This window comes from Loxodonta africana, chromosome 1, assembly GCF_030014295.1.
Source record: "Loxodonta africana isolate mLoxAfr1 chromosome 1, mLoxAfr1.hap2, whole genome shotgun sequence".
NCBI lineage: Eukaryota > Metazoa > Chordata > Mammalia > Proboscidea > Elephantidae > Loxodonta > Loxodonta africana.
Genome location: NC_087342.1, coordinates 112,822,980 through 112,895,068, shown reverse-complemented (window position 1 = coordinate 112,895,068; position 72,089 = coordinate 112,822,980). Strand labels below are relative to the sequence as shown.

Here is a 72,089-nt window from a genome sequence, read left to right as displayed (position 1 = left end):
AACATAATGAGGGCCATAGCTATGGCAGTAACTGCAGGAAGACCTGGTGGTGGTTGGTAAAAGAGACGTTGAAGAAACTGAATCCATAAGACTTGGTGATTACTCACATGCATATGTCTAATGGATCTTTAGGATGACCCAGCAAAGGGCAGGATGGTTGTTTCTGACTTGGATGTGCTTAAACTAAAGCACTTCCCTGGCAATACTAAGCACCACCAGTTGAGTCTTCTCTCACCTATACAGACAAAGGTAAAACGAAAACTGTCCAATAGCCATCTGAGATGAGAGAGGTCAGAAAAAGACAACTTCTCTGTAACCCCAGGATGTGCAGCTCGGACCCTCTGCTGCCTCGCAGGCACTCAGAATCGCCAGCCCTCTTCCCCACCCTCACAAAGCAGGCAGGGAGAGTGGAAGCAGGCACAGAGGTAAGTACAGTCTCTGCTCCAAGGGCACTATTATTGTAAACAGTAGGAGAAGACAAAGATACAGTCGAGGCAATCCAATCAACTATGCTTTTAAAAATCCTAATAAATATTTTAGAAAGAATCCAGCGTTATTTTAAGTGTTGTTTTTTATTTTACAGGCTGTTTCAAGTTAGAATCCCATGTGCTATATACATACGGTTTCAGAAATAGAAAACCACCACTCATGCTAACTTTCCAGGGGATCCAAAGATATTAAAGGAATTTTATTTCAGAGGTAAAAGTGACGTAAGTAGCATTTCTGTGAATGATAAAAGCTAATAATAGACAATCAGAAAAAAGGGTAATATTGATGGAATATTTCAAGAAATGTATTTTTTATAAATAATTCTAGTGATGATGCCTGGAGGCTTGGGAATAGCCTTTTCTTCCAATTCTGTGTTGAATTTTAAATGTTATTTCTTTTTCTCTTCTAGGAAGATGATTTATTTAAGGATACTTTTGTTTTTGTTTTTAATGAGTATAATTAAGGTAACTGGCTAAATATTCAAAGTTATAAATAATTAATATATATCAAAATTAAAATTCTTGTAACCAAACATATTTCTCTCAACTAAACAAAATACCTTTGAGAAAAAAAAGAAAGATTTTTTAAAAAGGCAACAACCATAACAAAACCTTTTTACAGACAGGCTGATATATTTTAAAGAAGTAATTATAATTTTCTATCACTTTTTGTGATCACAAATATATTTTTATGCATCATGCACAGCCTTAAAAATGAAATTAGAAGATGTTTTAAAGTAACCAGGCTTCATAAATGTTTTCTGAGTTTTGGCAGTGTATTTTCTGTCTAAACACTTCATTAATGTTTTAATATAGCATTCTTTTAATGAAGTACATAATGTAGAAATTATATTTAAAAAATCAACTTTTAAAAGTGGTACTCCATTCTATTTAAAAATTCCAATATTATAATGCCCCAAAACATAGTTATTCTATTTAGTTCAGTGTAATTTTTTACTATGCCAACTATGCCTACTTTATTTTTTCCAGTAAAGACAATTACAAAAACAAGGAAGGAAAGCAAGAAAGAAGAAAGGCAGGGAAGGAGGGAAGGAGACAGGGAAGAAAGAAAAGAAGGAAGAAATTTGGAGAAGTGGGGAAAAATGGGCAGAAAATAGCCAGAACTAGGCACTTGTTTTATTGGAATGGAAATGCATTTTATAAATGAGTTACCATAATAATGTGATACAGATGAATGACAAATGATAAAACCTCCCAAAAAGATTCCTAAAAATTTCAGATTTAGAATGCCACTGGGATATTTTTTTTTAATTGCAAAAACAATCCTGATTGAAAATTCAAATTGCACAATTTCATACTTTCCTTTTCTTTCTTTCATTCTTTCTTTCTCTCTCTCCCTCCCTCCCTCCTTTCCTTCCTTCCTTCCTCCCTCCCTCCCTCCCTTCCTCCCTTAATTTCTTTCTTCCTTTATTCTTTCTTTTGTTTGTTTTCCAATCCACTGATTCACTGCCAATGATTTTTCCTGATGTGAGATGGTGGTTTATTGAGACTTTTTATTTGCTCCAGAAAATTTCTAAACTGAAGGAGCTGAGTGAGACCAGAAGCCCACCTTTCTGGCATTACCATGGGTTGCAAAGGAGACACTAATGGAAGCCCTTAAAGGAGGTAGGAACAGAGCAGTCATTGATAAAAGTTACGTCCAGAAGGTGACCTGAGGCGCTTTATTTTCCAGCCTGAGATAGGAGCAATGTTAAGAGGGAAATGCACAAAATTAGTTATTGTCAAAATGCTCTTATATAAGTATTTTGACCTATGTTTGTGATCAGCAGAAATATATCATAACTTTCAATAGTGTTGAAGTAATATTGAACAAATCACTATATTAAAAAATAATAATAATTTTAATTTTGTATTAGGAACAATGTCTAAACATTTCATATTAGTGAATATTCAGCAATTATGTAAGTGGTTTTATTATCCAAGTAATTTTACTTTATTATATTTAAGCAACTACCACAAACTAAGCCTGGAAAATTACATGGGGACCAACAATTTAATTCAGTGTCCACTGGCTTTGAGCTAGAGAACACCAGGTGAAAGAAAAGATGATCTTCTCAAAGCAGGGTATCAATCAGAGAAATAGTCAGGGTCCTGGCTCTCTTCATGGATGTACTGGGGAGCTATTTAGAAATCTAGGAACAATAGGTTCATTTTAAAATAACTAATCTGGGAACTAGAAAGATTAAATGGATTACCCAGATTACAGAGTTGGTTTTAGTTTTGTTTTGTTTCATTCAGGCTTGGAGTCTAGGTCTATTTGACCCCAAATTAGAGCTCTAGCCAATATACCAAGTTGTTCATTTTCCAGTCAGCTCTGAGCCACGAGCTCACCACATATCAATTCACTTATTCTGACCTTGCCTTAGGCAAATCTTTACATGCCCTGGCTGAGTAATAAGCAGGATCTGTTTATCTGACGCAAATGTCTAAAAAAGACAGTAGTAACTCTGCAAGGTTCTCTAACATGGAAATCAGTAGCTTCTTTTACACATCTTTGATGCTGAGCTGAGAACAACAGTTATTCTTCTTTCCTACCCAAAGCATTGAAACTAGATGAAAATTTCAAAACTCTATGTATTATTGCAAAGATGTTATGTATATTGCAATATATTTAATACAATAATATTAATAGTAACATATTTTATTATTATAGTAAACCCTTATAATATATTATTATTATAATAAAAGTAACAATAAATTACAATAAAAATAAGACACTGTAGTTCTTCAGTTTACCCACATATATAATAAATCTAATAATACATCCCATGGAACATTGTAAATAATTGGCAAACTGACAGAGGCAAAGAAAAATATGAAGCAATATAAATCTCAAATGCATACATAATTATTTCCACCTCAAAATATATACATATTTTTGGCAATTCAGAAAAATAGGAGACATAGCAAAGCTTTCGTCGTTAATTCTTATCATTAATTTTGCTAAATTTTAGAGAAACTCCTTTCAACTCTATTATATTTAGGATAATCCTTTTTGTTTTCCTAGTCTCTCATTAATTCTGTGGCTCTATGGTCATTACCAGGAGCCTTGGTGGCACAGTGGTTGAAGAGATTGGCTGCTAACCCAAAGGTCAGCAGTTCAAACCCACTAGCTGCTTCATAGGAGAAAGATGTGGCAGTCAGCTATGGTAAAGATTTACAGCCTGCGAAACCCTATGGGGCAGTTCTACCCTGTCCTATAGGGTAACTGTGAGTTGGAATTGACTGCACTGCAGTGGGTTTGGTTTGGGTTTATGATCATTAATTACCACATAGATATTTACAGAGTCCCTACTATCCACAACAATGCTGGAGAATTCTGTGGATTATTTAGCAACAAAAAAATTTGCACCATTTGGTAAAAAGTCTTGCAATCAACCTAAGGAAATATGAAGGTTTGGGTATGTAAGCAGCCATTAATTACATGGATCCTTTTCTAAGGGATAGCTATCTGATAAGGGATATTTTTATGCATTTAAAATTACAAAAACATGATATTTGGACATAAATTATTTTGCTATGTAAATTCCCTGCAGGTGGGTTATTACCATATGAAAATAATGTTTTGATGTGTAAAATGAAGTTGCACTTTTTCTTTTCAAAGAACTTGTGCAAAATTTTGTCTTCTGAAAACTGAGATACTAGAAAAGATTCCTCCAAATACCCAAACTTTCAAGTTTATTTAAGAATGAACATGTTTAGAATCTATATTTACCTATTCTCCTAATCCAGAGAGTTAATCGTGGTTGCTATCTGTCGTCATTCAGCCCCTGATTTATGGCAACCCCATGTGCTATGGAGTAGAACTGCTCCATAGGGTTTTTCTTAGCTGTAATCTTTACAGAAGCACATCACCAGGCCTTTCTTCATGGAGCCTCCGAGTGGTTTCGAATTGCCATCCTTTGGGTTAGCAGCCAATCTCAATCCACTTGCACCACCCAGCCTCCTAATCTAAAGCGTGAGAGGGTTAAAGTTGTTCAGAGAAGACAGGTGTTTATGAATTTCCTACTGCTGCCTCCAAAAATTGTGCATATCGTGTTTTGCAATGCATCTAAGAGCAAAGGTTTAAGTTTTAATCCAGGAAAAATTCTAGTTGCATTCAGAAAAATGACACTGGGGGAACATGTGGAGAGTGCTTACGGATACTCTTGAGACTTTACAATTCCTGATGATAGAAGACGATAACCTATCAAAGAGATAGGCTCCAGTTTTTGACATCTTATCACAACTTCATTTCAGAATTATAATAGTTCATTCTCTTCATTGGGATGGCTAAAACTTAAAATCCAGTCTTGCTGACCTTAAAATATCATACCGTCAGACAGTAGTAGCATTGAGACTCGAAGAGAAATCTCCCAGCTCTAGTCCAGGACTTTTCCCTTCATGCCCATCTACCTCTTTACTCTTAGAGAGAATGTTTGTCTTCATTAGCATACAGATTTAAGGAGAGAAAAATCTAACCTGATGGCTTTGTATACACGTTATTAATGTTTCAAAAATGTGTCAAAGGCTTTAGAGGAAGATTCCACTTTATATAAAATCTTTCTCTTTGGTGGTGATCATGTGAAGACTGTTTAAAGAAAGTCTTTGGTGCTGCAAGAGAAGATGATGTCTTGTGTCTCAGATCTGCATGATTTTTTAACATTATCTCTCTATAGATATGTCCTTAGATGTATTTTAAAAAAAGAAAACCTGCAAGTAGGAAGGGTGGACAACTGTAGTCTTTAAAGTGAATTTTTTTCCAATCTAGTTTACTGCTTTTTTTCTTTCTTTTTTTTTTTTTCCCAGTTGTTTGTCTCAATTTGGCTTAGCAAATATTCATTGAGTGCATGCTTTACAAGGACTGCAAAGATGTACAAGATAAAATTGTAGATCACAAGTTTATCAGCACCTAGGAAGGTGTGAGGAACGTATATATATATATATATATTCACCAATCTCTTTTATCTGTTCTTAGGAATATACGGATTTTAAATAGTTTTAAAAGATGGAAAGGTAATAGCTTGTCAGAAAGGAAGATGAAATTTATTTTGAAAATCTGCCTAAGTGAGCTGTGGTTATTTTTTCTTTGTCACTAACACAGCACGTGGCTAGTGCTCAGAAAAACATTCAGGAAACACATGTTGACTTGGAAAACAACCAAAAAAATGAAACCTATGTATTTTTATGTAAGAAAGGGAGGGCTAAAGAATGCCTAACCATCCAAAATGTAACCCAGGTGTATTCTGGATTTGTCACATGCAAATAGAATTAGCCCCAAGGTTGAAGGAGAAGTATGAGGGAGATGAGCACATTGAGATCGGAATGTACTAGTCCAGGAGTTATCGATCTAGTATATATATAAGGATTATTGTTAGTTGCTGTTAAGTCAGCTCCAACTCACAGCAACACGCACAAGAGAAAGAAATGTTGCCCAGTCCTGTGCCCTTTCACAATCAGCATGCTGGAGTCCATTGTTGTAGCCCTGTACTGGACAATAGTCTGTTTTGCTCCATAGTTTTCATGGGCAAGTTTTTGAAAATGAATTGCCAGGCCTTTCTTCCTAACCCGCTTTAGTGTGGAAGCTTCATATATATAAGGATTACCTGAGGAGCTTGTTTACAATTCAAATTTTTGAGCCTCACCTTCAGAGATTCTGATTACATGGGGCCCAGGAATCTGCATCTTAACAAGTGTCCTGGATGGCTTTAAAGTGGACTCCCTACAGATCATGCTTTGGGGAGCATCAAACTATACTAGGTAAAATGGAGAGAAATAGTTTAATAAAATTATTAGAATTGAAAGCTAAAAATACAATTAGGAGTTGCGAAGGATGGTTACTTTTTCTGTTCATATCAAAGTGAGGTAAAAAAGGTAAGAAAGAAAATGAAAAGACAACCTGAACTTGTCAGCAGAGAAGAATAAAAGAATAACGAGGTGAGTTGATTGTGAGGGCGTCTCTGTGATTAAGTTGAAGTGGTGATGGATGTCCTGCATGGAGAAGGGTTACTGTCGCCGTTTGTTCTGGGAGGTGACAATTCAAGATGACTCTTGAAGAAAAGCAAAGGAATCAGAATTTAATGAAACAGTTCTTTCCTCTATTAAGGATGGGTCTGCTCCATTTGCTGGTGCATCATGGTTAGGAGAGAAGACTCCAGAGATAAATTGTCTGAGTTCAACTCCTGGTTCCAAATTAAGGTGACTTGGGACAAATCACTTAGCTTCTCTGGTCTTTAGTTTCCTTATTTTGAAAAGGGGATAAAATAGTGCTCACTTTACCAAGTGGTTGGCAGGATTAAATAAAAGAATAAAGGAAAAGCACTTATCACAGTTAATAGAGTTATAAATTCTCAATAAATGGTCATATTATTCTCACAACTTAATGTCACACACCACAGATTTCCATTTCACCTAGGAAAAATGTTTCCTAGGTGTGGGCAGGCAGTGCCCAAAGGCATCTACCTGATCCGGAGTGTTCCTAAGAAGAGGAGTTGCTTCTATGACCAATGCCATCAAAAAACTCTTCATGAGTAGTATTTAAGAGTCTCTGGAGCTGAGGCCTGGGGCAATCCCGAATCACAGCAGGTACTATGGGTAATGTCTGAATAGCCCAAAGAATAGAGAACAATCGTGCAGGTTGCCTAAAGATTATGGAGTAAGGACATCTCATCTATCCCAGGTTCACAGGCAGGTTAACCTGTAAGGTTCATTAACCCTTGATTTGAAGAAAAAAAAAACATTGCGTGAAGTTGACTCTGACTCATAGCAACCCTATAGGAAGGAGTAGAATCGCCCCTTAGAGTTTCTGAGGAGCAACTGGTGGATCCTGTCAACCTTTTGGTTAGCAGCTGAGCTTTTAACCACTGCACCACTAGGGCTTCAACCTCTCGATAAAACTGAAAAAAAACAAACCCACTGCTGTGGAGTCAATTCAGACTCATGGCAACCCAATAGGACAGTGGTAAACTGCCCCATAAGTTTTTCAAAGAGTGGCTGGTGAATTCAAACTGCTGACCTTTTGGTTAGCAGCCAAATGCTTAACTGCTCTGACACCGGGGCCCCAATTCCTTGATGACGTATGTAAAATATTGCAGATATAAGTATGTAACATTTTCTTATGAAAAGCTGTATAGATTTCATCAGATTCGCAAAAGGACCTATGACCCCCAAAGAGTTAGTAATCTCTTTCCTAGACTATTTACGGTAATTACCTTACCCACGTCTGAATCAGTGTGAGTTCAGTTGTTTTGATAGCAACAAGAAATGCAAAAATGTTTTAATATCCCTTAATTGCTATACTCTTTAATTGCTATACCTATTATCTGGCCCATGGTGAGTAGTTCAAAATAAATGCAAGCCACATTTTCTGCTTCCCAAAGTGTTTCAACTGAGCTTGAGTACTAGACATACACGTAAAATCCCAAGTGGGTGATAAATGTTAAAATTGAAGGACACAAAAAGAAAGGGTTATAGAAGTTCACTGAAGGAAATAAGGAATGGAATAATTAGGAAAGCCTTTAGAGGAGACAAAAATTGAGGTGGGCAATGCTGAGTGGATGGGATTTATATTTACAACAAGGAGAAAATATTGAAGTTATCAAGAATTTCATTTTACTTGGATCCACAATCAACACCCATGGAAGGAGCAGTCAAGATATCAAATGATGTATTGCATTGGGCAAACCTGCTGCAAAAGACCTCTTTAAAGTGTTAAAAAGCAAAGATGGTATTTGGAGGACTAAGGTGCCCCTGACCCGAGCCATGGTGCTTCAATCGCCTCATATGCATGCGAAAGCTGGATGATGAATAAGGAAGACTGAAGAATTGACGCCTTTGAATTACGGTGTTGGCAAAGAATATTGCATTTACCATGGACTGCCAGAAGAATGAGCAAATCTCTCTTGGAAGAAGTACAGCCAGAATACTCTTTAGAAGGGAAGATGGCGAGTCTTCATGTCACATACTTCGGACATGTCATCATGAGGGACCAGTCCCTGGAGAAGAACATCATGGTTGGTAGAGAGTCAGCAAAAAAGTGGAAGACCCTCAACAAGATGAACTGATGCAGTGGTTGCAACATGGGCTCAAACATAGCAATGATTGAGAAGATGATCGGGACCGGGCAGGGTTTCATTCTGCTGAGAGTAGGAACAGACTGTATGGCACCTGACAACAACAAAATAACAAGGTCAGTGATGGCCCTTTTAAATATTGGGAGTAAAGATTTAAATTCAAAGCAAAGCCACTGGGAAAAAGAAGTAACTATATAGCCTAGCTAGATTGTGGAGAGCATACTTAAGAGGGCAATCATGTATAATGATTTGATTAGGTAAAAGATCCAAATTTGGAGAGCTCATTATTATAGTTAGGAATTTGGACTTAAAAGTATAAGCAATGGAAGGTTTTGAACACAGGAAGGTTATGACAAAACCAGTATTTGAGGGACTAGAACAAGGGATGTTAGAATGTGAAAAATAAATAAGGAGGGAGATGGCAAGTCTGGAGTAAGTAAGGCAACTTGGATCTGTCAGGAGCTTACCTTGCTTGTTTGCTATGCAATGTGTAATGCAAAACATTTCTGTGTTTCACTAAGGTATGGATTTCTAAAGCAGCAGCATCAGCTTAGACCATAACAGACACATGTAAGATGGCAAACAGTTTACCAAATGAAAGGCAAACTGGTGGTAAGTCATAAGGACTCTCCAAAGGACCACATGCTGTAGATCATTGGCAATACCTTAAAAATGTCCCTCCTGGAAGTCGATCAGTAGTTCTCTATTACATATGGAGGTGTGGAGCTCTACACACTAATTACTGTTTCTGTACAAATTTCACGTGATGTTTTCCAAAAGCCACTTTGCCTTTCCTCTCATCTCCTTCCTTGAAAGAAACCAGCTTTCAGCAGATTACATCATCAGCTACTCAAAAAGGAAATAATAATGACTATTTTTTTTATTGGCTTTGAACTGCTTTATTTCTTTCTCGTTTTCAGCTTCAAAATATTTAATATCTTCACCCATCAGTCCTTCCATCCTATTCCACCTTCTCAGTGGAATAGTTAGTTCTTCTTATACCTTCCCAACAATTATTCTTTACTCTTTCTCTTGACAACATTTTTATTTTAAGCCATCAATAAGCACTCCAGCCTTTCCGACCTCCAATATCTTGCTTTCCGCAAAATTCTTCTACTCCTCCTATAAATATGTTAGAAGTTCCTGATATTCCTTCACTCTCCTTACCTTCACTACCTCATAAAGTAGTGAGCACTGAATGTCTCTACCCTTTTATTACACATTCACTTCTGCTTCCTACTTTCTCACCCGTAACACTATTATAATGTTTCCAAAATTGGGGATAAAAAAAATGCATGGTATTTTTCTACTTGTAGGCTGATGGCTTGTAAATTCCACAGGAAGAAAAAAAAAATAGAAAAGAAGAAAAGATTTCTCGTACAATCAAGGTCAAGTGTTGTGTTCGTCCTTAACTGTTCCATAAGTTGGACATTTTTCCTATAAAAAGAAAATATCTTTCCTAGAAAATGCATACATACACTTCAGAATTTCTTGATTTTTAGATAAAAAGTTTTCAATTTTGAAACATAAAAATTCTTTCCAACTACTCTATCTTCATTTTATTTTTTACTTCAAATTGCCTTTGAAATTGATATATTCAAATTAACACAACTATCCCATTAAAATGCTTTATTGGTAACAATGTGATCTGAACAATGCATACTGTATGAAGGAACCTAATTTAGTTTTTGGGAATTATTTTTACAACTAGAAACAGTTAACAGTTACCTTCCCATTAATCTGAACAATGAGCTTCATCATTTTTCTCTTCATTTTACAGAGTAAAATATGGGCATGTACCACTAAAGATAGCAGTTTATGGCAAAGTCAAAGAACCATTCAGTAATGAAGATGCAAGTCTACACCTTCATCAATAGTATTGTTACTTAGGGAATAAATCTTTCAATTGGGCGTCTTCTTTCTGTTTAGGTATACCATGTGGTGAAAACATTTTTTTAATCACCTAATGCTGTCTCCTGGAATTTTGTCATCCTTGACTGGACAAATCAGAAACATAACCAGTTTTCAGGACACTTTTTTACCATGTCTCTCCACTACCAAACATTTTGCTTGGTAGAATAAATCATGGCATATTGTTGGACTTCTTCCTAACGCTAAAATCTTCTTAATAAAGATGAAGGTAAGGAACTCTGTAGGTAGGTTCATGAAATAATTTTATCTAAAGTACTAATGAGTAGCAATTCTTAGATGATGTTTGCATTTTAAGATACTTGTATTTTAAGATAAGTTTTCAAATTCCTAAATAATAGAACAAAACCTGTAAATGTACAAATATCCAACTTCAAAGCTTGGCAATAGAAAAATTTGGAGGGAAGGAGAGAAAAGATTTTGCTGACTTTTTACGACTGCCCCTGAGTTGTGCACACTTCTAAAATATGTAAAAGATATGATGTGTTCTTCATAGAGGGATAGGGACACATTAATGCATAATGCAAAGCAGTGAATATGGTCTTTTTCTAACCCCATAGGAAGGCCTCTGGATGAAGACTAAGAGATAAAGTAGCAAACATCGAAAAGTTGTAACATCTGTTTCTAGCAATTTCCTCCATTTAATATTTTAGTGGCTTGTTATCTTAAATTGTCTGGCAGAAATAAGGTAGTAAAATACAAATGTGGTCTTTTGCCTCACAATTTAAAAATAAAAGAAAAGATTTAAGTAAGTCTTAATTGAGAGAAAAGCAAAAAGGAAAGAAGAGCTTGAAGGAAGAGAGTAGTGGGAAGGCAAATTAACCATTAGCCTTCCTTGAAACAGGGAGGCCACCAAGAAGACTACCAAGAAAGCAAAATGAAGTATTTATGTTGCTTTAGTGGGGCCCCTAAGTGGCACAAAAGGTTAAGTGCTTGATTGCTAGCCTGAAGGTTTGTGGTTCAAAACCATCTAAAGGCTCTGCAGAAGACAGTCCTGGTGATCTGCTTCCCAAAGGTCACATCACTGAAAACCTTATGGAGAAGTTCTGCTCTACACACACAGGGTCACCATGAACTGATTCAACAGTAACTAACAGCAACAACAGTGGAGCCAGGGTAGATGAGGGACTCAACATGATATAGCCAAAGCGTATAACCTAATGCATTTACCTCCAGGTGATCTGACAGAACAGTCATGAGATTGGAAGTGGTGTTGCTCCCTGTCCAAGTGGCGAATTCTCTTATGTCTGTCATTACTGCCCATTATACGTATGATTTATTTCATATCAATCCTTCGTAAGTCTTTCCTATTAAAGCAATGCTTGATCCTTCCTCATTGGCATTTTTTGTTATGAGAGGTGATAAAATGTAGTCATTTCATGATGGAAAGCAAATTTTTAAAACAGGAGACAAGAGGAAAAAAGTAAGATTTTGAATCAAAAACATGGGCTCTAGGAAGAAGCAAATTTAAAGTTTGAGAATTGTGAAATTCTAAGTTCTGAGGCCTAATGATATATATATATATTTAATTTCTATTGTGCTGTAAGTGAAAGTTTACAAATCAAGTCTGTCCCTCATAAAAAAATTTATGTACACCTTGCTGTATACTCCTAATTGCTCTCCCCCTAATGAGACAGACCGCTCCTTCCCTCCGCACTCTTTTTTCGTGCCCATTCCCCCAGCTTCTGACCCCCTCTGCCCTCTCATCTCCCATCCAGACAGGAGATGCCAACATAGTTTCAAGTGTCTACTTGATCTAAGAAGCTCATTCTACACTAGCATCTTTTTCTATCCCATTGCCATTGTCCAGTCCAATCCCTGTCTGAAGAGTTTGCTTTGGGAGTGGTTCCTCTCTTGGCTAACAGAAGGTCTAGGGCCATGACCACCAGGTTCCTTCTAGTCTCAATCAGACCATTAAGTCTGGTCTTTTTATGAGAATTTAGGGTCTGCATCCCACTGTTCTGCTCCCTCAGGAGTTCTCTGTTGTGTTCCCTGTCAGGGCAGTCATCAGTTGTAGCTGGATACTATCTAGTTCTTCTGGTCTCAGGCTGATGTAGTTTCTGGTATATGTGGCCCTTTCTGTCTCTTGGGCTCGTAATTACCTTCTGTCCTTGGTGTTCTTCATTCGCCTTTGATCCAGGTGGGTTGAGACCAATTGATGCATTTTAAATGGCCACTTACTAACGTTTAAGACCCCAGACGCCACTCTCCAAAGTGGGATGCAGAATGTTTTCTTAATAGATTTTATGCCAATTGACCTAGATGTCCCCTGAAAACGTGGTCCCCAAACCCCCATCCCTGCTATGCTGGGCTTCGAAGGGATCAGTTTATTCAGGGAACTTCTTTGCTTTTGGTTTAGTCCAGTTGTGCTGACCTCTCCTGTATTGTCTGTTGTCCTTCCCTTCACCTAAAGTAGTTCTTATCTACTGTCTAATTAGTGACTACCCTTCTCTCCGTCTCTCCCTCCCCCCACTCATAACCATTAAAGAATATTTTCTTCTCTGTTTAGACCATCTCTCGAGTTCTTATAATAGTGGTCATATACAATATTTGTCCTTTTGCAACCAACTAATTTTACTCAACATAATGCCTTTCAGATTCTTCCATGTTATGAAATGTTTCACAGATTCATCACTGCTCTTTATCAATGTGTAGGATTCCATTGTGTGAATATACCATAACTTATTTATCCATTCATCCATTGATGGGCACCTTGATTGCTTTCATCTTTTTGTTATCGTAAACGGTGCTGCAGTAAACGTGCGTGTACATATATCAGTTAGTGTAAAGGCTCTTATTTCTCTAGGATATATTCCAAGGAGTAGGATTGCTGGATCATAAACCAAAAACCAAACCCACTTCCGTGGAGTTGATTCTGACTCATAGTGACCCTACAGAACAGAGTAGAACTTCCCCATAGAGTTTCCAAGGAGCGACTGGCAGATTCGAACCACCAACCTCTTGGTTAGCAGCCATAGCACTTAACCACTACACCACCAGGGTTTCCTGCTGGGTCATATGGTAGTTCTATTTCTAGCTTTTTAAGGAACCACCAAACCGATTTCCAAAGTGGTTGTACCATTTTACATTCCCACCAGCAGTGTATAAATGTTCCAGTCTCTCAACAACCTCTCCAGCATTTATTATTTTGTATTTTTTGGATTAATGTCAGCCTTGTTGGAGTGGGAAGCCCTGGTGGCGTAGTGATTAAATGCTACGGCTGCTAACCAAAGGGTCAGCAGTTTGAATCCGCCAGGCACTCCTTGGAAACTCTACGGGGCAGTTCTACTCTGTCTTATAGGGTCGCTATGAGTCAGAATCAACTCGATGGCACTGGGTTTGGTTTTTTTTGGTTTCATTGGAGTGAGAAGGAATCTCATTGTAGTTTTGATTTGCATTTCTCTAATGGCTAATTATCGTGAGAATGTCCTCAAAATAAAAAAATAATTTTTTTTTTTTTTAATCTGTTAGCTACCTGAAAGTCTTTAGTGAGGTGTCCGTTTGTATCTTTTCCCCATTTTTTAATTGGGTTATTTGTCTTTTTGTAGTTGAATTTTTGCAGTATCATGTAGATTTTAGAGATCAGGTGCTGATTGGAAATGTAATAGCTAAAAACCCTTTCCCAATCTGTAGGTAATCTTTTTACTCTTTTGGTGAACTCTTTGGATGACCATAGGTGTTTAATTTTTAGAAGCTTCCAGTTATCTAGTTTTTTCTTCCACATTGTTAGTAATGTTTTCTATACTGTTTATGCCATGTATTAGGGCTCCTAACATTGTCCCTATTTTTTCTTCCATGATCTTTGTTGTTTTAGATTTTATATTTAGGTCTTTGATCCATTTTGAGTCAGTTTTTGTGCATGGTGTGAGGTATGGGTCCTGTTTCATTTTTTTGCAGATGGATATCCAGTTATGCCAGCACCATTTGTTAAAAAGACTGTCTTTTCCCCCATTTAACTGCTTTGGGGACTTTGCCAAATATCAGCTGTTCATATGTGGATGGCTTTATGTCTGGATTCTCAATTCTGTTCCATTGATCTATGTATCTGTTGTTTGTACCAGTACCAGGCTGTTTTGACTACTGTGGCAGTATAATAGTTTCTAAAATCAGAAAGAATGAGGCCTCCCACTTTGTTCATCTTTTTCAGTAATGCTTTACTTATCTGGGGCCTCTTGCCCTTCCATACGAAGTTGGTGATTTGTTTCTCCATCTCATTAAAAAATGTCATTGGAATTTGGATAGGTATTGTATCTATGGATGGCTTTTGGTAGAATAGACATTTTTATTTTTTTTTTTAAGTCTTCCTATCCATAAACAAGGTATCTTTTTCCACTTACGTAGGTCTCTTTTGGTTTCTTGCATAAGCATTTTGCAGTTTTCTATTTTTTTTTTTTTTTGTATAAGTCTTTTACATCTCTGGTAAGATTTACTCCTAAGCATTTTATCTTCTTCGGGGCTACTGTGAATGGTATTGATTTGGTGATTTCCTCTTCGATGTTCTTTTGTTGGCGTAGAGGTATCCAACTGATTTTTGTATGTTTATCTTGTATCCTGATGCTCTGCTGAACTCTCCTATTAGTTTCAGTAGTTTTCTTGAGGATTCCTTAGGGTTTTCTGCATATAAGATCATGTCCTCTGCAAATACAGACACTTTTACTTTTTCTTTGCCAATCTGGATGCCCTTTATTTCTTTATCTAGCCTAATTGCCCTGGCTAAGACCTCCAGCACAATGTTAAATAAGAGTGGTGTTTACCTTGTCTGGTTCCCGAACTCAAGGGGAATGCTTTCAGACTCTCTCCATTTAGGATGATGTTGGCTATTGACTTTGTATAAATGCCCTTTATTATGTTGAGGAATTTTGCTTCTATTCCTATTTTGCTGAGAGTTTTTAACATGAATGGGTGTTGAACTTTGTCAAATGCCTTTTCTGCATCAATTGATAAAATCATGCGATTCTTGTCTTTTGTTTTATTTATATGGTGGATTACATTAATTATTTTTCTAATGTTGAACCACCCCTGCATACCTGGTATGAATCCTACTTGGTCATGGTGAATTATTTTTTTGATATGTTGTTGAATTCTATTGGCTCGAATTTTGTTGAGGATTTTTGCATCTAAGTTCATGACGGATATAGGTCTATAATTTTCCTTTTTTTTGGTGTCTTCATGTGGTTTTGATATCAGGGGTATGCTGGCTTCATAGAATGAGTTTGGCAGTATTCCGTCCTTTTCTATGCTCTGAAATACCTTTAGTAATAGTGGTGTTAACTCTTCTCTGAAAGTTTGGTAGAACTCTGCAGTGAAGCCGTCCGGACCAGGGCTTTTTTTTGTTGGGAGTTTTTTGATTACCTTTTCAATCTTTTCTTTTGTTAGGGGTCTATTTAGTTGTTCTACCTCTGTGTTAGTTTAAGTAGGTAGTGTGTTTCTGGGAATTCATCCTTTTCTTCTAGGTTTTCAAATTTGAGTACAATTTTTTTATAGTAATGTGATATGATTTTTTTAATTTCCATCGGGTCTGTTGTAATAATGCCCATCTCGTTTCTTATTCAGGTTTTTGCTTCCTTTCCTGTTTTTCTTTTGTCAGTTTGGCCAATGGTTTATCAATTTTACTAATTTTTTCAAAGAACCAGCTTTTGGTCTTGTTAACTCTTTCAGTTGTTTTTCTGTTTTCTGTTTCATTTAATTCTGCTCTAATTTTTATTATTTGCTTTCTTCTGCTACCTGAGGGTTTCTTTTGTTGCTCTCTTCCTATTTGTTCAAGTTGTAGGGATAATTCTTTGATTTTGGCCCTTTCTTCTTTTTGTATGTTTGCATTTTTTGGTATAAATTGACCTCTGAGCACTGCTTTCACTGTGTCCCAAAGGTTCTGATAGGAAGACTTTTCTTTCTCATTGGATTCTGTGAATTTCTTTATTCCATCCTTAATGTCTTCTGTAATCCAGTCTTTTCTGAGCAGGGTATTGTTCAGTTTCCAATTACTTGATTTCTTTTTTCTGGTTTTTCTGTTATTGTTTTCTACTTTTATGGCCTTATGATCAGAGAAGATGCTTTGTAATATTTCAATGTTTTGGATTCTGCTAAGGCTTGCTTTGTGACCTAATATGTGGTCTATTCTAGAGAATGTTCCATGTGCATTAGAAAATAAAGCATTCTTGGCTGCTCTTGGGTAGAGTGTTCTGTAGATGCCTATGAGGTCAAGTTGTTTGATTGTGGCATTTAGATCTTCCCTGTCTTTACTGAGCTTCTTCCTAGATGTCCTGTGCTTCACTGAAAATGGTGTGTTGAAGTCTCCTACTATTATTGTGGAGCTGTTTATCTCACTTTTCAATGCTGATAGAGTTTGCCTTATGTATCTTGCAGCCCTGTCATTGCATTCATAAATCTTTAATATGGTTATATCCTCCTGGTATATTGTCCCTTTAATCATTATATAGTGTCCTTCCTTATCCTTTGTGGTGGATTTTACTTTAAAGTTTATTTTGTCAGAATTAATATTGCCACACCTGCCCTTTTTTGATTGTTGTTTGCTTCATATATTTTTTTCCATCCTTTGAGTTTTAGTTTGTTTGTGTCTCTAAATCTAAGGTGTGTCTTTTGTAGGCAGCATATAGACAGATTGTGTTTTTTAATCCAATCTGCCACTCTCTGTCTCTTTATTGGTGCATTTAGTCCATTTACATTCAGCGTAATTATGGATAGGTATGAATTTAGTGCTATCGTTTTGATGTCTTTTTATGTGTGTTGTTGACAGTTTCTCTTTCCCACTTAATTTTTTGTACTGACTAGTTTATCTTTATGTATTATCTTTTCCTCTTCTTTGTTGTTGATTTTGTTTCTGCTGAGTCTCTATTTTTTTCTTGTACTTTATTTTGATGTGTAGGATAGCTTGTCTGCTTTGTGTTTACCTTAATATTTACCCCTATTTTTCTAAATTTAAAACTAACTTTTATTTCTTTATATTGCCTTGTCTTCCTCTCCATATGAAAGATCTGTGACTACATTTCTTAGTCCCTCTTTATTGTTTTAATGTTGTCTTCTTTTACGTAATAACATTGCTTTTTCCCTGTTTTGAGCATTTTTTTATCTTCATTTATTTTTGCAATTTCCCTGTCTGGGTTGACCTCTGATTGTTCTGTCCAGTGTTCTAGTCTTGGGCTGATACCCGATATTATCGATCTTCTAACCAAAGAACTCCTGTTAGTATTTCTTGTAGTTTTGGTTTTGTTTTTATGAACTCCCTAAACTTCTGTTTATCTGGAAATGTTCTAATTTCACCTTCATATTTGAGAGACAGTTTTGCTGGATATATGATTCTTGGCTGGCAATTTTTTTCCTTCAATGCTTTATATAAGCCATTCCATTGCCTTCTTGCCTGCATGGTTTCTGCCAAGTAGTCCGGGCTTATTCTTATTGACTCTCCTTTATAGGTGACTTTTCATTTATCCCTCGCTGCTCTTAAAATTCTCTCCTTATCTTTGGTTTTGGCAAGTTTGATTATAATATGTCTTGGTGACTTTCTTTTAAAATCTACCTGTTGTGGAGTTCAATGAGCATCTTGGATAGATATCTTCTCATCTTTCACAGTATCAGGAAAGTTTTCTGCAAACAAATCTTCAACAATTCTCTCTGTATTTTCTGTTATCCCTCCCTGTTCTGGTACTCCAATCACTCGTAGGTTATTTTTATTGAGAGTCCCAGATGATTCTTAAGGTTTCTTCATTTTTTTTTTTTAATTCTTTTATCTGATTTTTCTTTAAATATATTGGTGTCAAGTGCTTTATCTTCAAGTTCACAAATTTTGCCTTCTACTTGCTCAATTCTGCTCCTCTGACTTTTTATTGAGTTGTTTAATTCTATAATTTTATTGTTAATCTTCTGAATTTCTGATTGCTGTCTGTCTATGGATTTTTCCAGCTTACTAAATTTTTCATTATGTTCCTGAATAACCTTCTTAATTTCTTCAACTGGTTTATCTGTGTGTTCCTTGGCTTGTTCAGTGTGTTGCCTGATTTCCTTCCTGATGTCCTGAAGGGCTCTGTATATTAATCTTTGTATTCTACCTCTGGTAATTCCAGGAAGGCACTTTCATCTAGAAGACCCCTTGATTCTTTGTTTTTAGAGCTTCTTGAGGCGATTATGGTCTGTTTCTTTATGTGACTTGATATTGACTTTTGTCTCCAAGCCATCTATAAGTTATTGTATTGGTTTATCTTATGTTTGCTTACTGTGTTGTACCTTCTTGCTTTCTTTTGTTTTGATATGCCCAAATGGTTTGCTCGAGTGAGCTATCTTGGTTATTTTTGCCTTTGGAGCTCTGATGTCCTGTCCTCAAATGGCTAGAGCTGTTATCAGGTATATCAGTCTAGGAGTCCATTCACTTTTCTTGTATGAATTCAGCTCAGTTGTCAAGGTAGCTGATCATCAAGCGTGTGGTATAGGCTCTGTCCGACAGTCTTAGAGGGACAGGGGTCATTGGTGTAGGTACCGGTATCTGCTTGTAGCAGGGGGTCATGCTCTGAACAAGGCAGGGGGCTGAGAATCATCCGCCAAGTGTCTCTGAGGAAAGAGTGTCCCTCTTCCCTAGAGCATACATGTGGGTGGGTTCTGCAGACAGACCAAGGGCACCCAATGTTTTTGGTTGTAAGGACTGGGAGGTACCAGTTATCCTTGGACCCCTGTTGTGGGTGGCTGGGTGACCTAAGTGGAGCCAACTGTCCTTTGGCCCCTGACATAGGTAGGTGGGGACCCTGTTTAATAGGCAAAGTGGTGTCAGACATCAAACACCCACCTCTCCACTGCACAGCTGAAACAGTTGTAGTCTGCCAACAAGGGCCTATTCTCCTGAAATAGGCCCACACAGGTCCATGCAGGGGGGAAATATACTCAAAGTCCATAGACATTTTTGCCCAGATAGGAGCCACTTCTGTCCTGAGCTCCCCAGGTTAGTGGAGCTGGCAAATTATCTTTTCCCCCAACTGTGAATTTATTCCCCCTCCAAGGCCAGGAGGGTGGCTCTAGGTGCTCAAGAGGGCCTATCTCAGGTCCAGGGAATTCAACAGCCACTGAAGCTGGCTTGGGGTCAGGGGGCCGGGGCATGGTAAAATATATGCAAATACTTAGCTTTTGCAGAGAGCACCATTCTTCTCTGGTTCCAGAGGCGTGCGTAGGCTGTGTGGCTGGCTGCTTCTCCCCAAGGAAACTGTGACTGAATGCTTGTACCAGCCTGCCACTCCCGGGATTGGCACCTGAGGGCTCCGAGCAATTCAGGGCCAGTAACTCCTCTCCGCTTCTGAACTGCCTCTTCCTACACCTGCCACTCGATTCATTTTCTAACTTTGCCTTTGATGTTCAGGGCTCCTAGCTTGTCATAAATATACTTGTTTCACTTGTTTTTTCAGATCTTTGTTGTAAGAGGGCTTGCCAAAAGCATCTGTCTATTCCTCCATCTTGGCCCTGCCTCCCTATGATATATTTCTAAACGAAATAACTATAGACCACATCTACAGATGGACTTTCAACTGGACAGTATGCTTGCCATTCATGCATAGAAAGAAAAGAGCTTTCTTTCAACCTCATTACTAGTTAAGGGTCGTATTCCACACATATTCCCCTAAGTTAGGTACTTTACAAAACCCCAAGATATTTTAGAACAACTTCAGCCTTTCAGAGTGCTTGATATCATTGGACCCAGCAGAAGACCAAATTGGATGACCTGGCAGAAAGCAGATTTTTCTAGAACGGCCCACTGGGAGCTGAAATACCCATCCAAAGATTGGTTTAGTCTAATATTCATACCACGATCACAACCCCTGGCCTTGAAGTATCCCCCACAAACTTGAATGGACATATAAGGAATAACTCATACCACAAAAAGAGAAATGCCATGAAATCATAGAGGCCATTTAAAAAAATCTTTTACTGGTTCCAGGGTTTAAAGTTAGATCAAAGTTATGTCTTACCTTATGACCATGACAGTGATACTTATTAAAGCTATAAGTCAAAGACTTGAAATCAGAGGGTGAATAAATCACAGAAGTCAAGTATAGGGGAAGTGAAACGTGAACAATGGGAGATTATTTTACCATGTACTCCTAATGAGAATAAAAATGTTTTGAGCAACCAAACCCAGTGTCATTGAGTCAAGTCCGACTCATAGCAATCCTACCAGACAGGGTAGAACTGCCCCATAGAATTTCCAAGGAGCACCTCATAGATTCGAACTGCCAACCTGTTGGTTAGCAGCCATAGCATTTAACCAGTATGCCACCAGGGTTTCCTATTGAGCGACAGTACATGTTTAAAACTACAAAGTTAAATAATCAAGACAAGAACGGAACTTTGGAGGAGCAGAAAGGCTTTGGGAGTATAAGAGGTAAAAAACAGAAAAACAACTAGAAGCAAGTTTAAGAGATGGTATAATCTCAAGAAATAATTTGACAGAAGTTGCTAAGGAGAGGCAACTCCTTGATAATACTGGTATTTTTACCAGTTTTAAGGGATGCTACCAAAGCAATGTGCAGCTCAGGCAGAGGTTCCAAAAACGACAGACCTCAAGGTATTACTAAGTTCAGCATCTGTCAGTTCAATCATTTGTGTGCCAGTTTCAAAATTTTTGTCAATTATTTTTGTTATAGAAAACTGTAATGCTTTCTACCATAATGCATATCTCTTGTACTTTTTTTTAGCTAAATCTGTCTATTTAAAAGCAAAAACCTGTATAGCTACAAATGGAAAACCAGTATCATAAATAGGTTACCATAAAACAGTAAAAAACAAATTATACTTCATGAAAACAACACATTAATAAATTATTAAGCAAAATAAATTATACTTAATGAAAACAACTAAATTCTAGCTAGAGGCCATTTGTTCATTGTTTAAAAAAAAAAAAGACACACTAGGCAATTGTTAAAGATGTAAAAGACATACTAGCATCACACTAAGACTTTATCCTTGAGGGACTGAAAGGTACATGAAAGACAATAATTTTGTCATCATGATTCAGGATTATTTAAAACCACATTCATGTGTCACCTAAAGCCATCTCATCTGCCTCTGGTATTATGTGTCCCTCTCTGTGAAACACTGCCCTAAATTATCTGGACCTCAAATTTCCCTATCTGTAATCTACTCTTCTTTCAACACTAAAGGCACTAAAACAAAAATGTCCCATAGGGTTTCCAAGGAATGCCTGGTGGATTCTAACTGCCGACCTTTTGGTTAGCAGCTAGTCGTAGCTCTTAATCACTGCGCCCCCAGGGTTTCCACCAAATGCACAGGGAAAGACAAATGGAATCAACAAGAAGTGGGGCTTGAGTAAACCCAGGACAAGTTGCTCCCTTATTTTAGTGTAGAGAACTTTAGAAATGAAAGTTGGAAATTTCCATACTAGCACTTTTCCCATTTCACGTCTGATCTGAATTAATTTGGGAATTTTTTGGGTACCATCTGTGAGTGGTGTATAAGAGCATATGACTAGTTTAAAGCTCTTCCACCCTTTAGTCAGAACTTTTATTTGGTGTCATGCATATCTTTTGTTGTTGTAACTGCTCAGACCTTAGTTCACATGAAAAATAAGGATCAATACTCAATATGAGATGTTTAAAGTTTTCTGTAACAATTCAGTCTATATGGTGACTTTGTGCTTTAATACTGGTTAGGATCCAGATGAAAATCATCATTTTAATGTATTTGTTCTATTACTATGCAGAGGAAATAAATCAGATTTGATGTTTGTACCCTACAATGAAGGTGCTGAATGTGATCATTGCCCAGGGAATTGCAGCAGTAATCTCTGCAGTAAGTTCAGGGAAGAAAAAAAAAGGATCACTTTCTCTTTCCCTATATATTACTATATATCAGAAGTTAAAGATGGAAAAGAGATAGTCAGGATGAGCAGTAAAGCCACACATACGCATATCTTAGTAAGAATGAAGTCATGTCATTTAAATATTTATAGGTGTAAAAAAATCAATAAGGAGCAGAGACAAACAGATCACTAGATTGAAAACAAATATTTAAATCTTATCAAGAATATCATGAGAGTTAAAAATATTTTCTTAATGGTTGTGGCATTTTACGTCATTTAAGTTATTGTTTGTTTTTGTTTCTTTAATTTGTTTTGGTGACATTTTTGTCTGTTTTCTTTGTTTAACCTTGCTTTAATGTGCTATGATCATGGAGAAAGACTGCGGATATTCCTCAGTAAATATGGTCTTTCAACTTTTGTAAGACTGAAAATTTCATTCATTATATTCCATTAGTCCCTTTTAGTCTCTCCTTTAGTCCCTTTTCTCTACCAATCTTTGCCTACTCCCCAGGATCCCAAATCTTTCATTTTCACGTGATTATTTTATCCAAGGTTTCTGTTGTAATTCGTTCCTTATGTAGATTTCTTCATACTCCTGACTTCTTCTCAATACTTACATAGTATTCCATCCCCTCATGACCTTTTGCCCATCTTCAAGACAAATGAAAGAGGCCTTTTTGAAAAACTAAACCTTGCTAACTTCTTTCTAAAAACACCAGTAATCCTTCAGCAAGTAATTAGTATGTAGCCACATATAATAAATAAAAAAAATCATAGTTTAATTCCAGTAAGACTCTGAAAGATGGCCTAAACGAAGTCACACTGATTTCATGGTAAATTCCATCTCTTAATAGGATTGGCTAGATCTGACTAGTGTTCTCACTTGTGTACATGATGGGGCTCCTGAAATGAGTAAACAACCAATTAGGCTGATTATATAAAGGAATTACAGTGAAGATGACTACATGCTCAGATTTATGCATCTGTGGCATCTTCATCATTCTGAATATTTGTATATTCCTTGCAATGGGCAAATTGCTTTTGAATACATTATCTTGTAAACCCGCTCAACTCTATTGTGAGGTAGCTACTATTATTCCCATTTTATTAGTCATAAAACTATAACAAATAAAGACCATAGCTAAAAAAAATTGAGAAAAATCATAGTGTACTTGTCTTAGTCATCTAGTGCTGCTATAACAGAAATACCACAGGTGGATGGCTTTAACAAATAGAAATTAATTCTCTCACAGTCTGGGAGGCTAGAAGTCTGAATTCAGGGCTTCAGCTCCAAGGAAAAGCTTTCTCTCTCTGTCAGCTCTGGGGGAAGGTCCTTTCACCACTTGTCCCCTAGTCTAGATGCTTCTCAGTGCAGGAACCTCGGGTCCAAAGGATGCGCTCTGCTGCTCTCAGTGTTGTTTGCTTCATGGTATGAGGTACCCCTGTCTCTCTGCTTGCTTCTCTCTTTTATATCTCAAAAGAGATTGACTTAAAACACAACCTAATCTTGTAGATTGAGTCCTACTTCATTAACGTAACTGCTTCTAATCCTACCTCATTAACATCATAGAGGTAGGAATTACAACAATAGGAAAAACACATCAATGACAAAATGGTGAACAGTCACACAATACTAGGAATCATGGCCCAGCCAAGCTTGCACACATTTTTAGGGGACACAATTCAATTCATAACAGTACCCCATCCTCTTCTTTTTCTCTTCTCATCCTGTCTACAGTTCCAGAACCCTTAAACTCACTCCTAATTCTCTGAGTGATTTAGTATAATTCATAGTCTCCAATCTTGTCCTAGCTCTATGTTGACATTGTTTGAAAGTTTACAAGAGTCTATGTCTTTTGCTATCACTCTGATTTTTCAAATCTTAAAAATGACCCTTCCCAGGTAGATCACCATCAGAAGCATAAGTCCAGTTAAAAAAAAAAATTATAACAAAAGTGATATTAAGGAAGAACCATCTCCTACTAGCCCTATGAATAGCATTTCTACATTATGGTAACCTAGCAAAGGGGAAGAGATAATTTGAATAATCGAAAGTGTATGAGATAGGATGAGAATATTATCAATGTAATTATGCTATATGGTATAAATGCAGTATAGATAGTATGTATGTCGAATACCATATGGCATAATTACATTATACTATTTATTTAATTATCCATATTGTTTAACTGGTATATATATATATTGGGTGCCATTCAGCATAATTAAATTCATAATACAATAAAGATTCAGAAACTATTAACACTGAAAAAGACCTGATGCATCCACAAATCCAGTTTCCTCATTTTAGAGGTAAGGCGGATTAAGGTGAAATGGATGGCTGGGTGCCTTGAGTCTTGTTAAAGGTCCATACAGGATTAGGACTCAGGTCTCTTATTTTCCCAGGAGAGGTTTTTTTGTTTGTTTGTTTTTTCTTTTGCCAGATTATGAATACCGTATCATAATACGGTTGAAATCATATAATGAGGTCTTTCTGATTTCTTTGGCATCACTTAGGGATGTTCTGGCAATTAATAGTCTATACAATTTATTTTTTTTTTATATCATAAGCCATACATGAATTTTTCATTTTTAAAGGAATTTTAATTTTTTAATGAATATCCCAAACAGAAACAAAGTAGTATACGATTTCATTGTACGCATAGTTTAAAGGTTTTTCACTATATTTTAGCATTTCAATATCATCAAGGAAGCTTTTCATAATCATCAAGAAAAGCAAACTCATATGTAGTGGATGAGAGAGTTCTGGAGTCCCAGTTATGAAAACAGCTGCTTTGTCTGGGGTCCAACTCTGCCTTCGTCTAGCTATGTGGCCTTGGATCCATAACTTAAATGCCTTGTGCTGTGTTTTCTTCATTTGCACAACGGGGACCATAATAGTATCCACCACATAGGTACTCCCCATAGGGTTGTTGAGATGATTATATTACTTTATACACATCAAACACTTAGAGTATTAGCACACAGTAAAAGCTTGATAAATACTGTTTTTTTTTTATTCATTTTACTATTAACATCAATTTAAATGTAGAAGCCGTTGATGTTTAGTATAACTGTAGAATCACTTGAGGACATGCCCTGCAAGATTATTTTTTAGTAATATACCTGTGATAGCAACATATTTATATGCCATTTGCCTCTTTCTCATTAAACATAAAAACATGACACGCTAAAATATGATATATCATATCTGTTGCTTGAATGTTAGATAAATGAGTATTTATTGTGTGTGTGTCCGTAGGCCTATAGATCTATATGTAAATATACTTACACATACGTATTTTAAGCTGCATTTTATATACCTGTTGTCTCTCCTTGACCTCTGATACAATAATAATGCACTCTTTATTAATGTATACTTACTTTGCCCTCTGCTTTGTTTCAGCCAACCGTTGAAAATATTACCATAGAAGTGACAGCAGCAGTATTTTACCAGAACACTGCAATAAACCAGAAATGCAAACCAATTGTGAGGTCACATGCAAGTGTGACAACTTCGAAATAGTAGAAATTTGACTCTCAGCATTTACTAGCTTATAAAATAATAATCTTCCCTGGGACAGAATGGTATGGGTAATTATAAAACACTACTTTCCATGTATTTAGATAGCCTTAGATTTAAATGAAGACACAAGTAAAAAGAAGCGAAAACTTGTGTGCTTGGGAAGTGATGCTTTAAAACTGTAAGCAAGATTTCTCTATTATGCAAATTTGGTCTATTTTAGGCATATGTTTCAAAACTGAATTTCTGTTTTCTCATTTATGATTTCCAAAATGTGTTCCTGGACTATTAAAGAAATAAAAACCAGTGTAAAATTATTTTGTAAAAAGAACTGGACTGTTGTATGACATATAGTTAGCATATGTAAAGAGCCTGGCAAGTTAGGGGCCAGAGATGTCAGAAATTCCACCAAGCACTTACTCTGGAAACACATCAGTGCCTAAGCCTCTGCCAGCTGAGGCACATTGATAAAATGTGATGGAAAATAGGCCAAGTTCTAGAAAAAAAAAACTTCATATTTTCTGGGAGGCCCTTCAGGGTCAACCTTATCTCTTAAAAGCAGCTTTCTCAAGGCCCTGCCTGGCTTAAGTGGCTTCTCATTTGTTTAAGTTGTGTATACTCCTATTGGCCAACAGCCAGGACACTAATCAGGTGAGATCTTCTGGAACCCAGGCACAAGTCTCTGTCCCCTCCCCTCCTCGTCCTTCTTCATCTCATCTTTCTCTAATTCCTCCTCCTCTTTCGTTCTTTATTTTAATTTTGTATAATGGGACAGAGGCTACTACAGTCTTTTTATTATTAGTGAATTTAAGGAAACATGCTTGAGACACTTCTCTTGGTAAGGTTTTGGACAGTTAATGTTTTTACATATTAAGACTCTTCTCCACCTTGACCAAGTGATTAAAGTTAGCATCACCAGTGATAAAACATATCGATATCATGTATTCACTGATATGATACAATGAAAAGGGTACTTCATCTCTGTAGTATGCAACCCAAAAATCCATAGCCTCCCAAGATTAGACAGCCTATAAAACAAAAAATAATACAGGCGAGAAACATTTTTCTCAGTTCAATCAAATGTACAAGGCCAAATGGGCAACTCCTACCCAAAAGCAAGACGAGAAGTAGGAAGGGACAGGAACTGGACAAATTGACACAGGGAACCCGGAGTGGAAAGGTAGAGAGTACTGTCACATAGTGAGTATTGTTGCCAATGTCACAAAACAATATGTGTATACATTTTTGAATGAGAAATTAACTGGAGTTGTAAACTTTCACCTAAACCACAGTAAGATTAAAAAAAAAAAAAATCCATAACCTCAACTGAATCATGAGAAAGCATCAGACAAACTCCAATTGAGGGACATTCTATAAAATGCCTGGCCAGTACTCTTCAAAATAGTAAAGTTCATGAAAGACAAGAAGAGACTCAGAAAAAATTGTAGTAAAGCATGAAAACATACAGAGTAAATGCAATGTGGGATCCTGGATTGAACTCTGGAACAGAAAAAAGGACATTAGTAGAAAAGTCTAAAGTTTAGTTAATAGTATTGAACCAATGTTATTCTCCTGGTTTGATAACTACTGTGGTTATGTTTCATCTTGACATTCGAAGAAACTGAAGGATAATGGGAAAACTCTGTTATCTTTGCAACTTTTCAGTAAATCTAAAATTATTTCAAAATTAAAAAATCTTTTCTGATACATAAGTTGATAGAACACTACCATTTCAATGACCTTATTGTCTAAATAGGATGCCTTCATTTTTAAAATTCATTGTACTTATGTAGTTTCCAAAGTTTCCAAAAAACAAAATAAAAACTGCCCATACTTTTGCCATCTTAGTAGTTTTTAACAGCTTAGCTTTCTCATCTCTTTATGATTTATAAACTACTTTTATATGCACTTTCTCACCTAGTCCTTACAATAACTACCGAGATAGACAAAAGAAGAGTCATTAATTGTTATCAAGGATAAGAAAAATGGTAACCAGAAAGTTTAAGAGGTTCAACTTATAAGCTAGTGACGGAATCTTGATTAGGACCTGGTTCAGAGCAATTCAAAACACTTAAAAAAATTATCTTCCACACCGGGTCAGGCCAAAACCCTTAGACATGGTGATGATCAGATTGGAAGATTCTTTGTGCCTGATCAAGGAGCCCTGATGACGCAGTGATTAAAGAGCTGAGCTGCTAACCAAAATGTTGGTAGCTTGAACCCACCAGCCACTCCATAAGGATTACTGGCTTGGAAACTCTATGGGGCAGTTCTACTCTGTCCTACAGGATCTCTCTCTGGGTCGGAATCGGTTCAATGACAACAAGTTGGATTTTTGGTTTTTGTGCCTAATTATTGTTGATAAGACTCTTCCATTTAATATGCATTTGGGGTAAGTTCATGTTAGTGCTCTTCATTCTTTCCAGAGTGAAGACTACATTTAAGTATGTATGTATGTATTTAGACAGATAGAACTCCAACAGAATAGAGGTATAGCTTCCATAACCTTTGCTTTTAAAAGTACATCAAAAAGCCAAACCAAACCCATTGCTTTTGAGTTCATTGCGACTCATAGTGACCCTATAGGACAGAGTAGAACTGCCCTATAGAGTTTCCAAGGAGTGGCCAATGGATTCAAACTGCTGACCTTTTGGTTAGCTGCCAAGATATTAAGCACAGAGCCATCATTTTTTCTCAGTCTGCAAAGTTTGAAGTATGTATTGATTCTGCAATAAAACCTTCCAGGACAAAGTCTGGGAATATCTGTTAAATATTCAAGCACAAAAAAAAACTCTATAATTTAATCCGTTTGGGAAAAGAGTGCTATAAGTAACAAAACTGACACATATCTTACTTTGATAAGCAATTTCCAAATCGAAGTAAAAAAAAAAAAAAAATACAATAAACAGGAACCAGTGCTAAAATAAAAAATTCCTCTTCCTTGACGTTTCAGAAGTTTCTTTGATATATTTAATATCTTGACATCAGTGTGAATAAAAATGAATCTTACACAGAAAAATAAATTATCTTACGTAGAAAAACAATGAGGTATAGCCGAAAGCAGTTAAACTTTGGAAGGTCAGATTTGTATTTGACCTGGCTTTACCTTCTACCTTCTACCTGCTGTGCAACCTTTAGCAAGTTGCTTAAATGCTCTGAGCCAGTTTATCATTTGATAAACTGAGACCATTTATCATTTGTCTGTAGAGTTCTCTTTTAACCTGGAGAAGTTAGTTTCATGCCAGTGCTAATGATCATTTCAGAGATTCTCTAAACCCTTCTAGCAAATCTGATCACAGGCAAGTGTTAAATCAACTTTTCCAAAGAGTATAGGATCTCCTGGGGAGGTTTTGACTGATACCTTTCAATCTCAGTGTAAAGAAAATTTATTGGCATAAACAAAGGCAGCCCTGAGAATGACCAGGGGCAAAATAGAACAAAGAGGGTCCTGAGATAAATTACATGGAAGAAAAAGAGAAGGAAGGTTGCTGGACAGGATTTAAACAGGCATTCTTAACCTGGGCTATCATGAGTAGAATTCAGGTGATCCATATTTTTGAATAGAGAAAAAAGTGCTTTTAACTGAAATTGAGTATTACTTTCCCTTGTGAATGTAGGACATAAACCATAGTATGATTAGCAGTGTGTAGACCAGAAATCACAAATAATTTCCTCTCATACTACACTTGTTTCAGTTGTCCCAAAACATTGTTTATACTCATTGCTGCTACCTTGAAAGTGTAGTAGTTAATAGCAACACCACTAGATCTTGTTATATTATGCATTATATAATGAAGAGCATCTATAACAAACATTTAATCAGTGCTTTTCAATATACTGCTTTCCTTAATAATTTTACGTATTTTATTTTGTGCATTTAGAGAATTTTTTGAGAAGGGATTCAGAGGCTCCAACAGACTGCCAAAAATGTCCACAGTACAAAACATGTTAAGAGCCTGGTTTATGACTAGGGCCTAAGCATCCAGGACAGCTGCTTTGGATATACCGATGCTGACTCCCAACCCACTGTTAGTGTTTTGGGAAATAATGCTGAATATAACAATGTAGGCTAAAGAGGAAGCCCTAGGTGATGGTGCAGGGTTATGCAACTATGGCCCTGAGAAGGTGAAAACAATCTTTGTGGGAAGGAGAAAACCCTTTTTTTCACGAGATACCGCATGGCAGCAAAAAATATTCCAGTCTTCTCCCTGCTTGGAAAGAGACGTTGGACTGACCATCCTCTTAGATTAAATAAAGCCCAACATTTATTTTTGGAAATAAAATGTTAGGGAAACACCACAGAAAAGTCACTGGACTTCATACCAAAAAAGATTCACTGTATTGCATACCAATATGTCACCTGGGAGAGCCTTGGTGGAACAGTGGTTAAGAGCTTGGCTGCTCACCAAAAAAGTCAGCAATTTGAATCCCCCAGCAGCTCCTTGGAAACCCTCTGGGTCAGTTCTACTCTGTCCTATAGGGTGGCTATGAGTCGGAATGACTCAGCCGCAATAGGTTTGTCTGTTTGTTTTTTTGGCTTATGGCAGTTGAAAGGGAAGGAGCCCTAATGGTGCAAGTGTTAAGCCCTCTCTGCAAACCAAAAGATCAGAGGTTCGAACCCATCAGTGTCTCCATGGGAGAAAAGACCTAGCAATCTCTCCCATAAAGATTACAGTCTAGGAAACCCTATGGGGTAGTTCTACTCTGTCATATAGAGCACCTGTGAGTCAGAATCAACTTGACAGCACACAACAACAATGTGGCAGTTGGGTGCTTAAATAACTATAAAATATTTTAAACCAATAGAGCAAATTATATTTTAAATATAATATATCCAATCGTGGCGGGACTAACAAAGTGGGTAAATAGACACCTAACGCAGTGTCTGGAATATAGAAAATGCTCAAAACATTTTAGCACTTTTACCCTCCTACCTGCTCTACTGAAGATGCACAAAGGGTAGAGAGACAGATCATTTAAAAGCAGTGGCGGTCCTAGTTCAATCACTCTGCTAGTAAAAAATAGGCAAACTCAAACTAAAGTTTCTAATAACTATTAACCTCATTTCACACATCATAAAAAAAAACGAAGACAAAGAAATTCTGTCACTTTCCTAAAGCCACACAACAAGTTAAGGATCAATGTAGGATGAGAACAAGGCTTAGCTAGCCACGATTCTTTCAAATTTACCTCACCTATGGAAAGCATGTGAAAGCACTAGAGGAAAGCTGTCCTTCTGGTTTTAAAGGTGAGTAGGGTCACAATGAGTTGGAACTGGCTTGATGGCAATGGGTATAGTGCAACAGGTAAACCATTTCTGCTACACAACATCCCCACCCTCTAGCCTGCTCTCCTTGTGGCTGAGAACTATCAAGAGGAAACATTTTTTTAAGCCTATTAGACTCTTCAGAGTCACACTGCCATATGTCTGCCTTGCCCAGTGTTTGATCCTCCCAAGCTTCAGGATTTGAGCATGATGCTCAGTTTTGTTCATAGGGTCAAGATATTCATAAGCAGTCACTGACTGGAGTAATGAAAGAGCAGACAGTAATATTAAAGTTACTATCAGGGTTCTGGAACCTCTGGGTGGTGCAAATGGTTAACTAACTTGGCTGCTAACTGAGAGGTTGAAGGTTTGAGTCTGCCCAGAGGTGTGTGTCAGAAGAAAGGCCTGGAGATCAACTTGAGAAAAAATCAGCCATTCAAAACCCTATGAAGTAGTTCTACTCTAACACAAAAGGGGTTGCCATAAGTGAGAATCAACTCGACAGCAACTTTTTTTTTTTTTTGGAGGGGGGACATCCTTAATATTAAACCCAAGACTCTTTACAACACAGATCAGCTACTTTTTCCTCCAGCAATTTTCTCCTTTCCTTTCCATCTTCCTTTTATTCTAGCTATACTTAATAGTTACCCCTCAAACTTGCCATGCTCTTCCAGGACTCATGCTATTGACTTTCTGTTTTCCTGGTGAAAGTCCATTTAATTTTCGGTGCACACATTCACTATCACTTTCCCTGCTAGCATTCTTGGCCCAAGGCAAAATGTGTTGTTGCCTTATTTGTGTTCTCTAATATTTTTAAAACCACTCTTAGTTATTTGCCTCTTTTTTGTACAATCATTTGCGTGTAATTCTGTATTCCCAGCTTGCTTCAAATCCCTCAAGGATTCATTCTATATTTTATTTAGCTTTGTATTTCCTATCACAGTACATATCCTAGCATAGTGTCTGGCACACAATAAGCACTCAAGAAGTATCTGCTAAATTAAGTCAAATAAGATTCTAGACATTTTTGTGCAATTGATCAATTCTATCATCTGGCTTCTTCCAATATATATTGTATATTCTTCAAACCAACATTTAGAACAACAATTAGATTGCAAAGCATAATGTCCCTAATGGGTGGGACATTTTAACCAGCACTGCCCATTTTTTTTCTTGCTATGTCACTGAAGTGCCTTGAGCATGCAGCCAATTTCACATACAGGGTAATCCTTCTGTTCTTATCAACCTTCCACAGCCTGAGAAGCCCTCAGTGTGCCTCTGGCCTTTGCCACAAACATGAGGGTCAAATTCCCTCTAATGGCCATTGGCCTGGAGGTTGCCATGATTGTTTTATTTAAATTGTTTGTTCACTATGGAAATGATCAGAACACTATTCAGGTGAACAGCACCTCGAAGCCAAATGTCACGGACAGCTTCCTTGAGTTATATCCTTGTAAGTAAGCAATCTACTTCTTATTATGTTTTTGGGTTCTTTGGGTTCTTAGAAAATCCAGTCTTTAAATACTGTAACCACTTAAGCTCCACATATGACCTCTTTGTAGAATTAGATGATAGTTGTATGTTTCTGCTCTAGTATCTGGCCTTCTTCTCTCTACCGTTATGTGTTCAGATAGAATCTGTTTCTATTGAGATATTAGAACAAGAAACTGAAAATTGAAATAATTGGTCAATGTTTTGTGTTTTCTACCTACTGCTAAAGGATTCTTTCGTTTGTTCGTTTCTTGAATTGATCATTAGTTCTATAAGGTATAACAATGTCATACACGCAAACACACAAAAGCCAAAGGGAACTTTGGAAGATAGAATGGATACAAAATAGAGTGGTGAGAGATGAGCCTGGATTTCCTGTGGGAATTCTAGGGCATCAGAAGGGGCATTTAGAGAGATATGTGAAGTTAACGGAGTTTTAGTTGACAAAGAATACTCTAGGGTTTTCTAATATTCTAAAGGAAACACAATTTTTTCCTTTGATATCAGAAAAAAAAAAAGTGAGCACCTAGACATATATTAAAAGAAGAATCCTTCCCTAGGAATGGTGACTGAGGGAAGGAAGGGATTTAGTTCCAAATTTGGAATGGCAAGCTATACGAGATTTCATATAACAATAATAACTATCATTTCCTGAGTGCCTATCCTGGCACATTCATGACTGCATTAACCAGGGAGGGAGGTAGTAGTATATTCTTATTATATAGGTGTTTTTTGTTTTGTTATTAAATGAGGCTTAAATAATTTAAATTTTTTAATATTAAAAAGCAGCAATATTTATTTTAGCTTTAGAGCATAGGCGTAAGGCTTTGTAAAAACAGTTCGGTATATGTTTTATCATTCCTGCAGCTTTTTGAGGGAGTTAATATCAATATTATCCATACGTTAGCCACAGTTACATTCTAGAGCTGCTAAGTGACTTAGCCAAAATGCACAATCGAGAGTTAAGGGCAGGGTTAACATCATAACTCAGAGACTCAGACTCCAAGTCTAGTTCTCTTCACTAGATGTCCAAGAGCATCTTCGATTAAATATGTATGCTAATTTCAAAGTTAATGCTCACTTGAATCTATTCAAGTTCAACCCTGCATGATTTTGCACATTTCACTTATTTCATCCATTTGTTTGTTTAATCAACATTTTTGCTAAGTACCAAACATGTGCTACATCAAACTTATTCAAAGATAAAACAAGCACCATGCCTTTATTCTAAGACCTAACTGGTACACATGTAAACAAAGGACCAGCCACCCTATCATTTTTACCTTTAGAACTGCATTCACTTTCTCCTGAAAGAGACCCTGACTGACTGGCAGTGTTCGCTCAAAGTGTGCAGTCTTTTTGAATAAATAATAAGCAAGCACACAGAGTAAGCATACAAACACAGAAGCCGAATGAAATGTAATAAGAGAAGCATCCACAGTGTTACTCATCATCGAACTCATAAGACCTCAGTCTCTGTAAGTTGGAATCGATGCCAATGGGTTTTTTTTACTATACTAGTGAAGAAGCCCTGTTGGCGCAGTGGTTAAGAGCTCAGCTGCCAACCAAAAGGTGGGCAGTTGGAATCCACCAGCTTGTAAACCCTATGGGGCAGTTCTATTCTGCCCTATAGGGTTGCTATGAGTAAAAATCAACTCTGGGTTTTTTTTTTTTTTTTCTGTATACTGACGAAAGGGATGATGATGATGATAATTGTATCCTGGAAGGTTCTGGTTCCCAATTTCAAATCCAAATCCTTTCTTAGAAGCAGATTTAGCACAAATTTTAAATCATAATAAAAGCTACTATTAATGAATGCTTTGTTCATTCCAGGCACTGTGCTAACTCAATTTGAATTTATTTTCTCATCCTCAGAGCAACTCTGAATACAGATGTGAAGAAGAAACACCAGTGATGAAACTGGGGTTTAGGGAGCTTAAGGTCAAATGTTTAGTAACTGAAAGAGCTCTGTGGGATTCTCAGTTTATCTGCCTCCAAAATCTGTGCTTTAACCGGTACATTATCTGGGCAGCATAGTTTATCAGGTAGGAATTTAGGCAACACCTGTCTACATGGACCCATAGTCTCCAACAGATTCGTCCAAAAAAAATTTGACCCCCACTAACATCAGTCAACTTTGATAGGACAAGAATATATTGTTTGTGGGAAAATGAGTTTACTCAGTGAAAATAAGATGAGTGATTGTAATTCCTTGTCCTCTGAACAAATTTTAGAGTTTAAAGCAAATGATAAGCCAATCATCCCAAGCCAAGGCACTGTGGACTATGTATATATATATAGTGGAGCCCTGGTGGCAACGTGGTTAAGAGTTACAGCTGGTAACCAAAAGGTTGGCGGTTTGAATCCACCAGGTGCTCCTTGGAAAGCCTATGGGGCAGTTCTACTCTGTCCTATAGGGTCACTATGAGTCAGAATCGATTCAACCAAGACTGATTTGGATTTATATAGTGAAATATATATATAGGTGATACATTCCCTTACAAAACTAACAAAAGAAGTTTTACGTGAGGGTCATCAAATAAGCAAAGAGGCAGGTTTGGCTATTTTGAAAATGCTAAAAACTGTGACATTCCTTAAGATTGATCCTAAATGTGATAGCCTTCTTAATACATACCAATACTAAAACATAAAAGATAATTGAGTGTTATACACGCACTAGGATTTTTTTTTTTTTTTATGTCCCAGGTGAGGGAGAGAGACATATATGGTAGTCCGCTGCCATAAAGATTTACAGCTTTGGAAACCCTGTGGGGCAGTTCTACCCTGTCCTATAGGGTCGCTATGAGTTGGAATCCACTCGACGGCAAACAGGTTTGGTTTGTTTTTTATATTCCAGGTACTGGGTACATTAAACCAAAACCAAACCCATTGCCGTCAAGTGGATTCCAACTCATAGTGACCTTATGGGTCAGAGTATAACTTCCCCATAGAGTTTCCAAGGAACTCCTGGTGGATTCGAACTGCCAACCTTTTAATTAGCAGACGTAGCTCTTAAACACTACGCCACCAGGTCTGGGTACATTACAAGGTAAATAAAACAAAGGCTTGCCCTAATGGAGCCTTATAGAATGAGATTATTCCTATTTTATAAATAAGGAAACTGAGGCTCAGATTGGTCTGTTATCCAGGAGCATACAACTAATACAGAACTCAAACAAAACATGAATTACTAATTATCATAAAGCTAAAGCAGTGTTCTTTTTTTAAATAACTTATTTTTTGTTGTTGAGAATATACACCAAAAAAATACACCAATTCAAGTTTCTGCATGTACATTTCAGTGACTTTGATTACATTCTTCGAGTTGTGCATCTATTTTTACCCTCCTTTTCGGAGTCATTCCTTCACCGCTAACATAAACTCTCTGCCCCCTAAGGTTCCTATCTAATCTTTTAAGTTGCTGTTGTCAATTTGATCCCACATAGATAGCTCTTAAAAGAGCAAAATGCTCAAGGCAGACGTTTTTTACTTGTCAAGCTAAACTATTGTTTGGTTTTAAGAAGATTTCAGGTGATATTTTCGGTTTAAGGCTTAAAGATTACCTCAGGGCAATAGTTTCCGGGGTTCTTGATCAGTGCAATGCTTTCCTAAAATGTGAAGGGCACAAACACTTCAGCCAGGAGACCGGAATTGTAAGAACACTGTAGGATTCCAATATCTTGAGTATTTTCATTTTTATATTTTTCGGTACCCCCATTCATTTTCGGAAATCCTGGTGGTGTAGTGGTTAAGAGCTACCACTGCTAACCAAGAGGTCGGATCCACCAGGTGCTCCTTGAAAACCCTATGGGGCTGTTCTACTCTGTCCTATAGGGTCGCTATGAGTTAGAATCAACTTGACGGCAAAGGGTTTATTCACTTTCTGTTAGCAATTTTCAGGAAAATGCTTGAAATAAAAATACTGTGTACTTTTTTTTTTTATGATCTTAGGGGGTAGCAAGGAAGAGGAGAAGGAAGCAGGGAAAAATGGAAACCTGGTTCCCTTCCCCTTCAGTCTTGGTTCAAAACAGAGTGCAAAATTTGCTCCATTAAGCAGAAAATCTATTTATATCAGGCTAGTGTTTTCTCTTTGGTCTAAAATGTTTAAAGGAAAGTTTTATAGCGCTCTGAATCCTTAAAGGCACAATCCGATTTAGGCCAAAAAAAAAAAAAAAAAAAATTTTTTTTTTTTTTTCCCTCAACAGCAGCACTATTAGCATTTGGAACCAGAATATCCTTTGTTGAGGGGGTGTCCTGCGTATTGTGGACGTTCAGCAGCATCCCTGGACTCCCAGGAGCCCCACCCACCAAGCAAAAATGGCTGCAGACATTGCCAAGTGTTCTCCTAAGGGCAAAACTAACCCTCGTTGGAATTCCCTGATTCTCAAAACCTATTGGATGAACTCCCCAAAGTTCAAACTACTAAAAAAAAAAATCCCTTTTTCCTCTGAAAAATGGTACTTTAACCTTTTAATAGCAGAGCCTTGTACCACAAAACCAAATGTGTGGTCCCTTCCCTGGCCCCCCACCCACAAATTCTTAGCTCGGAATGGAAAGATAATGCATAATCCTAGTGGTCTATAAATCTTTTATCCATGTCTTTTATACAGAATCAATATTTGTCAACAGCATTCACAGCTTTGTAAGCTCTCCTTAGCAACTGGAATCATAGAGGTATTATCCCCCCTTGTGGTAAAAAGCAATAACTGAAATTAGATCAGAGAAAAAAAATACTGGGGCACGGTTAAAAAATGAAATTTTTTCCACCATATAAAAAAAAAAACAAACCCGCTCCCCACTTTCAATTTAGTTGATAATAGGAGAAACAACAGTACTTTAAGAAAAAAACAAAATAATGTTTAGGAAAAGACAGGATGGGATAAAAAGAAAAAACAGTGAAGTCTAGTAAAACTGCATTCTTATTTTTATTCTAGCTTTGTGACTATACACAAATCCCTTAACTTCTTTGGTTCTTAGGGCCTAAGTATAAAAACAAAATAAAATACAATAAACAAAACAAACTATAGAATGAGAAGACATTTTACACTGTTTCTAATCCAAATCTTCCTTTAAAGAGGAGAAAATTTAGTCCCAGGATGCTCTGAAAAATCATTAACCAGTTAGCCAATTACCTGCAAGTCGAAATCGACTCGTGGAGATTCCATGTATGTCAGAGTAAAAGAACTGTACTCCATAGGGTTTTCAGTTACTGAGTTTCAGAAGCGGATCACCAGGCCTTTCTCCCATGGGCCTCTGGGTGGGCTCAAACCTCTAACCTTTTGGTTAACAGCCAAGCACATTTGCACCCCTCATCTAACCAATAACAGCCATCATATTCTCTAAAATTTCCTTCAATTTAGTCTATGATCTAAATCAAGTGTTTACATGTTGAAATTATATGGTGGCAAAATAATTTAAAAAGAAAAATGAAGATATATTGTCACTTGTATTTCAAAACCCAAAGCAGAAACAAATGAGTTAAGGTTCGTGGTTAGTGTTGCTGATCTCCTATCAGCAGGTCAAATAAAACACCAATTTTGCAGGTCCCTGGGTTGGTATGGGACATCCAGAACACTAGCATAGGTGAGACTTGCTGCCAGTCTGTAACTTCACAAAAATGGAGATGGTGCAGACTTCTCCTCTTCAAGACTTCCCTCAGAGCTGCTATCAGGGCTGATTTTCAGACATCAGCTGTTTCCTTTCTTACCCTCCATACAGCCCCTCTTAGGAGGAGCTTCTGATGAACAGTAACGTGTCCAAAAGACCCAGTGTATAAATGGGGTCAAAAGAATTAACAAGTCTATAATGTGTGCCTGAATCATGAAGAGTTCGGTCTAGTTTTCTTATGTTCTTCATTCTTATATTTGCTAAACTTATACAAATGTTAGACTGGCTTCTAGATCACCAAAGGACATTTCTGACTCAATCTATTACACCCGCCATACTTGTATGTCCCGTTATTTATCATCAGACTAATACCATGAGACAAGACCCCATGCCTCCAAAGGACCCTTTTCAAATAGCCATCCATATTCTCCAAGGGGCCCTTTTCAAATCTTTGGCACCTTTGGCAAGCCAGCTTCTTCATCTGAATGTGATGACTGCCACAGATTAGTTTACTGGATTTAATTACAGTAGCAGCAAAGTTTGAAAAAATGTAAGTTGTATCAGGAAGAAAATCAGTGAAGGTTTGTTGAGGCAGGTGAAGCACATAGGGAAGGCGTTGCAGGTTGGGCTCCTCAGCACTCTCAGGATCAACATTTGGGGGGAGGGGGGAGACTGGTCAGAGGAGGAAGGCATCAGCTAGCTGACCCCACAGGGAGCTCTGAAGCTGAGATGGCCCTTCAGGGTGTCCTTTCCTGAAATGAGGGATCAGTCATTAAATGCGGACTACCATGGGGAAAGGTTGTGACCTGGAGCAGCACAAGAGCAATTCCCAGAGAAGACTGACAGCTGAGGACTGTCACCCAGCAGCTTCTCTAGCAACAGGGGTAGATGGGAGGAATGAGTCCTTTAATCTGAAGGAGGGATCTGGGCAGTACATCAGAGTGCTTGCTAAAGTAGGCAAGCCTGAGTGGGGTGCCATAATCCCCCACCCTCAAACGCACTGCCACCTAAGGTTGATGGCAGAACAGAGGCAGAGAGGATCTAAGGGATAGTAAAATGTCTCTGCATGCCGGAACTCCGGAACTCTACCTCATTTATTTTTATATCACCACCTGTAAAAAAATCCTGTACCCGTCAAGTCCATTCCAACTCATAGTGACCCTATAGGATGGAGTAGAACTGCCCTCATAGGGTTTCCAAGGCTGTAAATCTTTAAGGAAGCAAACTGCCACATCTTTCTCCCATGGTGCGGCTGATGGGTTCGAACTCTCAGCCTTTCGATTAGCAGCTGAGCACTTAACCACTGCACTTTCAGGGCTCCTTTATATTCCCAAACCATTGCTGTCAAGTTGATTTCGACACATAGAGACCCTATAGGACAGAGTAAAACTGCCCCATACAGTTTCCAAGGAGCAGCTGGTGGATTCGAACTACCAACTTTTTGATTAGCAGCCAAGGTCTTACCTGTTGTGCTACCAGCACTTCCCTTTTATATTCCCACCCAACCTCAAATCAAACCTACTGCCATCAAGTCGATTCTGACTCATAGCAACCCTATAGGACAGAGTAGAACAGTCCCATAGAGTTTCCAAGGAGCACCTGGGGGATTCGAACTGCCGACCTCTTGGTGCAGCCATAGCACTTAACCACTATGGCCACCAGGGATTCCTTTTATTCTCACAGTGCTCAATAAATGGAAAAGTCAATGGAGTCAGGCCTGCATTAAAACCCTGACTCCATCTTTTAGATAAATTAATTGGCCTCTCTAATGTCAGTTTCCTCTGGGGTATTTTTCCAGGCCTGTCCTCCCCACTATCTGTTTCATTGAACCTCTGACCACTATGGTTAATGCTAATTCAACACTTGAGGTTTTATTTTCTCTCTCTGGTTTTGTATCTATTCCCAATCAAGCCTCCATTTGCTTTGTGTATCTATGAGGATGAATCATATGAAATAGCCAATAGCCAAACATTTTCAACTTGAAAAATCAGTAATTTTATATGGTTTAGCTAAATATGTCTTACCAGCTAAGCCATAAGCTTCCTAAGGGAAGAGCCTGTGTTTCCTCTATCTTATATTTGATTATATGTTTTATGTGTATAGTGCTTTACTGCATACAAATCCTTCCACACAGGTGATCTCACTCAGAGTTAACTTGTGAAATAGGATCTTTTTAATCTTGCAGGTGAGAACACTAAAACAGAGAACAAGTGACTTGCCCAAGGTCACACAATTATGTATTGGAACTGGGGCATTTGAACCCAAGCCTTCTGATACCAACTCTAATGTTCTTTCCTCAATAAGAAAACTACCTTCCTTATGTTTGTTTGGTGCTTCATGGTTTACAAAGAGCTAACAAAGACATTATCCCATTTGCCTCGAATAATGATCTGGTTAGGTTTCCAGGACTGGTATTATTTACTATCCACATTTTGCAGATGGAGACCTTAGGTCATTCATCTATTCATTCCTCCATGAAACACTTGCTGCCTCTCCTTCAATATGCAGGCCATTATGGAAAATTCTAGTGAGTTAAGAGTAAGTATGATCTAGTCCCTTCAATTAGAAAACTTAAAATCTTGTGCAGGAGATGGACACCTCATCAATTATTAAAAAAAAAAAAAAACCTTTACAGTGTGATACACACTAAATAAATGCAAATACAATGTGTCAAATACTAAAGCTGACATATATACAGAAAGTTTGTGTGAAAAACAAGAATATTAATTTTCTCTGGGAGTATTAGGAAAGTCTGCAACAGAAGGTGGTACTTGAACTATGCTTTACAAAGATATTCTTGGATGGAAAGTAATGAAAACTTCTTCATGGAGAAGATCAAAGGCACACTGTATGATAGTGCATAGCGTATCAGGAAAAGGCTCAAATACTAGATAACATTTCCAAGATCTCATGGCTGGTAAGTAGCCAAGCTGACACTAGAGACCAGCCTTTTGCCTCTCAGTTAATGCTCTCCTTTTGCAGTGTTTTATGCAAAGGTAGTAGCATTTACTAAATGGGCTAGAATGTGATGGAATACCTTCTTAAGGGGCTGTGGTGGTTCAGTGGTAGGGTTCTCACCTTCCTTGTGGGAGACCTGAGTTTGATTCCCAGCCAATGCACCTTGGGCACAGCCACCACCCGTCTGTTAGTGGAGGCTTGTGTGTTGCTATGATGCTGAGTAAGTTTCAACTTCCATACTAAGATGGACTGCAAAGAAAAGCCCAGTGACATACTTTCAAAAAGCAACCAATGAAAACCCATGGATCACAATGGTCTGATCTGCAACCAACTGATCACAGGGTTGGCACAGGACCAGGCAGAATTTCATTCCATTGTGCATGGGGTCACCATGATTCTGGGGCCGACTGGACAGTGGCTAACAACAATAACAAAACACCTTCTTAGTGTTTATCCTCTAACATGGATTTTTTTCCTCTGTTCTTTTCCAGTTTTCCAAGATGTGCATGTTATGATATTCGTTGGGTTTGGCTTCCTCATGACTTTCCTGAAGAAATATAGCTTCAGCAGTGTGGGCTTCAGCTTTTTTATTGCTGCTCTGGGCCTCCAATGGGCTACACTTATACAGGGGCTCCTACATAGCGGTGGACGGAAATTTGACATTAGCATCAAAAAGTGAGCATCCCTTATTTTTCAGCCACCGTACTTTCGGAGCAATTGTGGCCCTGCTTAGTCCCTTGTTATTCAGGCTCTGAACTGGCTGGAAAATTGTCTCTCTTTGGTAACAGAAGATGCTTGGAATCAAGGGGTCCAAATCAATTCCTTGCTCTACTGAGCTAAATCATACATTCATATCCGTGACCTTTCTGGTTCGACTTCAAGGGTACAAGAAATCCCCTTCATAAAATTATTATTTCTTCCTTCTTAGCTACAGGGAGATAAAAATCTCCCATTTGTTTTTTTTCTAAGATTGTATTTTAAATATAAACACATGTTCTTGTTGTTGTGCAACAGTAAACCATTATTCTGGGAACTAATTCATTTATCAGAGCAACAAAAATAAAGTAAAACCCTAAAATAAAAAGATAAGGACAGGGAAGTAAAAATAAAGGAAATGTTTAGAACAATGAAACTGTATATGGTGAGGGGAAGAGAGGAGGAGTGAGGAAGTTCAGGGGGAATAAGAGTGGACCTCGGCAAAGTACCTGATGGGACGTTGATGGAGCAAAGGGCCTTGCAATCTGGGTAAGATGATGCTATAGTTCAGTATAGAGTCCCCGGGTAGTGCGAACAGTTCAAGCACTTGGCTGCTAATCAGGAGGTTAGAAGTTCAAGTCCACACAGAGTTCAGGAGATTTACTTGTGAAAAGTCAGCTATTGAAAACTCAATGGAGCACAGTTCCATTCTTACATCCTGGGGTCTCCATGAGTCAGAATCAACTCTACATCAACTGGCTAATGGTTCACTGCAGCTTATAATTTGACTTTGGCTATGCACTGTTCTTCATTTTAGTCTTTCTTTTTCCCTCAGCGTGATAAATGCAGACCTCAGCACAGCTACAGTTTTGATTTCTTTTGGAGCTGTCCTGGGAAAAACAAGTCCAATCCAAATGCTGATCATGACGATTTTAGAAATTACCGTCTTTGCTAGCAATGAATATCTTGTTGGTGAGATATTCAAGGTAAGGGTTAGAGGGTTTATACTTCCCTGGGTTTGGGCATCAGTTCAGGCCACAACATATAGTAAGTGTCTACTCTATGCAAGGATAAACCCTTGTATGACACCAGAACTTAAAATTTGGTGAAAGTGACTCCTCAGCAAATAGTAAGAATTAGCCATCATTTATTAAGTGCCAATTGTTTACCAGGGGTTTTACAAACATTACCTTATTTCATCTTCGCAACAACAGTATAACGTAGGTTTTATTGTTGTTACCATTTATACACAATGAAACTGTTGATCACAAATTTTGCTGAATCTGGATTAAATCTAGATTTTTCTGGCTCTACAACTCTTTTCACTATGCTATGTTGCCTACCAATGATCCTTACCTCTTTATAATTTAACTACTAGGGATGTAGTAGGGCTTTTGTTAAAGCCCATGTCAAATTTCTTCTCCTCCATGAAAATCCCACTGATTCCCCCAAGGACAATGAATAGAACACTTCTGTCCATTCTCTAGGATTTGCTTATACCTCTATCGAACATTTAGTTCAACAGCAAATACTTTTGACAACTTTCTAGATGATCCAGTAATGAACCAAATAGTTTTGGTGTCTATCTTTATAGAGCTTACAGCCTAGTGGAAGAGACAGACATCAAATAAACAATCACACAAAAGCAAATGTAATTACTATTACAAATTGTAACACATGCTATGAAAAATAAGTACAAGAACTTACAAGAGAGTATAACTGGAAGACCTAATTTCAGTGGTGGATTCAGGAAGGGCCTCTCTGACCTGGACCAAAGCCATTTAGTTTGTCATTACCAATCCAAAACTCTGTACTTGCTGTTACATTAACTTAAAGTGCTTTTCTACCCATTTTTATTTGATAAACTCTGACATATATACAAAGGTATGTATATATCTTTGTATCTCTGACATATGTACAAAGGTGTGTCAGAGTTTATCAAATAAAAATGGGTAGAAAACACTTAAAGTTAATGTAACGGCAAGTACAGAGTTTTGGATTGGTAATGACGAACTAAATGGCTTGAGCAAGGAGAGAGGAGTTGACTAGTACAAGATGGAGCCACCAAGTAAGTAGGCCAGATAAACAAAGATCCTGTAGCCTATGTGTGTCAGCTGAATAAAGACTAATTTGGTGGTTCCAGATGAAGAAACAGAGCAGGTTCTTTTGCCTACAAATACGTGAGCATTTAAAGGGAGGCACAAATACACAGACTATTTGTAAAGTTCAAGCATGACTAATTCCTACCTCCAACCCTCTTGAAATCACCTCTCATGGTGAAACAAAGCAAGGTTCTCCAAACTGTGAAGGGGCTAATCATGGCTGGGAGGCTAAAGTTTGCTGGAAGGAGTCTCATTTCCTGAAATGGTACTTGGTATCTTTCCAATAGAGTATGGATCTTCAAGGGTAGTATCTCTGTCCATTTCTAGTCATAAAATAAAAAAAAAATCAGGAGACTCATTTTACTCCAATTTGAACCAATTTGAAAGCCTCAAATTTGTATCATTTCCCTGTTTTACTAAGAACAAGGTACAAAACAGTCCTGTAGAAGTAGAAAACTGGGCCGAATCCATCCCATGTCTTAAAGAGAGAACTTAAATATCTTTCTTTAAATGAATTCTGGGCATCAACTGGTTTTCTTGACATTATACAGCAAAGAGGAAAAAGAAATGGGAAAAAACTGGCTTTTTGACACTTTAACTCTTTGAATTGCATTTAAGTGAGCTTTAACCAGTCTATGTCAAGTGAATGCAAATCATCTTTATTAAGTATCAAGTACAGTATTAAAGCACAGTACATAATATTTTTGCTTAGAATTTCCCTAATTTCGAGAAGTAACCTAAAATATATTACTTGCCCACCAAGGACCTTAACATTTTACGAACACGGTCTCATCTAAGTCTGATCACAACTATGTTACTTACTACCGTTGCCACTGAGTCAATTCTAACTCACAGAGACCCTCTAGAACATAACAGAACTGCCCCATAGGGTTTCCTAGGAGTGCCTGGTGGATTTGAACTGCCAACCTTTTGGTTAGCAGCCACACCACTAAATCACTACGCCACCAGGGTTTCCACAACTATGTTAGATGTGTAATATTTCCCCATTTCTACAGAACTTGAGATCGAGAGAAATTTAGTAACTTGTCCAAATTCACATCACAAGGAAGTACCAGAACTAAGATTTTAAGCCAGTTATGTGTACTCCAAAGCCTATTATTTTTCTTTCACTGGCCTCTTTTATCCCCCTCTCTCTTTCTCTGTCTCTCTTAAAGTTTGCAACCAATGAAGCAGTTCTTTCATGGACTGTCCTCCTGCAGTGAGACTCAGTTTCACCTCTATTTACATGAATGTTGTTTTGCTCCCTAGGCCTCTGATATTGGGGCATCAATGACCATCCATGCCTTTGGGGCCTACTTTGGCTTGGCTGTAGCAGGCATCTTATATCATTCTGATCTGACATGGAAACATCACAACAAAGAATCTGAGTACCACTCAGACTTGTTTGCAATGATTGGTGAGTAGAAATGAACTTGCCTGATTCTTGTCTATTTGGTTAGACCCAAAAAAACAAACTAAACCAAACTAAACCCAGTGCCGTCGAGTCGATTCCGACTCATAGCGACCCTATAAGACAGAGTAGAACTGCCCCAAAGGGTTTCCAAGGAGCAACTGGAGGATTCAAACTGCCAACCTTTTGCTTAGCAGCCATAGCACTTAACCACTACGCCACAAGGGTTTCCGGTTAGACCCAAGGGAAGGTTAACTCCATCATAGGTGTGAAGATGTGCCAGGAGAACATCCTCGAAGAGTACTTTTGCTTAAGTTGGCTCTCCGTTCCTCCTTTTCCCTTAGGTGTTGTTGTTAGCTGTCACGGAGTCAGCCACCAACTCATGGCAACCCCATGTACAATGGGATCAGGCTGTCATGATCCACAGAGCTTCATTGATTGATTTTACAGTGGTAAATTGTCAGGTCTTTCCTCCTAGTCTGTCTTTGCTGAAAGCTATTCAGCATTCTAGCAACACACAAGACTCCACTGACGGGTGGGTGGTAGCTGTGCTTGAGATGCTCTAACTAGGAATTCAACCCAGGTCCCTGGCATGAAGGCAAGAATTCTACCCATGAACCACCACGGACTGCCCCCAACTATTAGATTAAAAAAAAAAAAAAACTGTTTCCATCAAGTCATTTCCAACTCATAGTGATCCCATAGGACAGAGTAAAACTGTCCCATAGAGTTTCCAAGAAGCACCTGGTAGATTCAAACTGCCAACCTTTTGGTTAGCAGCCATAATACTGAACCACTATGCCACCAGGTTTAACTAGTAGATAATTAAGTCTTAAAAGTAGAGACATCTGCAGAGCCTGAGGCAAACTGCATCCATTGGACTGCCTTTCATATTCAGAGCTAATATCCTTTTTGTGGTTTACTGCAGGGACTCTTTTCCTATGGATCTTTTGGCCCAGCTTTAATTCTGCTCTTGCTGATACTGGACAAAAGCAGTACAGAGCCATGGTAAACACCTACTTCTCTCTGGCTGCCTGTGTGCTCACATCCTATGCCTCCTCCAGTCTTGCTGAGAATAGAGGCAAGCTCAATATGGTAAGTGCCGTATTAACTCCTAGGAAAATTTCACTTAGCAATGCTAACATCATCAGAGGAGTCAGTTATGCCTGCACCATTACTGAGATATCAGGATAAATCAGAACACAGCATACCTTGAAGAAATATTTTGAAATTAAAAAAAAAAATTATATATTCATTCATTTATTCGTGAAATTTACACTCTGGCAAATTACAAAGTGTTCTCAAGTAATTAACATTCCATTAGGGAATATAGATATGTAAAAAAAAAATTTTAATTTGAGGAATATTTCTTTAATGATAAAGCTAACTGCCTCCAAGTTCTTAGAAAATCTTCCCTAAGAAACAAGAGAAGAGTAGGATGGGAGAAATTGACTCTGTTCTCTCCACTGCAAATATTTCTCCTAAAGGAATAACAACTAAGTGCAATTGAGATCCTGGAGAGGATCCTGGAACAGTAAAAGCATATTAGTGGGAAAATTCCAATCAGGTCTTTACTTAATAGTATTGTACCAATGCGAATTTCCCAGTCCTATGGTTTTTTTTTTTTTACTTTATGGTTATGTAAGATGTTAACATTGAGGAAAACTGAGTGGGGGATATATGAAAATTTTCTAGTATTTCTGTAACTTTTATGTAAGTCTAAAACTACTTCAAAATAAAAAGTTAAAAAAAAAAAATCTCTCCAAAGTTGGTGTTTTGAAGTTCATATCTGGAAGCTAGAGAAATGGCAGTGAAGGTGCAATCATTCTCAGATCGTCACCCTCCGTTTCTAGCCTGGGGGAGAAAAAGAGTATTGTCATTTATTTTTTAAGCTTGGTTAAAGACATGTATTTCAGTTCTCTACAGACTGTCTCAAGGGAGACAAATGAAAAAAATGAAAAAAAAAAATCATATACACACAGCTCAGTGGTTCTCTGTTAAAAGTGCTGAAAAACTTCCTTCTTCAGGCAAAACAGCCAGAATATGATTTTACTAAGGAAATCAGGTGAATGGATATCGGTTCCCCTTTCCTCAGTACAGGAACACCTGAGAAAGAAGCTGTCTTTCTTATGTAAATTGTAGCATTTCAAAGTGTCTACATTCCCTCTTAGAATATTGGACTCTCATTGACTCTACAGGGCATATAGCAGTCATAGGCTCCTTTTTGTTCATGATAACCACAAATGCCTCCCCAGAGCTGCATAAATAGGGGAAACACTGCTAGAATATTTGCTCTATATGCACCCCACCCTCACACAGTAACTTCGTCTTTTGATTTCCTCGTATCCCTTCCACCAGTGGTCTCATTAGACTGATTACTCACCCACTGTCAAAGAATCCTGGAAGAAAGATATCAAAATGTCAACTGTTTGAAAGAAAGACCTTCCATAAATACAAAGAACTCCCTTTAAAAAAAAAAAAAAAAAACAGTAGCTCTTTCAATTGAGACCATGCCTTGAGATCTCTTGGACTCTGGATTCCTCTGATCTGCTCCTTCTGTACCCTGCCCACCTCCTTCACCTCATCTCATCCATGTTTCTGACCTCAACACAGGTTCACATTCAGAATGCAACCCTTGCTGGAGGAGTAGCTGTGGGTGCTTGTGCAGACATGAACATTAACCCATATGGTTCAATGGTCATTGGTAGCATTGCAGGAATTATCTCCGTGATCGGGTTTAAGTTGCTGACTGTAAGTATTGAAGACCCTCCAAGTCAAACTTTGAATCTCCCCACCACCATCTTCTTACTCCCCACTAGCAGTGTAAAGCTGTGAAATATCCTTTTGTAAGAACCTCCCACTGTTTGGGAGTCATTCACCTTCCTTTCTGAAATACTAGTCACATTTCAGTGGTCCAGTGGTTTCTATTCTTTCCTGAGTTTCTCTGTGCCCAGGAAAAAATCTGATATCAGTTATTTACAAAAGTATGAACTGAATGTTAAGTACTTCTCTAATTTTCTTAAGGAGCAGTTTCACTGAAGTTTGTTGTTTTTTATTGGTTTGTTTTGTATAATTAAGGACTCAGTGCTCATTTAAAGGAGTTTAAGATGTCATTGGAAATCCTGTCGGTGTAGTGGTTAAGAGTTTGGCTGCTAACCAAAAGGTCGGCAGTTCAAATCCACCAGGCGCTTCTTGGAAACTCTAAGTGGCAGTTCTACCCTGTCGTTTAGGGTGACGAGTTAGAATCGACTTGACGGCAGTGAGTATGGTTTTTGGTTTTTTAAGATGTCATCAGTAGGTGAGGAAAAAGTAGTACTTGAAATCATTCACCTTCAAACCCATCTACTAAAGACCACTGGGCAGTTTTGCTACCAGTGTATTTAGATTCTTTGACTTAAGCAGGTTTAAGATAAGGATGGGAGAACTGAGCTGTAGGTAATATTCTTCCTGCACTCCCATTTTACTTTCAATTATGGAGCCCTGTACACCTTTCAAAATAATAACCCCTCTTCTTGTTACAATTTTAGCCATTTTTTGCTACTACACTGAGGATTCAAGACACATGTGGGGTCCATAACCTGCATGGCTTACCTGGCATAGTAGGAGGCCTCGCAAGCATTGTGGCGATAGCCATGGGAGTGTCTGACACGTGAGTGAAACAATGGCTTTCCTGACCTGGAGTTCCAGTGGTGTTTTTCTCACTCTTTGAGACATCCAGTGATGGAAGAGCTTTCTTTTTAGCAGTCCAGGCCACTGTTCATAAGCATTGTCTCTATTGTAGCCAGCCAGATACAACTGAGAGAATGGATGAATTGGAAGAGGTACATTAACTGAACTTATTACCTTACTTTTTAAATTTACAGTGATAATTTCAATTTATTTTCCTTAGAAATTGGTGAATGGAAATTGGCTCCCGTTTCCAAATAGACAGGGCAATTTGACTAGCATAATCAGATCAGAGTCAGCTTGCACTTTTACTTAGTCTTACAAAAATGGAGGAGTGGGCATATCTGAACGAGGTAAATGGTCATTTCTATCCAACCCACAGCAAAGAAGAATGAGATAATGTAATATAATGTGGAAAGCAGTTGGTTCTAGGGAATTGAGAAGACTGGCATATGGTCTCAACTCTGCCACTATTTCAGTGGACTTTGACAAGTAACTCAATTCTCTGTTCACGCAGTTACCTCTTCTGTAAAATGGATGAATGGGACTATTCTCTAAGATCCTTTCTAGTTCTAACAGATCTGGATGCTTCCCAATGGGGGCAAAAGTGTTTAGTTCAATGATCAAAATAAGAAAAGCTATCAGCCAAGCCCAGGAGAATGGAAGTGATCAGTTGTTCCTTTTACTCAATAAGGTATGAACAATTTGACAAGAAGTTCATCCATACGAAGAGCTAGAAAGATCACAAAGTCCAGGTTACACAGGAATCCACTCAATTTTTAAAGCAAATTAAAAGCACGAAGAAAAGGTGAATGTGTGAAAATGTCTCAGGGTGACCACTTGATTAGTTAAATCCAGTTGAGTTCAGTAGTGGAAAATATTAGAAAAACTTAATCATATTTTCTACCAAATAGAAAATTTGCTTCCTCTTCCATGTGTATCATTGGCCCATTTCTTCTTTGTATTTTCTTTGTCTAACCTTTTTGTAAATTTGGAGGACAATCCCACCAAAAATATCCACACTTTCTTTTGGTTCTCTCTAGCACCTAACAGGTTGTTGAGACCAAATGCTATAAGGATTTTAATGTAAACCAAGCACATGAAAGCATTTATCATTAAGCTCAGCTCCTAAATGTTATTATGTGCATGGGGAACAACTAGCTCAATTGGCATAGCATAGTTTATAAAGAAAATGTCCTATATTCTACTTTGGTAAGTAGCATCTTGGGTCTTAAAAGCCTGTGAGCGGCCATCTAAGATACTCCACTGGTCTCACCCTTTCGTGAGCAAGGGAGAATGAAGAGAACTAAAGATACAAGGGAAAGATTAGTCCAAAGGACTAATGGACCACAGCTACCATGGCCTCCACCGGACTGAGTCTAGTATAACTAGATGGTGCCCAGCTACCACCACTGACTGCTCTGACAGGGATCACAATTGAGGGCCCCGGATAAAGCTAGAGAAAATGTAGAACAAAATTCTAACTCAAAAAAAAAAAAAAGACCAGACTCGCTGGCCTGACAGAGACTGAAGAAATCCCAAGATTATGGCCCCTGGACACCCTTTTAGCTCAGTAATGAAGTTACTTCCGAGGTTCACCCTTCAGCCAAAGATTAGATAGGCCATAAAACAAAATGAGACTAAAGAGGCACACCGGCCCAGCGGCAAGGACTAGAAGGCAGGAGGGGACAGGAAAGCTGGTAATAGGAAACCCAAGGTCGAGAAGGGAGAGTATTGACATATCATGGGGTTGTTAACCAATGTCATAAAACAATATGTATACTAACCATTTAATGAGCAGCTAGTTTGTTCTGTAAACCTTCATCTAAGGTACATTTTTTTTAAACAGATAATAAATATTATCATGTGCATACACGACACAAACATTTTTTTAAGTGAATGGAGGAATTCTTGAGCATCATACCTACACCAGTTTCGTAATTGTAATAAAACACATCTGTCAGGCTCTCATAGACTGGGTCTCATTGGTTGGGCAGACTTTGGGTAGTTCCACAGTTGAGATCCAGTTCCTGGGTGTGCAATTTTAGCAACACATTCTCAATCTACTCACGGGAGTCAAGCAAACCTTGGAATGCTCATTCATGTGGATAATGCTCACACGTGTCTGACACCAGATAGAACATCTTGTCCAAGAGTCAAGACTATTTATTGACATAAGTCAATTCAGATTATGGAAATGCAAATCTGATTTCTTGATAAGCATAGAACAATGGGAAGTTAATATTCTTGAAGGATATTTTTGGAAATTTTGTAAATTATGGCAGCTTAACTACAATATTTTTTTTTAACTATAATAATGCTGTAAACAACTTTGTTTAACCCAGTATTTTACAAACCTATTTTATCATGGAACACTTTTTATCAAAAATATTTATTAACACCTTGTAAAGGTCTTGGCAAATACTGGGCTAAGGACACAAATAATCAGTTTACATAAAAAGAAAATCAAATTAATAAATAAAATTAAATATTCAACCTTACTAGTCAAATAAGGAGCCCTAGTGGCACAGTGGTTAAGAACTTGCCTCCTAAATGTTGGCAGTTCAAATCCATCAGCTGCTCCTTGGGAACTCCATGGGGCAGTTCTACTGTCCTATAGGGTCACTGTGAGTAAGAATCCACTCACCAGCAACAGGTTAGTCAAATGAATGGAAAAAAAAAAAAAAAAATGAAACCCCTCAAATTCAAAAAAGTAATCTGAGTTTAGTGCATTCTCTCCCTTGAATGATGAGGCTGAAATACAAGAAAACTCTCATTTTTCAGCTGTCTGTCTTCCTGGACTCATTCATTCAATTCAACAACTGTTTATTAATTGCCTGCTATGAGTGAGGCATTGTTGTAGCATCAAAGGAGAGTCCCACATTCTAGTTTATTTGTCATTCACAAAACATCCTTATATGTTTCCATTGTTTTTTTTAGTCACATTCTTTCATTCCCAAAATTATGAACTACTTTTTACTAATTTTATTCTAACATAGCTATTTCTAAGATGACATATAAACATTGACTTTAATATCTTCAAGGAGTTTTCCCTGCAATATATGCTGGAATGAATTATGTTTAGAAAGCCATTGTATAGGCTTATAAAGAGATTAGCTTTTCTGACCTTATTGATTATAGTAATTGTCTCTATTGAAATGGGGTGTGAAAAGATAGTAGCCTAACGTTGTTTTGAATGTTACTCTGTCCTCAGTGTCTAGAAATGAAGCTGGCACAGAGCTTAATAAATATTTGTTGAATAAATCAGAAAAGGGGTCAGAACCTGAGTGTTAAACTCTTTCTAAGGAAGATCTTCTGATCATTCATAAAAATAAATCAAAAGGTGGCTCTTGATTAAATGCTTCTAAGAATTTTTTTTTAACATTGCCCAAAAGTTTCAAAGAAAATAAAAAATAGGAGAGTGAAGAAAAATTGCACTGAATGTTTACTTTTGTAATGCTGCACTCTGGCTAGAAGATGACAGACGTCCATGTCCTTAACAGGTGAGATTAGGTTGCTGATGTCCAGGAAAAACATGATTCTTTTCCTTTGGCTTCCTAGGTCTTCCATGGCCATGCAGGCAGCTGCACTGGGCTCTTCCATCGGAACAGCAGTTGTTGGAGGGCTGATTACAGGTCAGCATTAGAAGTAAACATTTTGCTGTACCCCAGTTATGCTCTCAGCGTAACTGATAATTAATAGACATGTCAAGTGATAAAAATTAAAATGCTCTAAACTTCTGGCGCTAAAGTAACCATGTAAGCTCAAAATGAGTTTATAATAGTATTCAAATTACTATGCAAATATATTTTCTTTTTCAGCGTCATAACTTGTCTTTTTTATCCTTTCCCACCTTCACAGGTTTAATTCTAAGATTACCCATCTGGGAACAGCCATCTGACTGGGACTGCTATGATGACTCTGTTTATTGGGAGGTACTGTACAGTGTTCTCCAGCCCCTGGGTAACGTAGACGGTTAAGTGCTCAGCTACTAACTGAAAGTTTGGCAGTTCAAATCCACCCAAAAGAGCCTAGGAAGAAAGGCCCGGAGATCTACTTCTGAAAATTCAGCCTTTGAAAACCCTATGGAGCACAGTTCTACTCTGACATGCATAGGATCGCCATGAGTCAGAATTGACTCAATGGCAACTGGTTTCAGCAACTAGTACAGCATTTTCTAAACATGGATGACTCCACTAGTGAAAGTTTTGCACGCCTCAAGCCTAGATGTCTGTGTGATGAGCTCCCTATTTATAGAGACTGAGAAATGTGTCCAGCCTGATGAAATCAGAAGTTATGGTATTTTCCAGTGGAGAAACTAGATGAAGAAAAGACAAAATTCAGGTGGTAAATGCTCTTCCACTCTTCTGAAGCAATAGAGAAGCTACTCATAAAAATAATAGGAATCCCATCCTGAGACCAGAAGAACTAGATGGTGCCCGGCTACAACCGATGACTGCCCTGGCAGGGAGCACATCAGAGAACCCCTGAGGGAGCAGGAGATCAGTGGGATGCAGACCCCAAATTCTCACAAAAAGACCATACTTAATGGTCTGACTGAGACTAGAGGAATCCCGGCAGTCACGGTCCCCAAACCTTCTGTTGGCCCAGGACAGGAACCATGCCCGAAGACAACTCAGCGGTCATGAAAGGGACTGGACAGTGGGTAGGAGAGAGATGCTAATGAAGAGTGAGGTAATGATATCAGGTGGACACTTGAGACTGTGTTGGCATCTCCTGTCTGGAGGGGGGATGGGAGGATAGAGAGAGTTGGAAGCTGGCAAAATAGTCACGAAAGGAGAGACTGGAAGGGCTGACTCATTAGAGGGAGAGCAAGTGGGAGAACGGAGTAAGGTGTATATAAACTTATATGTGACAGTCTGACTTGATTTGTAAACGTTCACTTGAAGCTCAATAAAAGTTAATTAAAAAAATAATAATAATAGGAATCCTGGGCAACAGTGTGAGATTTTATACCATATGTAAAACTAGGAAAAAGCAGAGTATGCAACACTGAAGAATGTGAATGAGTATCCATCGAGAGGTTCATATTATCACAGATGTTCCACGAATAGCTAAATATCAGCCTCCTTCTGCCCTCCAGTTTCTCCCTCTTTATTCCGTTGACATTTTCTACCTCTTTTTTTTTTTCTCTGCAAAGCTTAAGAGTAACAGATGCTTAGCATTTTCAGAGAGAACCAGTTTGGAGAATGTAGTCAAGGTGGGTGGGATAAACACTTTAGTTCTCTTATTTTTACCACCTCAGGAAGTTTTTATTCTCAGTTCTTTCTAAGCTTGAATAACACTAAAGAAAAAAAAAAAAAAAAACTTTTGTTTCAATGCTGACTTCTAACAGGCCCAGTGAAAGAAACTCTGTAAAGTGCCCTAATCTTATCTTTTTTTTTTTTTTTTTTTATGTGAATGTGGCAACCACAACCAGCTGAAACCTGAAGACTAAATGCCACTCCTATGCACCCCTTCCTGTTCCACATCTAGAATCAAGGCAGCATTCAAAGAGAATATGAACCAAAATGAATAGACTGTGGATCCCAAGGCCCACGTGAAAATGACTTTACTTCTGGTGATATCTCTTGATACACAATGATTGTTCAGTTGAAGTTTGTGACTCAAAATACAGATGGTCAGATGCTTTCTATTCAGGACTCCCAGAATGCCCTTGCCAGTGGGTAGGGGTAATACAGGGTGGACGTTCTTGAGTACATTTTTGCATTCTTCTCCATAGAGGTGGGTTGACTTAGAAATCAGCAGTCCCTAATTATGTCAGTTTCTTAATGTAGACACTAGGTCTTCAGTCCCAAAGATTATAAAACTAAAGCCAGTGAAATCACAAGTGATGTAAGAAACCTGATAAGAAAAATGAATGAAATGTTTCTATAAGTCAAGTAGCAATACATTATTTTTGGTAGCTCTGTTTTGATTTTTTAAATGGCCTAATTAGTAATGTTATGTCTTTGCTTGAACATTCTTCTGCTTAATTCCTTTTGTACTTTTAATATTTGTACCAGGATCTCAAATGCTGTCTGATCCAATTCTATTTTGTATAAAATTTCAATTGATTAAATGTTACAGGAAAATGAATTATTAGTTTTCAAATTTCCTTCTTTGGTGGTTGAAATGCCTTTTAGTAACACACACACACAATTACTTGCTACATCTACAAAAACGAATCCTGATTAGAAAACAAACAAAAAAATCAGTAGATGAATTAATCTCTGTTAATACCAAATGAAATAAAAATGGGAAAGAACAGATCCAGGAGGCTTTCCATTCAAGTAACAGGAAGGCTAGAAGAAGAAAAAGGAACAAATGGAGGAGAGAAAATTAGTAATAATAAAAGAAAGTCTGAGCAGAAGAAAGTCTCAAATCTTCAGATTAAAAAGCTTTACTAAATTACAGACAGAATTGATTTAAAAAAGATATATACTGTTGTGAAAAAAGACCAGACTCAGAATTTATTATTAAAACTTTACCCTTTGTAAGAACTACATTGCAGGAGGCAGGAGGAGTTTACTTAAGTGCTTTTATAGTTTTATTATTGGTGATTGAGTGGTGCAGAGGGGCAGTTGTGTATGGTGTTATTATTCAAGTTCATGTTCAAGGCTTTGTCCAGCTCAGTCAGTGCTAAAGTAACATTGTTTGTTTATTTTATCTGTTCCAAAAAGCATTTAAGATGGCAGACAACACTATTTATATTAACTGGCTCATTTGATTGAAAAATTCAAGTTCTACGTAGATGATCTACTTCAGGAAGTTTTTATTTATTCTTTGTTCTCATCTAAACCTGAAAGATCAGCAGTATTTATTAACTGAAATTCCAGACAGCTTGGGGAAATTTGAGATATTTTCAGGCTTCTCTCCAGCCTTTGTTTCCACCAAAGGTCTTTAAGCTGTTTATTGCACAAGCTAAGAGGGTTCTTCTGATCTAGGAGAAGACATTGCCAACAGCTCTATTTTGTTGGAAGACACTTATTTTGTGGGTTCTTTTGGTTTTCCTCACCCTAGGTGCTGGGAACCCTTAGGTGGATTGTTAGTTTCTTTTATCCATTCCCTAGTGGTTATGTTTGAGCTGCTGAGTTACCCTGGATGGCAGCCATCTTGAGAATGAAGGTAGACAGAGAAATCTCTGGCAGAATAGATCAGATTTTCCAGATGCCAAAGGATCATTGACCTGGATTGGCACCTGAAGGAAGGTTCTCTGTTCCACTATCTCTTCAGCAGACAGAGCTCGGAACTCCTCAAGCATCAGGGGTAAAGATGGCTCAATACCACTATTAAGCTCCCCTGTACACAGGGAGGACCCAGAAGACCAAGTGTCCTCCCAGAAACACTCACGTGGAAGCCACGTCTTCATCCTCTGGGAATTCACAAATTTCAGCAAATCAGGCAAGGCTCAGAGCCTTCTCCTTATTCCAGCATTCTCTGCAAACTACTCCCAGACTCTCCCCCAACACAAAAAGAGGCAGTTTGATTAGAGGTCAGGAGGGACAGGTTCTTAAAAAATGATACTTTTTCATGTTTTCTTTGTAACCCTCACAACACTTTGAATAGAGTACAGGTTCAAAGGATGCTTGTTAAGTGGATGCATGGATAAATAATTGAATGAGTGAACAAAGCAAGCAACACAGCCTCAAAAAAGTGAAGAAACTTTTTTTTTAATGTATTCAGTTACTTTTTCAAAAATAATTTTTTGTTGATTCAAAAATAATTTATTGAGCATCTGCTATATACCAGGCTCTGGAAATGCAAAGTTAAATGAAACAAAGTCCTTCACCTCAAAAAAAAAAAAAAAAATTTGCAACCCAACCAGGAACATAGCCAGTGAATCAGTGATAAAATGTGAAAAGTGCTAAAATGGTAGCATGCCCAAGGTGGGATGGACAAGAGAGGTGGAGTAACTAAATCAAATTTAGTTGTTCAATGAAAACTTGCCAGAAAAAAAATTACATAAAGAAAGCACACAGCTAAGCAGGGGCTGAGTTAAGACTCAACTGTAAAAATAATGCCAACAGTCTTTTCTCTGTAGACTGCTTTGCCCATGAAAGATTGGAAGTCTTCTCAATAATTTGTTCTTCTTCTTTTTGAATATAGACTTTATCTGTTGGCAAGAGTGGAGGTTTATGTGGTGGGGTGGGGGGAGTGCTTGGAGGGGTTAGGTCAGTTGAGGGGGGATAGAGAGTAGTTGAGGTTAGTTAACAAACTCATGGACTGTCAGATCGCTCCATTCTGCACTTCATTTCCCAAACTGCCTACCTCTATCATTGGCCACCCCTACATCCTAGGTTCTGTCTTTTTTTAGGACACAAAATCCAGTTTTTCTCCTGGCCTTATTTTAACAGATGAAAATCTTTCAGGATAATATCTATCTCAGCTTTAACCAACCTACATGAGAGCAGCTATAATAGCCTCCAACCTGTGCATGCTGGCCTTGTTAACCAGACATAGGCATTTTGTAGACACAATTTGATAACAATTAACAGTTTGACAACAATTCAGCTGATCGACTTTTTGACAAAATCCTTCCCCCTCCTTTTGGTGCCCATTAGCATGGCAGGTCTTAAATTTAACCCCTGCTAAATCTTTTACTATTTAAGTGTCTTTAGACAAAATGCTTTCTTTCTCCAACTCTCTTTTCTTACAATTTATCTATCAAAAGGGATTATATCTACTTTCCAGAGTTATTTTGAGGGTAAAGTTTTTGACAGGGAGCACTTAAGAGAAGCCAAAAGAAAGTTAAATTCTCTTAATAATTCTGTATATTGCTAAGGGTTTACCATAAATTACCCAGTTTAATCCTTGCACTATTTCAGAGTACTATTAAATGACAGAACTGGAATACAAACTCAGATCTTTTGACTTCAAAATCTGTCATTTTTCAATTAACCCCAGATGCTTCTTCTAAAAATTAATTCATAAAAATACAGAGAAATGAATCTTTACTGTTAGAATTTCAAGTATTCATGGAAGGATTGCGGGAGAGAGATCTTGGCTCTGTATAACCAGCAGCCTACTCCAGCCTTGAGTGATTTACCACAGACCAAGCAAAAAGGGTCTTAGCCTTGGGCGTTCTGCCACCACTGCCTAGTCCTGAGTATTGGGGGCATGTTTTAACCCCTAAGGTATAAAGTTTATTTTTAAAAAAAATACACACATACACACTTATTTCTCCTAATATTCATAGCCCATTCCTATCAATAAAAAAATATATCAGCAACAAAATCAGAACAGTAAAAGAGGGACTAAATGTGTAGATGCAGAACTTTCTATTGGAGAGGAAGGCAACGCAATACCAAATAATAATAGACCGGTTCAAACCTAGGAAGATAAGGGTAAATTTCAAGGTAACCACAAAGAAAGTTAACAAACCTACTCATCAAAATAGAGAGACAAACATAAAGTCTCTAAAAACAAAATCTACAAAAACAAAAGAAATGGAAAAGAAATCCACAAACAAAAGGAACTCAGCACAGAAGATAAGAGGAACAAAGAAAAAGTTAGCACCACCAAAAAAAAAAAAAAAAAAAATCAGCATTTATAGCCCTTCAAATTTTGTCCATTTAATGATTTCCTTATACTAATTAGAGAAAATAATGAATGAAGCAGGGGGTTGTTTTCTGGTCACAAAAGAATATTACCACTTACTTTGAAAATGATATATTCTTAAAAAGTTCTTTTCTGCACAAAGTATAGTTTCAATGAACAGAACAGTATTGCCCCATAAACCCAACTAAAATACAAACAAATGCCTGGCCTGTTCCCAGAATCAAGTTTTCACGTTTCTGCACTCAATCAGGGAATTAAGGACAGAGAAGTATCTTACTTAATATATATGACCGTGCTTAACGCAAGGTCCAGCGTAATGCAGTCAGTGCTAAGGGAAAAAAGTCTTAATTCCCATCTTGCTCCTGCCTTTCAGTGATTAAAGCTTCAATCTGCTCCAAGGAGTTCATTTGGATATGCAGGTCAGTAGGTTGGACAAAATCATTTATTCTGAAGTGACTAGCTAAGATTTTTGCAAATTTTTTTAACAACATAAATCCAAATGTCACCCTTTTTTGTGCATCTCATTATGTTGTCTTTCTGAAATGGAACCTGTTAAAGTAGGGCTCAATGTCCTCAGAAAATACTTGAATATTTTACTTAGTACTTCTTTGAAATAACCGGATTTTCTGCAAGTTTTAACAGTAATTTTATTCTGAAACAATTTCAAGCTTATTGAAAAGTTTGAAGTAAAGTACAAAGAGCTACTTTCTCTCCAACCATTTGAGTTTCTGGCCATATCATTCCTGAATATTTTAATGTATATTTCCTACAGAAAAGACATTTTCTTAACCACAATCCAATGATCAAAATCAGGAAATTAACACTGATAAATTATGTCCATCAAGTCCTGAGATCCCATTCAAGTTTCACCAAATATGCCTGTGATGTCTTTTATAGCAAAATGATCCAGTTGAGATCCCATGTTGCATTTAGTTATCATGCCTGTTCAGAACCCTTCAAGCTAGAACAGATTCTCAGACTTTCATTATCTTGACCTTTTTGAAGGTTATGACCAGTTATTTTATAGAATGCCCCAAATTTGGGTCCTTCTGATGTTTCCTAATGATTAGATTCAGATTATGCATCTTTAACAACAATATGGAAGAAGTGAACAGATATGTCTCTCAGTGCATCTTATCAGGCAGAGCCAGTTTTTAAACTTGTTCTATTACTGACAAGTGTTCCCTTTGATCACTTGATGAAGGGTCCTGTCTGACAAGCTTCTCCACTTTGGTTTTTTTGTTTTGATCTTTCTAATTAAGTTCCTTCTGAGAGGAAGCGATGTGAAACTATGTAAACGCCCAATCCCTCCTCAATCTTTCAATCTATTCATTTACTAATTTGTAACAAGAAGACATAAGGACATGATTTTCACAACTTTATTCAATCGGTTACATCATAGTACAATCATTATTTATTGTGATGATCAAATCATTCCAGACCAATAGGAACTCATTCAAGCCGGTTCTCGAGTTTTTTCGAAATGTGTTTATCTTATACTTTCCTGGTTCTAGCTCTGAAATCACCATTTCTCCACGTTCAGGTTCCCTTTAATGGTATTTAGAATCACATCTGAGAGAAAAGTGTGCTCACTGCTGTTGAGTATTACTCCTCTCAGGTTCTCTCAGTGGTCAGAACAAGGAATGTGTGTGTGTGCGTGTGTGTATGTTTGTGTGTATGAGAGAAAGAGAATGTACACATTTATATCTATAATTATTTCTGTATCTATCTATATATTCCTATGTACAATACTTTCTGCTATAAAGCTTGTTTCGAAAACATGAATTTGTTCCAATGCAACTGATGCATTAGGGAACAATTTGAGCCTAGCACAAATTTTGTAGTCTCTGGTTAGACACAACTGCAATAAGCCTCCCTTCCTGAGGGAGAGCTCTGAGGACTTGCCAATTCCAAGACACTGAAACAATGGGCTCTGTTTGTTCAGACCTTATGTGTTCCAAAATTATTTAAAGTGATAAATAATACTATTTAGATTGATTGAATGAGGTGATTAAAAAAATCTCATACTCTACTCAGATGTCCTATTTTGGGGAAGTTCTTGCTATCTTCGGCTCTCATGTACATCTGAGAGATTAGTTTATAATTGTTGGCTGTAATTAGAGACAGTTTGGTGAAAATTGACATGTTTTCAGGCTTTACCAGCTTTTGTTTACACGAATAGTTTTCTAGCCATTTATTGCACAACTTAGAGAGCTCTGCCTAGCTAGGAGAGGAAGTGAAACTGTACTTTATTCATCTAGGGATTTTTATCGGAGCTAAAATAAATATACTAAAAAGTCCTAGTTTATTAACCAGGTGACCAATTTGTGAATAATTGGTACATTTTCTATTTTTACAGGTCACTGGGTTACTTAAATTCCAAATGTACTTGGCACCTGAGAAACAGTTTGGGGGTCTTTGATATGCTAGTGTCCTACAGATGGTCTCCAGAAGTAATTTCTTTAGTGAAACAAGAAGGTGATAACGGTTTATAGTCATGGATGTAGTGAGAGAGCTGGATATGCAGATTAATAATAATAGCACATTTTATACAGAACCAACTACTTACTAATAATTTATAACCCAAACAACCAAAGTGGATTGTGCTTGGGGGATCAAATTGCCCATCTTTCAAGTTGGAGCTCAAATGTAGAAAACATGCCCAGTTATGAATAAAGGTAGACAACCGGCCAATAACTTAGATTGTCTTCATACATTTGTTTCAGTTTTGATAAACCTTCTAGCTGAATAATATTATCTATTGAGTTATAGAGATTTTAAGCAGCTTGCCACAAGTGACAAAATAAAAGGAAGAACCTAAATTTAAATTCAGAACTGCCTGGTGCCAAAGGCCACACTCTTTTTCAATGTGCCACACTGTATCAGGCATGCCTTACATTCAGAAATTCATTACCATGGTGAAATATTCGGGGATAAAGGGAGAAGAAATTTTGGTCATATTTTCAAGAATCCAGACAACACGTTTTGTTTGTAACAGTTAAATTTGTAAGAGTGGCTGTGTTTAAGGTATGTCTATAATCAGACATTGCGTATATTAATATATAATCAGAACTGTAAAACTGCAGAATTGTAAATATAATTCATAATTAGTATTCTGACATAGTTTAAAATATAAAAAGGAAGAGCAAATAGAGTTTTGAAACCACTTTCACATACCCTTTTTAATGAGGAAAAGGTAACTATGAAAAGGGCCAACTAGAACAATAAACCATCTTCAGTCCAGAAAATTCCAGTTCAGAGGTTTTTGTTCAGGCAGGTCCATGGCCTCAATCACTCCCTACCTGCATGTACCATAACTCTCTGCAACCCCTCTCACTGGCTCAGGAACTTGCTCCAGGCTCTCTTTCTTGCCTCCTTCCAATCTTGAATTTCATCAGGTTTCCTCTACTTTTAAACTGTTGCTTCTCTCTTTGATTCCTCTTTGCTGCCTGGAAACTTATGAAATAATAACTTGGTTATGAGACCGTGGCTTAGAACTAAATTTTGACCCTAGAATCAGTCACTTAGGTTGAACTCTCAGACACTGAAGCTCAGGGGCCTACTCTAGATCCCAACGCTGCAGTCTTAGCAACACAGATAATTATCACTTAAGTACAAGATAAAATGGATACCGGAATGGACGTTTTAACAATTCTGAGAGAAGTATTATGTTGTGACTTAAGCATGGACTCTAGAGCCTGGCTTTCTAGGTTGGATCCCAACTCTGTCTCTTACTTGTAGGATCTTGGATAATTTATCTATTTGTATCTCAGTTTTCTCATCTATAAGACAAAGATGATGATAACGATGTTTATTCTCATAGTCTTTTTTGTTGTTTCTGTAAATGTATGTAAAGCACTTATTACAGGGCGGGCACATAGTAAACTCTCAGTAAGTTTTATTATTATTATTATGCTATTATTTTGATAATGCTAAACATAGATATTACAAGCTGTTAAAATTATTTGCCTTGAAGAATGACCCCGTCCAAGTCCCATTAATCTGCAAGCATATTAGCATACCAGAATTAATACCTCATCCTCCATCTGCCGCATCAGCCATACACACACACACACACACACACACACACACACCCTTAAAATCATACTTCGTGCTGGACTAGTAAGAAAAAATTAAGGAGTGCCCTCTGTAGCTGTTATGGATTGAATTGTTTCCTAAAAATGTGTGTCAACTTGGCTAGGCCATGATTCCCAGTATTGTGTTTGTCCTCCATCTTATGATCTGACGTAATTACTTAAAAAAAAAAAAAATTACTTTACGTGTTGTAAATCCTGACCTCTATGATGTTAATGAGTAATGAGGCAGGGTTAGAGGCAGTTATGTTAATGAGGTAGAACACAATCTACAGCATTAGATTGTACCTTGAGTCCATCTCTCCTGCAAAATAAAAGAGAGAGAAGAGGAACCTCATTACCGTCAAGCAAGAAGAGCCAGGAGTGGAACATATCTTTTGGGCCCAGGTTCCTTTCGCTGAAAAGCTCCTACACCAGGGATAGACTGATGACAAGGGCCTTCCCCAAGAGCTGACAGAGAAAGAAAGCCTTTCCCTGGAGCTGACACCCTGATTTCACACTTCTAGCCTCCTAAAGTAAATTTCTGTTTGTTAAAGCCATCTACTTGCAGTATTTCTGTCCTAGCAGCACTAAATAACTAAGACAGAATTACTGGCTTTCTTAACTCTACAACAACTTTTTTTTTTTTAATTTTTTCTAAAATATAATAAATAATGCTTACATACGCCATCTATGTTGCAACAAACTAATCTAATAGTACTAAATATTTTTAAATTCATTAATTTAAAATATAGTCGTTAAATGTCAGGCACAGTTCTAAAAAAAATAAGCACTGAGCATTTCACAGTGGAGGAAAAAACAGAGAATCCTCACTTTCAAGAATTTTTAAATTCCTTGGAGAAAATAGATGATAACTAAAAAAATAAATATATAACGCGACAGCAACTAGCAAAGACGTTGTCATTTCCAGCATAGTAGACCATATGATTGTCTGATTCAAAATGGCCAATACCAGTCCATTTCAGCTCACTAATGGCTAGCATATAGATGTTTATGTGTTCCATTTCATTTCTGGTGATTTCTAATTTCCCTAGATTCATACTTCATACATTCCACCTTCCAATTATTAACAGATGTTTGCAGCTGTTTCTTCTCATTTTGATTCCTGTCACATCAACAAATGAAGGTCCTGAAAGCTTGACTCCATCCATCAAGGTCAACCCTACTTTGAGAAGGCACCTCTTCCCCAGTCATCTTTTGAGTGCCTTCCAATCTGAGAAGCTCATCTTCCAGCTCTATATCAGACGGCGTTCTGCTGGTATTCCTAAGGTTTTCACTGGCTAATTCTTTCCCGAAGTAGACTGCCAGGTCCTTCTTCCTAGTCTGTCTTAGTCTGGAAGCTCAGCTGAAACCTGTCCTCCACGGGTGACCCTGCTGGTATCTGAATACCAGTGGCATAGCTTCCAGCATCACAGCAACAAGCAAGCCCCCACAGTCGGACAAACTGACAGAAGTGTGGGGGGCATTACGGTATAGTGGTTATAACTCAGGAGTAGAAAACGGTGGAAAATTTAATGATAGAGAAGAAAGAAAATTTACCCTTACAAAAGGAAATACAGATATTAACAAATGGAAAGATTTGTCAGTGACCGAAAGAGGGAAAAAATGAGGAATGCAAGATAGCGAATTTTAACTACATGCCAGGAAAGATGTGGCAGTCTGCTTCCTTAAAGATTTACAGCCTTGGAAACCCTATGGGGGGCAGTTCTACTCTGTCCTACAGGGTCACTAAGAGAAATCAACTGAACAGTAGTGGGTTTGATTTTGGTACATTTGCTAATTCTTTACTCATCACAATTCAATGAGTTATGTACTATCATTATTTTCCTTATTTTAACATGAAGAAACTAATGTTCAAGAGATTGGATAACTTGCTGAAGATCTGTGCTACGATCTGCACCAAGTACTCCTTAATTTTAAAATCAGTGCTCTTGCCCTGGCATTGAGACTCTTTTAGGAGAGGTGGAAGGATTTGAGCCCCCCATTTTATAAGAACCTTGAAATTCTTGGTGTGACCCTGGTTTTTTTTACCAACTGCTCACAGATCATGGTGTATCTGAACAAACGATATGATTAATTCTATTGCAAAAGTGTAGATTTTACACTGAGGATAAAAATGCTGTATTATTTCCCTGAAATATTAAGACTAATCCCTGTTTTACATTTAAAAAGAAAAAAAAAAATCCCTCCAAGCTTTGTTGGATAAAACAGATAGAACTAAGAAGTGAAAAGGGAGAAAGGAATTCAAAAGAGCAAGCTGCAGGGTAGGGCTTAATTCACCTTAATTATAAGGTAGATGATAGACTACAGGGTAGAGCAAACATTATTAACACCTTCTTGTCTTCGATTGGCATTGGAATCCACTGATTCTGTTTGGCTACAATCACAAAGATTTCTATTATTTTAATAATTACTTCTACTTAAACCAATGCATAGGTTTGATTTTTCTGCCATGTATCCCATTCTGATCCTGATTCTTATTTCTGTTTTAAATATTAAAATCTTCATGACTCAAACTCCTAAGTGGAATTTTCCTCCAGGACCCAGAGCCTTGCCAGTTATTGGAAATCTGCGTATCCTCAGTCTGAAGAGGCCATATCAAACCACACTGGAGGTAAAAGAAAAAAAAAATTCATTTCATACATATTTATACTTTTGCAAATCATTCTTGCCCTGATGAGCTCATTAGCATGCATGTATTTACAAATGGTTCATGTGTGTGTAATGAGGTGACTAGGTAGAATTCAAAATTAATAGAGCTGCTTTAAATTGAAATTTTAGTTGCTTTTTAATTTACATACTTAAAATATTAGTAAATTTGTTTTTATTATTTAAAGTGATGTTTTTACTGTGAAATATTTATGACCAGTAGCCTTTATCTCAACCATTTTGAATCTACATTTTTTCATATAATAGTCTATTACTAAGGAACTGAATTGTGATAAAAGTCTTACTCTAGAAACTTCTAGCTAACTACTCAAAAACAGCGTACACAAAAGGCACAATCAAGAGTACTACCCCAGAATTGAGATAGGAAATTGATGTGCCATTAATTTTTGGTCTGCCATTAATTAAATGTGCATTTATGTAAGAATTTAGCTTATGTTTTTGTTTCCTCATTTGCAAAATTGCAGGACTGGACCAAATACTAGGCCAAATTTCTCTGAAGTAATTTTTTACTTCAAAGATTCTATAGTTATTAATAGTGAGGTTAGATGGATTAATATTTCCAGTGTTGGAAGTTAATGGTATTTGGCCATAAATTTGTGTTTTTATTAAAGTTCTAAAGGGAAGGTTATTGAAGTTGAGCTCTGCTATATCCCATAGTTTCTTAGTTCAAAAATCCTCAGGGGAGATGTACCGAAGAGTGTTACTTTAGGGAGCAACAAATGATACTGTATTTTATACAAATAACATGCACCTTTGCATTCGTTTGCCAATTGTGCCCTCCCCCCACCGTAAGATATTTTTGTAAGCACCCTAAGCTAATTTTTTTATGAAAATACCTCATGGAGGAGGGTATAGTTGGCATACAAACATAGAAGGCACCCGTTTTCTGTACAAAAATTCAGTAATAATGTATTACATTTGTATTGAACTTTTTATTTAAAAAGGACTGTACAATAATTCAATAAGTTATGTATTATTATTTTCCTTATTTTAAAATGAGGGAACTAAGGCTTAAAAGACGTTGATAGGGATAATATTTTTATCTCCATTTTACACATAAGCACAGTGCAAAGTGATTAAATGACTTACCAGTAACTAGAAAACCAGTTCTCTGCTCCTCTGATACATTTTTATGGCTCTTTCTCCTACATCTAAGGTCACATGATAGGTTAGATTCTCAGAAGAACAAAATCTATCAGTATAGTTCTCCATCTAATTCCACGTGCCCCAACAGCATCTGTTAATTTCCATAGCATTCTGGTTATTTATTCCCTTACATATTAACACCCTAACATCTTTACTCTTTCCTTCTTACTCATCTTCTCCTAATTGCCATTGTTCTGTGCCAATTCCACCTAAGAAATGTCCTTTTACTCTCTTCCCAATCTCTGTCTATCATTTTATATTGAGATCTACCCCTCTGAATGTTTTTCTTTGCCTGACATGTGCCATCATTACCCACATTATATGCAGTGGCTCTCACCTCATAGCCTCAAATTTCCCTGTTAATTTTTACTGTCCTATAATTTTGATCTCAGTTGCATTTCTTAGTTACATTACGCTCCTAAGTCAACGAGCCCTTCTGCAATTCTTGTTTTGATTCTACAGATATTTTCTAAGGTCAAATTTCTTAAAGAAATGAGCATTGGAAGTCACCATTTCATTCTTCATCTGGACCTTAGTCAGGTTAACCACAGGCTCTGTAGCCAGCCAGCCTGAATGTTAATGCCTTGCTAACCGTCACCACTTCCTTCTTAAAGCCACCACAGGACCCTGTCTGTACAACAGAGATGATGATAATGTTCTACCTCACTGGTTTATAACGTGCATTGAATGATATAAGGGTGTTGGGAATACAGTTGATAGGCAATGAATTTTAGCTTTTGTTATATTTTAATTTGCAAAGAAAATGGGATTTTATAATTATTATTATTTAGAAATGTCACAGAAAAATCCAGAACTAACTTGGGGCTGCTCTGGTCATACCACCTACAAAAAATGAGTGTGGTGGTCAGATGATCAGAACGGTGGTCAAGAAGAGTTCTGTCTCCCTAGAGGCCTGGCTGAGAATTTTCTGAGACCAAATAAACATACAACAGAGAGAAGCTAGGAACTGATTCCATAATGTCAGAGCCCTTTTGCTATAAAATCTCAAATAAAATAGATCATAAGGACAATCTCTTGATGATCATAACAATTATGACTTGAATAGATGCAGCAACCACAGAAGAATCCTTAGTGAACTTATCCAATAGTATCATTCTGTAAGTTCATAAAACCGGTGAGTTTGTTGACATTAACTAAATTACCAAATACCAAGGTCAGACTCACTTTTTACAGCAGTGTAATGTTTGCATTGTTTCTTTTTTTATTATGCATTTAAGCTTTCCCAGAAATACGGCTCCATTTACAGCATTCAAACGGAGCCAAGGAAGGTAAATAATGCTCTCTGGCTACGAGACAGTGAAAGATGCCCTGATCAGTTATGGTGATCAATTTGGGTAAAGATCCCAAATGCCTATATTTGAAAGACTTTTTGAAGGAAAAGGTAATAAACTCTAAACTTAAAATATATCCCTGTGATTAAAATTACTAAATCAGTTATACTGTCTTCTCTTCTGTAATTGCTTTCATGGCTTAAATTTTCTTTCATCAGTGTGTATTACACAAATACTTTTGAATTCAATGATTATCCCAATGCAACAAGGAGCTACTTAGGAAAAAAATGTATGTTTTGTGGTTTTTATTCTCATCATACATAATATTTCTTTTAAAAAAAAATTAACATTTTACTAGGCAAAAAGTAGGATGTTAGATGCCAGGGAAACACAAAGCTAAAGGAAATAGAGACCATCAGCTTAAAGAGCTCACAGTCTAATGGTGGGCATACATCCATGGAACAATACACTGTGGGTTATAAACACACTGAACCATATTTTCACCTGGACAAAATTGATGCATCTTGTTCATATGAGTCTTTGCTAAATGCCTTGGTGAAATCCAGATACTCTACTTTGACGGCATTCCACTCATCTAATAACTTTCACAAAATGAGAATTATTTCACCTTGACATTCATTATTTTTTAGTAAACTAATATCAACTCTTAGTAAAGACCACTAAGCCTTTTCGGTGGTACAACAGCCTTTTTAAAAAATCATTTCCCCCTCTATGGTCCTCAAAAAACTAGTTTCACAAAATGTTAGTGGATATTCTATGAGAAAAAGCAGTGCCAGTGAAGTGAATTTGAGAAATACTTCATATTATAGGCCTCTCTTTAGACTCATGTGCATATTAAACCCTCTGAGGAAAGACGAATAGCCTGTGTCATTGCATTCAGTCCACTTTTCTACACTTACTTGTCCTTGGAACATTTCTTTTTCTTGGAACTCCCATTAACAACTCATGAAATCAGCACGGAGGAATGACAGTTTATTCAAGCTTCCTGGTTTGTAGTTTCCAGGATGCATCCTTTTTTTTTTTTTTTTTCTTCTAGAAATAGGACACCTTACTGTTTCTTGCCTCTGGCATCTCTGCTATTTTCCATGATAACTCAAATATTACTGACTGATTTTATGATCCTGCACAAGATTGTTTTAATATTTATCTGTGTCAAATCTTATAAATTCTTCCTCAAACAAATCATTCCTTCTGAAAAACAAGCACTGTTTTTTTTAAGTGACCTAATTTTTTTTTTTTTTTTAAGTTTAACTGAGTTAGAATCGACTCCATGGTAAAGTCTTTGGTTTTGGCTTTAACTGAGCATACTCAAACCCATTGCCATCTAGTCGATTCCATCTCATAGTTTGGTCTCAGAATTTCTCCACAGGGTTTCTAAAGCTGTAATCTTTGCGGAAGCAGACTGCCACATAGTTCTTCCACAGAGCAGCTGGTCAGTTCAAACTGCTGACCTTTCGGTTAGCAGCGGAGCACTTCAACCATAAGGGAGTAGTCTTCAAAGAGGAAAATGACTATATTTTCCCCCTAATTTAGTCATTCAAAACCATTCAAAGGAGTATAAGCATACTTTAGACAAATTCTGTAAAAAGCAAAAGAAAATTTAATATTTTTGTTTCCCATTAAATCATTTCAGAGTCTTAGTTATTTCACCTCAATAACAATACATTATTTAGCTGCATAACATATTTAGGACTTCAGGGCCAATATTTAAAAGAAGTCCAGTTCTTCATGGTGCTACACTAATGTTCTTCACAATTACATGAAAACAGGGCTATCACTGTTCTCTGAAAGATTCAGTGACTTCTTTAGGCCCTTATATACTAATTCCAGGATTATAAAATACAAATTTTTAAATACAAAGGTGAGATAATTTGAAGAGCCACAAATTTCATACAAAAGAATTTATGAAGTAAGAGAATATTATATTAATATGTATTCAATATATATTAATATAAATATATCAACATATATTCAATGCAAGCAGAATCTAACTCTTCACTGGTATCATTTCAAAAGAAGACCCAACCAGATATGAGGTAGCAACAGCAACTCTGGAAATATCTATCCCTTCCTTTTGGATTTTATGTAGAGACTAATAAGGCTGCTACTGCCCCATTTCTAATACCCAGGTTGCCTGGTCTCTTCTAGTTTCCTATTTCTGGTTACCAATCAAACTCAGAAATTCTTCCCCAGTCCCTTGTGCCAGCACAGAAAAATAAGGAAAAATACGAATGGAGGAAAGGCTGAGGCTAGCAACCAAAACACAAAGAATGATGTCAATCACACCACAGATTTCACCATTGAAAGATATAGATGACCTTGACAACCTTGTCTTCCCTTATTTTTCTTACAGTGTTAGCATATACCCCAACTCTTCTAGGAAATTTTTTTTTTTAAATAATTTTTATTGTGCTTTAAGTGAAAGTTTACAAATCAAGTCAGTCTGTCACATATAAGCTTATATACACCTTACTCCATACTCCCACTTACTCTTCCCCCTAATGAGTCAGCCCACTCCCTCCTTCCAGTCTCTCCTTTCGTGACCATTTTGCCAGTTTCTAACCCTCTCTACCCTCCCATCTCCCCTCCAGACAGGAGATGCCAACACAGTCTCAAGTGTCCACCTGATACAAGTAGCTCACTCTTCGTAAGCATCTCTGTCCAACCCATTGTCCAGTCCCTTCCATGTCTGATGAGTTGTCTTCAGGAATGGTTCCTGTCCTGGGCCAACAGAAAGTTTGGGGACCATGAGTGCCGGGATTCTTCTAGTCTCAGGCAGACCATTAAGTCTGGTCTTTTTATGAGAATTTAGGGTCTGCATCCCACTGTTCTCATGCTCCCTCAGGGGTTCTCTATTGTGCTCCCTGTCAGGGCAGTCATTGGTTGTGGCCGGGCACCATCTAGTTCTTCTGGTCTCAGGATGATGTAAGTCTCTGCTTAACGTGGCCTCTTCTGTCTCTTCGGCTCAGAGTTATTGTGTGACCTTGGTGTTCTTCATTCTCCTTTGATCCAGGTGGGTTGAAAACAATTGATGCATCTTAGATGACCGCTTGTTAGCATTTAAGACCCCAGACGCCACACTTCAACGTGGGGTGCAGAATGTTTTCATAATAGAATTATTTTGCCAATTGTCTTAGAAGTCCTATTAAGCCATAGTCCCCAAACCCCCGCCCTTGCTTTGCATTCAGTTTATCCCGGAAACTTCTTTGCTTTTGGTCCAGTACAGTTGGGCTGACCTAGGAAATTTATTTTGACTGGTCATGACACTCCACACTAATGTTTTTGTTTCCTTTAGCCATTCACAAATTCACATATCCGTTCATTCAATGAATATTTATGGAGCACCTACTATGTGCTACAACAATATGTGTCTCTAGAAGTTAGTATTTACAGCACTAATGTAGAATTTGAGTACACCCATTTATAATTCTTTCTTTCTTTTTACTTACGTAGTCTTTTTTCTAGTAAACTGCATTTTTCCCTGAAAAAAGTGACTGTGTTTTCTACAGTTTATCACTTTTTTTTTTTTTAGCATGATATAGAAACCCTGGTGGCATAGTGGTTAAGAGCTATGGTTGCTAACCAAAAAGTTGGCAGTTCAAATCCATCAGATTCTCCTTAGAAACCCTTTGGGGCAGCTCTACTCTATCCTATAGTGTCGCTTCGAGTTGGAATCGACTTATCGCATTGGGTTTGGTTTTTTGGTGGCATGATGTAAGCATTTAGTAGATTTTCAAGAATTGTTCGCTGAATTAAATTTTTAAAACTTGGAGGTGATAATTTTAAAATACTTTTTCCATTATAAGGAATTACTTACTCTCATGGCAAAACCTGGAAAATTATGAGGAGATTCAGCTTGACCACCTTACGGAAGTTTGGAATGGGAAAGAGGATCATAGAAGACAAAAGTATAGAGGAATGCCAGCATCTCATACAGAACTTCCAGTCTGGGGGAGGTGAATGGAACAGGTAAAACCAAGTATCCTTTTTGAAAGAAAGAAGTCAACCAAAGGTATTTTTTTTTAATTCTTTATTTTGACCTAATTTTAGACTTGCAGAAAAATTTCAAAAATATACAAAGATTCTCAATACCCAGATTCCCCAAATATCAACATTTGACATTTGCTTGCTTTCTTTCATGCTATCATTCACTCGCTTGCGCTCTATCTCCCTCTTGCTCTGTTTCTCTCTATATACATATATATGTAAATTATTATTATTTCTTAATTATCCAAGAGTACATTACAAACATGCTGTCCTATTATCCTTAAATATTTCTGTATA

At 37.4% G+C, this 72,089-nt stretch overlaps 1 protein-coding gene across 1 annotated transcript; it reads left to right on the top strand.

Annotated features, from left to right (window-relative positions):
- Positions 1–32,312: 32,312 nt before the first annotated feature.
- On the top strand, positions 32,313–55,229 carry RHAG (Rh associated glycoprotein). Its single transcript, XM_003404147.3, has 10 exons — positions 32,313–32,543; positions 41,638–41,821; positions 42,678–42,828; positions 45,214–45,361; positions 46,284–46,450; positions 47,969–48,106; positions 48,883–49,004; positions 52,583–52,656; positions 52,883–52,956; positions 54,462–55,229. The coding sequence occupies exons 1-10, from the start codon at positions 32,387–32,389 to the stop codon at positions 54,477–54,479; spliced, it is 1,233 nt and encodes a 410-aa protein (XP_003404195.3). The 5' UTR covers positions 32,313–32,386; the 3' UTR covers positions 54,480–55,229.
- The last annotated feature ends 16,860 nt before the right edge of the window (positions 55,230–72,089 follow it).

What these genes read in the sequence shown, in the direction of transcription:
- RHAG (XM_003404147.3), top strand. Translation starts at nt 32,387, where the DNA reads ATGAGGGTCAAATTCCCTCTAATGGCCATTGGCCTGGAGGTTGCCATG. An exon ending in ATAGAGGCAAGCTCAATATG is followed by an intron (nt 46,451 to 47,968) that starts GTAAGTGCCGTA and finishes ACCTCAACACAG; the next exon opens with GTTCACATTCAGAATGCAAC. An exon ending in GCCATGGGAGTGTCTGACAC is followed by an intron (nt 49,005 to 52,582) that starts GTGAGTGAAACA and finishes TTGGCTTCCTAG; the next exon opens with GTCTTCCATGGCCATGCAGG.